Source organism: Manihot esculenta, chromosome 17, assembly GCF_001659605.2.
Source record: "Manihot esculenta cultivar AM560-2 chromosome 17, M.esculenta_v8, whole genome shotgun sequence".
NCBI lineage: Eukaryota > Viridiplantae > Streptophyta > Magnoliopsida > Malpighiales > Euphorbiaceae > Manihot > Manihot esculenta.
Window position 1 is genome coordinate 19,147,789 of NC_035177.2, and position 72,089 is coordinate 19,219,877.

General features: G+C 40.4%; 1 protein-coding gene and 1 pseudogene across 2 annotated transcripts; both read right to left on the reverse strand.

Moving 5' to 3' along the window:
- Nucleotides 1-1,179: 1,179 nt before the first annotated feature.
- On the reverse strand, nt 1,180-10,940 carry LOC110607769 (nucleolar protein 14). 2 transcript variants are annotated; one of them, XM_021746935.2, is made up of 14 exons: nt 10,613-10,940; nt 10,394-10,528; nt 9,813-9,969; nt 8,603-8,682; nt 8,324-8,383; nt 8,020-8,229; nt 7,541-7,669; nt 6,668-7,348; nt 5,896-6,088; nt 5,598-5,791; nt 5,158-5,262; nt 4,143-4,282; nt 1,862-2,140; nt 1,180-1,744 (listed from the first exon to the last, which is right to left on the reverse strand). In XM_021746935.2, the coding sequence occupies exons 1-14, from the start codon at nt 10,835-10,837 to the stop codon at nt 1,480-1,482; spliced, it is 2,853 nt and encodes a 950-aa protein (XP_021602627.1). In that variant the 5' UTR covers nt 10,838-10,940; the 3' UTR covers nt 1,180-1,479. The 2 variants fall into 2 exon arrangements, with proteins under 2 accessions (XP_021602627.1, XP_021602626.1); XM_021746934.2 differs by having other exon boundaries at nt 7,541-7,672.
- Nucleotides 10,941-12,419: 1,479 nt separating this feature from the next.
- On the reverse strand, nt 12,420-53,985 carry LOC122722230 (annotated as a pseudogene).
- Nucleotides 53,986-72,089: the final 18,104 nt, after the last annotated feature.

The window sequence follows — 72,089 nt, forward strand, 5'->3', positions numbered from 1 at the left end:
TTTAAACGTTGAATTTGAAAAATATAAGAAATTATCTCTTAATTACGTTAAAATTAAAACACTAAAATATAATTTATCCTATTAATTATTTTTATAAATTATTCTATATTAAACTTAATATATATAATAATTACAAACTTAATTTTCATTCGTTTCATAAATATTTTTTAAAAATAATTTATTTTATATTAATTATAATATTAAAAAATAAAGAGTTTAATAAAATTCATACACAGCGACATTAATAGAATTTTTAAAATTTAAAAAATGATATTTTCTTTTGAAATAAAAAGTCTTTTCAAAATAACTTTATTACTAAAGTATATATTTTTATATATTTTTTAAAAAATATTTTCATTGAAATAAAATGAGCCTGCGATTTAATTCACTGCACCATCAAAATTCCTTGAATAAGATGAAGAATCACGGATATAAAAACTGGCCAGGTTTATCGATTCATGAATTACTAACATACTCATTCACAAACAGTTACAGTTTTTATTAATTCATCTCACTTTTAAAAAATTTAATAACACTATTTATTAATTAATCTCTCTATTTAATAATTTTTTATTTTAAAAAATATAAATATAATAATACTGTTAATTGATTGATTTATTTTAAAAAATATAATAACACGTTTTTAATATTTTAAAAAATTTATTAATTAATATTTTAAAAAATTTATTAATTAATCTCCCTATTAATTTTAATATTTAAATATTATAAATTTTAATATTTAAATGTTATAAAAAATTCTAAAATATCTTTTATACTATATAAAAAATAATTAATAAACTTCTAAAAATAAATCAGAATTTTTCAAAACCATAAACATTAAATAATAAAATATTTAAATGATTAAAATTAATAAAAAAACTATTACTAGACTTTCTAAAATATTTAAGTATTTTTTAAAATAAAAAAACCAATTAATGATCTTGACTAGGTATCCTTGCAAAAAATTAAAATTTGCAAATGAACACCACTACACTAAGTTCTAATTCACAATTGAGCTATCTGATTGGCCAGCCAGAGTTTAGTACAGAAAAACACTCCTCTTTCAAGTAATTATCGTTTCTACTTGGAGCTCTCTTAATAATTCTCGTATATACGACAGCCAATAACTAGTGAATTTGACTTATTCCATGTCCAATTCAAGACTGTAATAATGAATGCAACACACTGGAACCTCAACCGATGAATTTAATTTAGAAAATACAAAAATCTTGCATGTTGAAATTTTTTAATGAATCTAAGTTACTGCCTTGCACCCAAAAGAAAATAATAATACATAGCAAAGCAGCAGCCATTCTTCAAGACCTATCCTAAATAAACTACAATGTAATATATCAGATACTATTTTTAATAATATTGATAATTAGAAAAAAAAAAAAAAAAATCATGTGTGGGGAATCAGCAAGACCACAAGGGAAAGATGCAACTAGGACGAACATATAAAATCTGTATGTTCCGTTTCTATCTTCTTCTCTTACCGCCTTTTCCTAGCTGCCCAGATTTGAATGCATGTTCTTGCTCTTGGAGGAAAGCCCTTGCCCTTCCATACATCTCTGCTCTTTCTTCTTGCATTTGAGCCTTTTGTCCTTCCTTTACTTCAAATAAGAAATAATTGTCCTTTCGCAGTTCGCGAGCCGCCCCTTTAGCTTCTCTTTTTACGAGTTTCCTTAACTTTCTTGCTTCAGCCCGTTCACGATCTGGATCATAATCTCTACCCTTAACAAAGCTGCAGTAGAACAATATCACAATTAAATGTTTTAACTCCATCTCGCTCTACCACGATGCAACACACATCAAGGAATAAGAAGCAAATAAATAAAGAAAAGTTGAGGTAAATGTTTACTTCTCTTCAAATTTCGGATTAAGTTGTACGATAGGCACTGGCTTCTGCTTCCGCATTTGAAGCGGTCGCCTCAGCTCGTATTTTTCATTAGCTTTCCTCTTAATAAGTTCAGCAACATCCTTACATTTATCTTGTAATGCAGCCGGCAAGTGTTCCTGTTTAGCCACTTCCAGTAACAATGTTGATATTGGCAAGAATATTTCTGGGAAAGAATTCAGCCCTTCATAAACTTCAACATATCCTCGTAGAGTTTCTACCACAGTAACTATCATGCTAGCCCTGCACATGGAAGTTCATTTTTGTAATTAGAAAAGCAAACATGCAAAAAATGGCATTGATACGCATACAGTAAGAAAATGAGTCCCAACTACTATTGGATTGCCGAAACATAATATTACATCAATCATTGGAGATGATTCTGACAGGCATCAAGATGAGACCTTTAATCCAAAAATTTCTAGTTCTAGGGATTGCAGAACATTTGGAAACAATCAATTAACTAAAAGGGGGCAAATTTTGGGGGCCATAAAATCATAATACAGGAATGAAATTAGGCAAAATTTTCAATATTTATATGTTCCTCATTGTCACACAAGTCAGCAATATCACAGCAATTTCATGGTTTGATGGAAAGGTTCGTGCCGTTGCTGACACATTTTGAGTCTCATTTTCTGAGATGCTATTTTTTCAAATCAGAAGTTTACATTTAGAGTCTAATTCAGGCTTAGCTTGAGGACAAACAACAGCAGGTTGGGCAAAAAGAGAGGGCCAGATGACCGAAGGATCGGTAACACCCTGGACAGGATGACCAGGCTGAAGGCAGGTGACCGTAAGGGTGGTAGATCACAATCCGGTGGCCTACCTTAATGCGGGAGACTTGGGCAAAAGGAATCCAGTTGGTCAGCTTAAATTCTAGAACAAGTTCTGTCTCTCACCCAAGCATGACAAGCAGAATTAAAGGAAATGCAATCATTTAATTTTGGCCTTCATTGCAGGAACAAGGCAGTAATTTGTTTGTAAGTTTTTGGTTTAAATTTTGAACTATATGAGCAACATATCAATGGTTAAATCAACTGCATTTTTCAAATAAGGATCAATAATTTGCATATTTATATAAGGAATTGAATAAAAATAATGGAGGAAAAAATTTTCAGTGTGTTCTTTCCTTTGAAACAGATTTTGGGTTCAAATATTGAGCTTGTAGGTCACAAGCTCCCTTCTTGTATTGGGTACATCAAAGGTCGAGGAAAGAACAAGGTAAGCCCTCTTTGCTTACAACCATCTGTGACATGATCCATAAACTGGGGACCATATTACCTCACTAGTTGGATTAATAATTATAAAAACATCTATATCACATCCATATATATATATATATATATATATATATATATATATATATATATAACTATGACATTTTTTTATACATTTCTTTCAATAAAAAAACTTTTATTCACAACAAATCCAAGAAACCCATCACCTGAATGAAGAAAAAACCAAATCCATGGAACGGGGATAAATAGATCCACAGTAAGATCCAATTATCTTAGATCGGATTATATTTATTTAATACAGTGTTGGCAATATGAATGTTAATATATTGAAAAAAAAAATACACAATGAAGAAAAAAAAAAGGTATGAATAGAGTATGAATAGAACAAGAGAAGGGGGGATAGTAGAAAAAAGGTTATAGAAAGCTATATATGTATACGAATTACCCACACGCTGCATTTCATTAAGTAAATTGCGTTTGATTAAGGCGAATAATATAGCTTTCAATAATTAATCAATTAGATAACTACTCCAAGATCTCTTGCAGTACTATTTCTTTAGGACTGAGTGATGCAGTTCTAACACTAACTTTGATGCCAACAAGATCTTACATATGATGCTTAAGGATATGATGCTTAAGGAATTTTAGGTGCAATGCTTATAATTTTTGTTTTCTTTTCTGCAAGTAATATCATGAAAATTCAGACTTGATTTTCACTCCTTCAAGCTCTCAGATCTTCCGGTTAAAACCCCAACTGCAAATCACATGACTTAGCATCTGTTCTCAGATATAATCTCGAAAACACCATGCAAGAATATTGTTTATTGTCAAGGGTCAAGACCTGCAACAGTAAAATGGCCCTAGAGCCTTGATCCCTCACCAACTTTGATCTCAAATTATTCTCCTTTGGATATCATATTTTTCTTCATGCACTTAGTATAGGTTTCCAATGAACCAACTCCTACATGACCAGACTGATGCATCAATACAGAAGCAAAATCTCTCACCTGAAATTATCTGAGCTAAAAAACGCAGAGTTCTCTGGCATGTCCATTATCATGAAGAAATTCAGAGGACTAATCTCATTTACACAATGCCGAATAAACAGCAGGGGCCCGAGTGCTTTTAGTTCCACAAGATGATAAAACTGCCAGAACAAGAATAATCAAGAGTCGTTTCTTCAGCCTACTGCAACTAGTTTGGGCTTCAAAAGGTAATGTTAGAAAGCAAGTGCACAACTGAAAATTATAACGATCATATATATTTTTCTTTAGGGTTGATACTTGACAGCCATAACCTTGAACTTTATCCCTCCGTTTGAAATCAAGAATTTTGTAAGAATTCAATTGAATTGAATTCTTTTCTTGCAAGATTTTTATATAGAATAAAAGAATTCAAAATTTTTTAACTTAAAAATTTTTCATGTGTGGAGATGAAATCATGAATGATTTTGCAATAATTCATTTGAATTCTTTTCTTGTGAAATCATTCATGCCAAACGAGGGGTATGAGAATTTAAAGTTTATCTGATTATCAATTTTATCTCATTGTTGATAATTGGTAGCAAATATTTCCATGGGTATAATCATCACAACAGAATATCTATACTAAGCTGGATTCATATGCTAACAAAGCTAGCAGGCAAAGTGTCGTCCAACAATCTAAAATGCTATGTCTTATTAGATGGAGAGGTTCAATTAGGGGAAGTCAAAAGTTGAAATCATATTCAGTTTATGAAAAGGTTAGGTATGCCAATTCAGTGGCTCTGAGAGAACACTGATTTTATGATATGATTTCTGCACAAATTCAGTTGCAACCAATTACAAAGTGTGGTACACAACTGATAAAACTAAAAAAAATGGATAAAACTGAAAATTCTTATATATGAGCCAATCAGCGCTTCTATTTCTATTTTGGATGGGAGAAGGTGCTATTTTGTTGGATGAACCATGAAATAAGGCAGCAAAAACCATGCTACAATGTGAACCACACCACAAAACACAACCGTCATATCTCATATACCTGAGGTTCCTCGTAAGATGTTTGTTTTCTTTCAATTGCTGCCATTAATAATGATTGGAGAAACATTATGGCTTCAGGACAGAATTTCTTAGATTGTTTAATGACCTGCAATAAATGGATCAGATTAATAGCTTACAACTATAAGAATGGGGAAAAGAATGCCATGCAAGTGTTACTAAATATGATTTAACCAAGCCGCTGTTAACATAGATAAGTAGACATTAATAATGAAAACTAAATTTGCATGACTCAGTATCATGACAGCTGTATGTTTGAAAGTGATAAGTCTAAATTAAATAACAAATAGAAGAGAGAATGCGGGAGCAGGGCATGGCTCAGAAAGTCATAAGTATATGTACATATGGTTAAAATAAATTGCAGCACTTTGCATAAGATTTCTAACAAAAAATGCAGGAGAAATAATGAATTAGTGTACATACAGAGAAAACCATTGAGCATAAGAAAGAACCAACTGCAACATCACGACCAGATGTGATGGGGCAACGCGTCAAATATTCACACATCAATAATATTGCCGGAGTCATCACAACATGACGAAAGTCAGAGCATGGAAAAATCATTGACCACAACTGCAAGAGACATAATGTTTTCACAGAAGGCCAAGCACCATTCTCTGAAAGAAGACAAAATATGTTAGATTATTTTCTTAAAAATCTGCACAAAGCAAAGTAACTCAGAACAAAATTGGTAAAACCAATAACTCCCATTAGAAGCAACCTGAGTTCTTAAGAGATTCACACAATTGTGCTCGAGTATGCAAGATCCGCTGACGAGCACATATTGCAGAAAAGTATGGAATCTCCATGCTCATCTCTATCAGTGGCTTGACCAGCAAATTTAACAACTCAAAGTTCAATGGCTTTCTATTTGCTAAGACAGCAAAATATTGCAATAATACACCATAAAATACCTGCAAAAAGAAAATTATTTTTATTCAATAGAAGCAACAGCCAAGTGGTAATGAATTCTTCAAATGCATAACCATACCATGCATGACAACCACAAGTCAGAAAAATAGTTTAAGAAACTTCCCAAGGTGTTTCTGATAATTCTCTTTGGGATTGCTTAAGTAACCATAAAATATTGTTAATGATCCACATGAGTTGCCAGTTTATTTTTAATAATGAATTATTTGATAAAGTTTATAAAATAAACATGCTGAAAAAGAGTTGAAAAAGAAATCAACAAATAATGATAAAAATCTTATCAATATATTAATCAAAATCACCATTATGTTAACTAGAAAACTCATCCATGGGTTTTTTATTTTTAAAATATACGTCCATAATATTTATGTTGATGACTTTAGGAGCATATAATCAACATAACAAAATAAAATAACTCCATGGCATTTCCAGAATATAACTATTCTTCTAGAGCACTCAAAGCTTGGTCATGACCCATCTACACCAATAAAAATAAATAAATGAATAATAACTACACATGCTCACAGACAAGGCAAATAAAGATGTAAGAAAATTTTCCATACTTGCATTTTCTTCCGATTTTCTGCAGCAAGTTTTATAGCATTGCTTGCCCGAATTCGATTGACTACAACAATAACATTGGCATTAGAACAATTATCCAATAATGCACATAGTTCTTCAAAGCTCTTTGGGGCTTCAATTAAAAAGGGAATGTCTGGTTCAGTTGAAAGCTGATTTACGTGCTTCGCAACCAAAGATTCTCCATCTCCTTCCCTAGAATTGATATTATCATTTTTCTTTGGCTTCTTGCAGCCTCTTCGCTCCATTTCTTCATTTTCATCATCAAGCTTGTCATTGTGCTCTTCTTCATTATCTTCCAAATCTGTGCCAAGATTATCATCATCACTCTGTTCCCAGTCCTTCAGAGACAAAGTTTTATCACTTACATCCTTATGTTCATCACTTTCACTTTCATCAGATCCTTCACTATCACCATCATCTTCAGCATTTTCTGAATCTTCAGAAGAATTATCATCTTCATTCTCAGAGTCATCCACATCCCTTCTTTCAAGAATCTCATCAACCCAGCCCTTTCCAGGCTTAGGCTCGTCATGGAGAGAAAAGGAATCACCCAGATCATCCCCAGAAATTGACCTTGGCCTCTGGGTCAATGGCTTCTCATTATCATCATTCTCTTCATCACTAGAGTCATTAATTGCAAGCATCCGTTTCTTTCGCTCTTCCTGAAAAGTGGAGTGCCGCACAAGTTAGTAACAGAAGTTCAAATAAGCAGGCAACCGTTATATCATAATTCATAAGATAGATTCACAGTTAAGATCAACATATAAGGAAAACAAAATGCAGTTTATGTTTAAATCAGTAACACTGCACTAAAAGTCCAGAACACTCTTAGCTTCAACATAGCAGAAACATACCTCTAATCGCTCTAGTCGTTCTCTCTCCTCCTGGGCAATCTCTTCTGGTGTCTTTGTCCTGTCTGATGGATAAGCACGAATATCCAACGACATTGCTTTGACAAGTTTATCATAAGCATCAGGCTTTTCCTGCTGAAAACAGCAAACAGCCTAAATTTCCCATGCTAAGAATTAGGTAAGCTAAGGAATTGTTATTGTTATCCGCTAAGTTTAGAGCTTTAGATAATTTATAAGATGAACAAAGGAAGCAGCTATAAGGGTGAAAAATTATAGAAACCATCCCTTCTAAAATGGGGAATAGGGACCTTAACATGATGACACAACCAATTAGGCCAGACTTGAGGTCTATAATAATAAAAAAACAATTTAATCCAGGAACATTTAGAAAATAAAAATAGGAAAAGAAAAAGCAGCAAACTCAGAAACCACTAAACATATTTTCTATAACAGTTGACAGATCCCAGAACATCAAACAATACCTGCCTAAGAACTTCTGGTTTTTGACTCACTAAATCATCCTTCTTTACATGCTCATTAGGAAGGCTGGAATTCACAAGCGCCTTCAAGGCATTCATCTTGCTCGGTTCAGTCAAAGATAATAAGGCCTGAGATTGCACTAAAGATGTGAAGCTTTTATCTAATTCTTCCATCAACTTTTCATTTTCCTCCTTATCTTTTGCTTTTTGAGCCTGGTACACAATATCCAAAACAATTATGTAACAAGATCAGACCAAAGACAGTCTCATTTTGTAAACAATTTCAGTGAGACAAAGGATTCTGCACCTTGAAGAACTTGCTCTTCAAAATAACCTCCTCCATAACTTCCTTCTTGGTTTTGTGCTTCTGCAATCAGAGTGTCATACTTTAAATCAAGGAGAAGGCATCATTTGGCACTCACACCAAAATTTTAATTAATAAGACAGCTAAATAAAATTATATTCAATGGATTGCAGCACTTATTCAATTCTAAGTTCAAAATTTTAGTAAAGGAATAATATATAATTTTTCATATTTGAACATGATGATTGGAGACCATAATGGAAGTAACAGGGTAAGTCTCACATTTTCCTCCCCTTCCATGCCCTGCTCCACTTGCTGGGGTGTATCATTATCATTAATTTGCTTCAATTTGGCCAACTTCCCTGCAAAAAAAGAGAAATATGAGATTGAAGTCGTGAATGAACTTAAATATAGGATAATGAAATAAAAAGACGTTTAAATAAGACCATAACAATGAGCAATAGCACTTCGGTTGGAGAATTAAACCTAAACCACATGACACAAGACTACTAGACTGATAAGCATCAAAGCCATCAAATAAACAAATTTCAGCAAACTGTATCATGGCCATTTAAAAGAGAGAGAGAGAGAGAGAGAGAGAGAGAGATTAAAAAAGAAGAAGAAAGAAAGGAATCAAATGTCAAGCAAACAAAAATACACATGCAGTGCAAGAGAATTATGGTTTAGCAAACAAAAAGAGGAAAACAAATACAAAACACTTTAAGATATGTAAACAGAATTAGAATGCATCAGAAACAATATGGAGATGGCATTTATAGAGAGAAAAATGGAGAGTATGAGGGAATATATTTTCCCCATAATTAGAACAGTTAACACATTCTGCTGTGAGGTCTTTAGATGTAACTAGGAGTATAAACAAATCGAGCAAAGCTGAATGAGTTTTAGTTTTAAAATAATATGTTTAAAACTAATAATTTTAACCAAACAAGCATATTTACAAGCCAACTCGCAAACCTGGAAAACAAGCCAACTCTCAAGCTCAACAAGCTAACTATTTGTAAGGCCAAATTTGGCTCGTTCATCAAATAAGCATAAAATTTAGGCCCAAGTTTGGCTTGTCTAGAAACAAATCAAGTAATGCCAAAATTTTATCAAGTCCAGCCTCGAATAGCTCACAAGCAACTTGGTACACAACATGGCACAGAAAACAAGAATTTCAGTATACAGCCTCACACAAGGAGCTGAAGTAGCTAATTAAATTAGATAATGCTACAAGGACATGTCAACAGAAAAATGATCTATCAAGCAAAATTAACACTTGTGAAGCTCAGCCATCTGGCTCACAATGTGTACCCCCCCCCCCATTTGAATCAGAATCCACTCCAAGAAGGGCACTTTAAAAAAATGAAATGTCTTGAGTTTTAGACTTTTACCTCACATGATCAATAGTAAGAACCAAAATTTAAACCAAAGTCAGCATGCAACAAAGCCAAATTTGTTTAAAAGGAAAAAAAGAGTTGTTCATACGCACTCCTTGTTTCATCTGCTTCTGCATCAACTTTATCATCATCAGACAGCATTCCATCCTCAAAATCATCCTGATCTGAAAAGGGACCAAAGCCCTGAATTTCGAAATCTTCTTCTTCTCCATCTGATAAGTTATACTTGCTCTTCTTGCTTAATTTCAACTATGAAAAATGAAACAAAAGATAAATGAAATCAACAAGAGAGAGATAGAGAGAGAATAAGCACTCCACTTTTTTCATTCATATATACGAACTTTATACATCAGCAACTAAAACGTTTCCAAAATTAGCATTGCAATGTTCTAGAGCCCATGGAAGAAGAACATGTACCAGAAAAGGAAGATTTATAAAAATCACTTGTAGTTCCAAAACCATAAAAATGCAAGTTTTGGAATCTCCTACATAAATTCCTACAAAAGAACATGTATTTCCTAAAGAATTTCCGCAATCATATGGGCTTGCTATCTCTATTGAGGTCGATTATTTTAGCGATATGCCAACAAGAAGACTCTCATTAATCAAACATTTATCCACCATTTTTCCTTGACTCATTCCAATGAGCAAACAGGGAAAAACAAAGGCCAACCTGACGCTCGCGCTGGGACCGCATAATTGCCTTATCAAACTCTCCGAGGTCATCATTCTTCTCCCCGATTCGTTTGTCTACGAACACCGACGACTTCCCGCTTTGCTCATACTCCTTCAGAAGTGTTTTCTTCCTCTGCCACCACGAAACATGAAATTATGCTTACTTATACATGTAAAATACTCAATTTCTGGAATTTGATAGAGTGAGTAGAGATGCCTTCTCGATGGCAAGGGATCGTGCAAGGCCGATTCGGCGTTCTTCGCCCTTGCCCTTCTTCTTGCCGAGGATGTCGAATTTGCGGCGGGACCAAATGGTCTCGAAAGGGTTGTCTTTTGGATTCTTGAGCTTCATTGCCACAACATTTGGACCTGACTTGTTGTTCTTCTTGTTCTTTTTCTTAGCATTGTTGTCGCCGCCGGCTCCTTTGGCTGTCTTCGCCATTGAAACTGTGCCGGACAGAGATGGAGCTTTGGGCGAGGGTTTAGGGTTTAGACGGGGGCAAAACTGAAAACAACAAAATAATGGAAAGGCCAACCGGCATCACCTAAACGTATTATTGGCTTTTATATTTTAAAAGATTGAAAAGCCACGTATTTTCATAACTCATCGAATATTCTGGATATCGCCATTTATTTGTGTTAATTTCACAGCTGGATCAGTAATTTTTCTGATTTATATCATAAAATTTTTTGATTAATTTAATTATCAGTGACTTACTAGAATTAGATTATAAATTAATTTATAATAAAATTTCACTAATATAAATAATTGTATCAAAATCTCTCCCAACTTTAAATTACATAACAAAAATTACTAATATTTTAATTTAATATACAAATAATTTTGTTTGAAATATATTTAAAAATTAATAGTAATACTATTTCATTAATATAAATACAATAACAATCATAGGAAAAATGTTTTAATGTAATTCAAATATTGCAAATAAAATATTTTTTTAATTTAAATAAAATCAATAAAATTGAAATAAATAAAAATATATAAATATAATGCCATTGTAAAATTAAATTATTAAATTTAAATAATAAAATATATAGAATAGGTCTTTTACCTCAAAATTAGCAGTTTATTATTTAATGCAATAAAATTAATATAAATAAAAGAAAAAACAAAGGGCTTATTTTAACTCTTAAATTATAAGTTAATAATCAAAATCAATCTACAATTTTTTTTTTTATCTAAACACGTTTTTTAACTATTAAAATAAAATAAATAAATAGAATAGAATATATATGTGAACTTGGCTTGCTCGCATTTCTAACCAAATGTTATTAAATTAAAGTTTAACTTATATAAAAAGATGATTTGTGATAATTAATTCTTAAACTTCTCCCAACAGCTTGACTCATTAAATGAATAAATTTTAATTAAATGAATTTTTTAGATTTCCGATAATAATTTTAAATGAACAGCTCTAATTTCATAACCTTTTTTATGGATTTGCTTTGTAAATTTTTCTAGACAAAACGCGTTTAAGTGAATCGTATAAATTTAGTATCAAATTAAGTTTAGTACTAAAAAACTACTCATACTTTTTTTTTTAATAACGTGTGCCCTTAAGTGGAAATATTAATATAGTTACTCTATCGTAACGAAAATAGCATTCAAAACCATATGAAAATCTATAAAAAAAAAACTCAAAAATTTAGATAAAATATTTCTTTTTCTGCGGTCGAAACTTGGTCAAACTGCTTTGGCGCCGCACAACGCAGTGAAACTCGACGAGTGAAGGAGTAGATTGAACACAAAAAAAAGAATAAAGAATAAAGGGCAATATACGAGTATTTTGGTTGTCCATCGACACAATAACACACATAAAAGAAAACTTAGAAGTGTCTCGTTTTTTTCATTGAAGCTTACAATTCGAAATATGCTCATATCCTCAATATTCTTTTTCATGTATAGAAGCTAAGAGCTGCGAGGTTTGAGTGGTGATAATATTAACACGTGGTTGTAGTCAATTTTCTCTTAAGTGTGTGTTTAACATTTGCACACAAGGATTTTACAGGGCCTTCCTTTCCTTTGTACAACAAGTTAATGTTAGGGAGTCGACCTTCTCGCATGGAGAACTGCTGCTGTAATTAAGTCGAACAGCTATCGGTGTCGCTAAGGAGCCTTTAATATTCTTGAAGCTGATGTTGGCGATCCTAACTTTTGACAAAAGCTGATACAAATATTAGAAATGGCAAAAAGTTACAGAAATTTCATATTGTGGGCACCTCTGTCCGTGGACAATGCATTAAGTGACTCTTTCTTTTTCATTTCTTTTCGCGTTACCTTTGGGTTGCACTGATTCCATGGGTAATACACTTGATCTATGAGGATAGGGTTGCTGACATTTTTCATCATAATATCCTCGAAATGCATATTAGATGCAATGCCACCATGTAATGCCAGCTTTGTCTTAATTCACTTCATTGTCAGTATCATAGAGAGTGCAATTCCTCACGAAATTCTAGAGACAAATTCATCAGTAGTCTTCCCTAAACTTCCCATACTGATTCTATGTCCATGTCCACATTGTACGTTTATGATCCTTATTTGTTCGCTGCCACCACCAATGAAGATGCAGTCATCGCCGATGATAATGTTTGAATTAATAATGTTGATCTTGTTTGAATGCTCAATGTGAATTCCATCTGTATTGATATTATGTCTTGGTGCAGTGATTGTGAAGTGCTCAAAAGTAAAATTTTTGCCGCCAAGAACATTAACATGGAAATTGTTGCTATCGAGCAACGTTACGTCCTGAACTACACTATTAGTGATGAAGTCAAAGCGTAAGCTCTAGTGTATTTTAATGGGACAAGAAGCACATAAAGGAAATGTTATTAATAATATTACAAAGCAGTAAAGATACATATATAATAAACAATTCAATTAAACTTACAATTGGAAGTCTCTTGCATTTCAAATTTCGACCGCAATTATTTTTCTTCCAAGTGATTTGTCCTTGTTCGTCGAAGGTTCCATGTAACGATCCGAAAATCGGATCGCTACCGGCGCTAGGATCTAGATCGACATAAGGTCGTCGGAACCCGTAGCATTACCCTCGAGAGGGTTCCGACATCCGAGATTCCACCGGATTGTAGAATTTCAATGCCAGACTCTAGCCGGGTATTACATTCCACCACCAGATAATGTGAATCGATAAATGTTTGCAAAAGTAATCTAGCTATCCTTGGCATGCTTGCTAGGGTTTACTGGTGCCACCAAGGTTTCTTGAACTTGAAGCTCCATGCCTCCATTGCATAGACCATTTAAGTCAGTTAAACCTATTGAATATGTCCTTTTGGGTACTATGACTTTGTCGAAATCTGTTGCTACAACAGCCTCTTTCCACGCGCCCAATAATGCCTAAAAAGGAAAAAAGACATGAAAGTTCAATTAAAATGTGGTATAAGAAATCACAGCGAAATTAAAAACAAGGAATTGTTACCATATCTTACTAATATTTGACTTTCCGTTGGCTTTAGCACTAGGGGTGAGCATTCGGTCGGTTCGGTTCAAAATCGAATCGAACCAAATAAATCAAAAACCGAAATTTTAGTGTTTATAAAAATCGAACCGAACCAATTTTGATTAGAAACAGAATCGAACCGAATCGGTCTGATTCTGTTCGGTTTTATCGGTTTTGATTTTTAATATTTTTTTATTTTTTACACTTTATTTTTAATATTTTAAAATTTAATTAAAATATTTTAACCTTAATATGATTTAATTTCTCTATATTATTGAAAAAACATATTATTATCACTAATAGGTTCAGTTCGGTTTTTTCGGTTTTTTTCTGATCAAAACCGAACCGAATCGAAATAACCAAAATTTCTGAAATTAAAAACCGAACCGAACCGAAATGTATAAAAAACCGAACCAAATTTTCAAATTGATTCGGTTTGGTCGGTTTTTTCGGTTTGAACTGAATACTGCTCACCCCTATTTAGCACCGTAATTTTTCACATCAAATATGGCAGATTAAACTCTATCAGCAAAAACAAACAATAATAGCAGAGATATTAGGGAAAAATATGTCTCGAGGATCGTCATCTTCATGAAGCTTTTTCTTTTCTTAGCTCTTTCCTAGAATGTGCTACAAATTAGAATGGGTTTCTCCATCTTTGTAAAAGCTTTTATATCTAAGCAATCATCTAAAGTTACCAAATTTTATAATGGAGGCAAGTTATTTAATTGTGACTTTTATTCTATTATTGGAAATTACTTTGATGCTTTTTAATAAAAAGCATAAGAGAGAAATACCTATTAACATCCAACCTATAACTAGATATTGTTTTGTTTTTATTCGTTTGTAGCAAAACTTATCTTTAAGGTGAAGCCTTTTGTACTGATATAGCTGATGTTACATGACATCTGCCCAAAGTAAAGCATATACTATCACTACTAAGTAAGGACATGTGGTGTAACGACCCGAAAAATCCGGACCGCTACCGGCGCTAGGATCCAGATCGGCATAAGGCCGCCGGGACCCGTAGCAAGCCTAACTGTAATACCCGGCTAGACTCCGGTATCGGAATTCCTACCGTCCGGTGGAATCTCGGATGTCGGAGACCTCTAGAAGGGTAGAATCATGTTTTATAAAAATGTTTTAATGTGTTTTATGATTTTAAGTATGAAATTTAATGAGTTTTTGCATGAAAAGTCTTTGGAGGAAAACCCAGGTTCGGCCGCCGAAAGTCAAGTTCGGCCGCCGAACATGCATGCGTTTTGGAGGCACGTTAGGCCCCCGAAAGCATGAGTTAGGGAAGCAAAGGTTCGGCCGCCGAAAGTCAAGTTTGGCCGCCGAACATTCTGCATGGATGCGGAGGCACATTCGGCCCCCGAACGTGGTCTGGCCAGCCACTATAAAAGGGTCCCTTAGCCGAAAATGGGCGAGCTTTTTCTCCCCATTTCGGCCAAGGTGAGCATTCCGCCATCCTTTCCCAATCTTGAGTTTTTCCTTCCTTTTTCCATGATCTTTACAAGTTTATAACTTTGGTTTTGAAGATCTTTGAGCTTAGAACGAGTTTTGGAGCTTGGAGACCAAAAGTTGGAACTTCTCCCACCTCCAAGTTTAGATCTCCTCAACCCTCGATCTTCAAGAGGTAAGAGCCGATCTTAAGCTCAATGTATGATTTAAACAAGTTTTATGAAGTTTTAAGGGGTAGAATGCATGTTAGGTTATATGATGAATTATGGGTTAATGTTGATGTTTTGAACAATGTAGCTTGATTGTGTGTGATTGAAGTGTTGTAGATGGGGTATATGTATGTTTGAGGCCCCTAGGAACTTGTATGCATGCTTTGGTTGAAAAATATGCATGTTTGGAAAGGTTTGGAGGCGAGATGTGTTAAGGGAACCAAGTTTCTGCCCTTTGGCAGAAACCAGGTTCGGCAGCCGAAGGTACTTTCGGCCGCCGAACATGGCTGGGGAGGCAGGCCTTTCGGCTGCCGAAGTTGCCCCCGAAAAGAGACTTTCGTCTCTGTCTGGGACTTTCGGCCGCCGAAGGTGCCGCCGAACCTGCCTGAGTTTCGTCTCTGTCCAGGACTTTCGGCCGCCGAAGGTGCCGCCGAAAGTGCCCTGTTCAGCCATTTCATGCATATTTTCTGTGATATTTTCAGGATGTTTTAGGGGGTTTTTGGGGAGTAGTTTAGAGATATGTTCTAGTATGTTTGGTCCCTCATTTGAGTCCACCTGTGTAGGTTCGGACCCGAGGAACCGAGGACCCCAGCAGTGAGTTCAGCTGCGGTGTTGTCAGAGTCAGCCAGAGGTGAGTGGAACTAAACTAAATCTTTTAAATTAAATGTTTTATCATGTTTCATGCATCATGTTTATGCAATAGGATGATTGCATTAGTTTTCACGAATATGTCGCATTGCATAAATTGTTGTTGATGTGGGTGAATGTTGGATGACCCAATTAGTCCAAGACAGGAAGACCAGGACCCCATGCTACGGCCTGGCACAGAGTAAGAAAGACCAGGCCCCAGTCTACAGGCCTGGCACAGAGTAAGGCACGGTTATGGGACTCGAAGACCAGGAGCCCAGAGGAGGCCCTGGAAAATGGTAAGTAATGTATGTTATGACAGGAAGACCAGGCCCCATTCTACAGGCCTGGCACAGAGTTAACTTGGACTATTTGGTGACAAGTTCACCCAACCCTTATGTGAATTGTCTGTGTTATGATGCATTCCATTTGAGCATAGTGTTAATGTGTTTTACTAGCTCTACTCACTGGGCTTTTAGCTCACCCCTCTCCCTTTACCCCCAGGCTTGCAGGTACAGTATAGTGCGGGAGTCCGGATAGAGTAAAGAAGTTATGCCCTTGTAATAGCTAGTAATGGACATGATCAAAATTGTAATGTAAAAGTACAGTATAGTTATGTAATGAGTTTTATGGATGTTAGTATGTGCTTGACCATAGATTGTTGTATCCCTTTTATACATGATCTTAGAGATTCATATGATGTTTATGTAAACCAGCTCAACACAGGTTATGTTACCCCCTTGAGGGCACAGATGAGATCCCACAGAGGGATCAATGTTATATTCATGTTTATGTACAGGTTGAGTTTGGTTGATGAGTATGCAAAGGAAAGTTTTAATTTTTATGCTTATTGTTGATCATGTATGGGATGATACAGGTTTACAGGTATTATGTTAGGCTTGCTACGGGTCCCGGCGGCCTTAAGTCGACCCGGATCCTAGCGCCGGTAGCGGTCCGATTTTCGGGTCGTTACAGAATGGTATCAGAGCCCTAGGTTCATATGGTCGGACCTAGAGTGTCGGGCTCATAGAGGTTATAGAAGGTCAAGCACAATAGGAAAAGATCATGTCCACTAGGATAGGATGTGGAGTCCTGTCTTGCATGATGATGTGAAATGCCATGACTTTATGCATGTGCATTAATGATATACTATGATATGTGATGTTTGTGATGCGGGTTCATGTGTGCCCACATGAACCATATGATGCTAATGTTGCTTGTGATGTGTACTGTTTTTCAGAAAACAGGATGAGAGGAACTCGTCGATCAGCAAGATTGACTGGAGTACCACCTGAGGATGAGGGCACGAGCGCCCGTCCTCCAGCATTGCCTAGGGCAATGTCTAGCAGGTCCAACAGGGACAGAGTAGCAAGAGACCCTAGAAGGTCTTTGGATCTGGGTAGAAGCAGATCAGTAAGAGGAACAGTGCAGGGAGGAGCGTCTGAGGATATGGAAGTAGATCAGAGGAGGGATGGCAGTCTCGGTGTGAGCATGCCGGAAGAGGGCATGGGAGAATCAGAAGGAGGCGCTCAGGCCTCGAGTTATGTACAGCCACCTCACTACCCACACTTCTCACAACATCCCGGGTATTCGATGGGAGGTACATCGGATTACCCTAGTTTCACCCCTTATCCCACACAGATGCCATACCCACCATACTACCCACCGTACTCTCAGTACCCAATGTATCCACCTCCACCCTATTATCCAAATCCAGCAAACCCTACCTCAGAAAACGTTGCACCATCTCCACCACCTGCAGAACCAGCAGCCCCAGTTGTTCAGCCACCTAGATCTAGTTCAGCCAGTGGGAGCAAGGTCAAGATGACAGACTATATGAAGCTGGGTGCTCCCCAGTTTGAAACCGGTAATGATCCGTTCGTGTACTTAGAGCGGGTCAAGGCAATTACAGATGAGATAGGGGCGGATGACAGTAGAGCCATTCAGATGGCCGGGTTCACACTTAAGTGCAAAAAGGCACGGGAGTGGTTCAAAAATTATGTGAACCCGAGAGTGGACAGCATGACTTGGGAAGAGTTTGCAAACGAGTTTGCAGGATGGGCTTTTCCTGATAGTTCAAGGGAATTGAAGATGATAGAATTCGAGCAGTTGAGGCAAACTGATGACATGAGTGTAGACGAATATACTGACAGGTTTATGGAGTTGCTGCCATTTGCAGGGCAAGACCTTAGCACAGACCAGAAGAAGTCGAGGAGGTATATCATGAAGCTCCATCCCAGGTATTCCTCCTTGGTACAGTCAGCAGATAGAGAGAGTTTTCACGCCATAGTAGACATGGCTAGGAGAATGGAGGCTAGTGCCATTATTCAGGGGACAGTTAAGCAGACAGTGGCACAAGCTTCTGGTTCAAAAACTCCGGGAGGGGGAAGGGTAGACCCCTCTACCTTGAGTGCAGCAGCTTCAGGCAGTAAGAGATGGAGTAAACCCAAGGGTAAGAAGAATAAGTTCTGGAACAAGGTCAAATCTAGTCTGGGATTTGGGAGTGGCTCAAGCTCTGGTGCGGATAATGCAGTTTGTGCGAGGTGTGGTAGACCACACAAGGGAGTATGTCGGTTTGGGGCGAACATCTGTTTCAGATGTGGTCAGGAGGGGCATATAGCTAGAGATTGTCCAAGAGCGGCCCCGATGGCTCAGTCCCAGCAGACAGCTTCGGGCAGTGTAGCGCAGCCAGCAGCTCCAGCCATGACTCAGGCCAGTGGCAGAGGCAGAGGGAGAGGAGCAGCCTCTTCTTCAGCAGGTTTCAGAGGTGAAGGTCCGTCAGCCCCAGCACGGATCTTCACAATGACACAGCAGGAGGCAGACGCATCCAACACCGTGGTGGCAGGTAATCTCGTCATTGGATGTTCGGATGTATATGCATTGATGGACCCTGGTGCATCTCATTCTTTTATTGCTCCGAGGGCCGTAGCGAGGTTGGGATTGATGATCTCTGGGTTAGAGTGTCCTCTCTGGGTCAGTGGACCCAAGTGTGATCCATCAGTGGCAGAGTCAGTCTGTCAGTGTAGTCCTGTGTTTGTTGAGGGGAGATGCATGTCCGCCGACCTTGTGGTTCTAGATTTGACAGATTTTGACGTCATTCTAGGGATGGACTGGTTATCTACCCATGGTGCTACCTTGGACTGCAGGGACAAGGTAGTCAGGTTCAGAGGTCAGGATGGATCAGAGGTTGTCTTCAGAGGAGACAGGAGGGGTACACCTAGAGGTATGATCTCGGCTCTTCAGGCTCGTAGGTTGCTTAGGAGGGGATGTCAGGGGTATTTGGCTCATGTGAGAGAGCTAAATAGTCAGGTTAGAGAGCCCGCCTCGGTGCCAGTGGTTAGAGAGTTCTTAGATGTGTTCCCAGACGAGCTGCCAGGTTTACCACCTGCTAGGGAGATAGAGTTCGAAATAGAACTGATGCCTGGAACTCGACCGATCTCTATCCCTCCCTACAGGATGGCGCCAGCAGAATTGAAAGAGTTGAAGGAGCAGTTACAGGAGCTGGTAGACAAGGGCTTCATCCGACCGAGTACCTCACCCCGGGGTGCTCCAGTTTTGTTTGTGAGAAAGAAGGATGGATCCCTTAGACTTTGTATCGACTACAGACAGTTGAACAAAGTCACTACTAAGAATAAGTACCCATTGCCAAGGATCGACGATCTATTCGACCAGCTAGCAGGAGCGGGTTGTTTCTCCAAAATAGATCTGAGATCGGGGTACCATCAGTTGAGGATCAGGGAAGAGGACGTACCAAAGACAGCTTTCAGGACCAGATATGGGCATTTTGAGTTCCTTGTGATGCCGTTCGGGTTAACTAACGCCCCTGCAGCATTCATGGACCTCATGAATAGAGTGTTTAGCCAATACCTGGATCACTTTGTTATTGTCTTCATAGATGATATCTTAGTGTATTCCAGGAATGCAGAGGAGCATGCCCATCATCTGAGGTTGGTTCTACAGACTTTGAGGGAACATGGCTTGTATGCCAAGTTCTCTAAATGTGAGTTCTGGCTGAGGAGTATTTCATTCTTGGGGCATGTAGTGTCAGAGAATGGAATAGAGGTAGACCCCAAGAAGACAGAGACTGTGGCTAACTGGCCTAGACCCACTTCAGTGACAGAGATCAGGAGTTTCTTGGGTTTGGCAGGTTACTACAGGAGGTTCGTTCAGGACTTCTCAAAGATAGCAGCTCCTCTAACCAGACTAACCAGGAAGAATCAGAAATTTCTGTGGACCGACCAGTGCGAGGAGAGTTTTGAAGAGCTCAAGAAGAGATTGACTTCAGCACCAGTTTTAGCTCTGCCATCTAGTGGAGAGGACTTTACAGTCTTTTGTGATGCGTCCCGTGTGGGACTGGGTTGTGTGCTTATGCAGAACGATCGGGTGATTGCTTATGCTTCTAGGCAGCTAAAGAAGCATGAGTTGAATTACCCCACACATGACCTTGAGATGGCAGCAGTAATCTTTGCACTCAAGATGTGGAGGCACTACCTCTATGGGGTTAAATGTGAGATCTTTACAGATCATAAGAGCCTGCAATACATCCTGAGTCAAAGAGACTTAAATTTGAGACAGAGGAGATGGGTAGAGTTGCTGAGTGACTATGATTGCAAGATTCAGTATCATCCGGGTAAGGCGAATGTCGTGGCAGACGCCCTAAGCCGGAAGTCACTAGGCAGTCTATCCCATATCACGGCAGAAAGAAGACCGGTGGTGAAGGAGTTTTACAAGCTCATTGAGGAAGGTCTACAGATGGAGTTATCTGGTACAGGTGCCTTGGTCGCTCAGATGAAAGTGACACCCGTGTTTCTAGAGCAGGTGGCTCAGAAACAGCATGAGGACCCAGAGTTAGTGAAGATTGCCAGGACTGTTCAGTCAGGCAAGGACAGTGAGTTCAGATTTGACAATAAGGGGATCCTCCGCTACGGGAGTCGATTGTGTGTACCAGATGACATAGGGCTGAAAGGAGACATTATGAGAGAAGCTCATAATGCAAGATACAGCATTCACCCCGGAGCCACCAAGATGTATCAAGATCTGAAGAAGGTTTATTGGTGGCCAGCTATGAAGAGAGAAGTGGCACAGTTTGTGTCAGCCTGCGAAGTATGTCAGAGGGTGAAGCTGGAACATCAGAAGCCGGCTGGGATGCTTAACCCGCTACCTATTCTAGAGTGGAAATGGGAGAATATAGCTATGGACTTCGTAGTGGGGTTACCGGCGACGTCCAACAGATTGGACTCCATATGGGTGATTGTGGACAGACTCACCAAATCTGCTCACTTCATCCCTGTCAGGAGTGGCTATTCTGTGGACAAGTTGGCGCAGGTGTACGTTGATGAGATAGTCAGACTGCATGGGGTTCCTGTTTCTATAGTGTCAGATAGAGGGCCCCAGTTCACCTCCAGGTTTTGGCGGAGTCTGCAGAATGCCATGGGTACTAGGTTGGATTTCAGCACTGCCTTTCACCCCCAGACGGACAGACAGTCCGAAAGGACCATCCAGACTATCGAGGATATGCTCAGAATGTGTGTGCTGGACTTTGGCGGTTCTTGGAGGCAACATCTACCTCTGGTGGAGTTTGCCTACAATAACAGTCATCATGCTAGCATCGGGATGGCTCCATATGAAGCTTTATATGGAAGGAAGTGCAGATCACCTGTTTGCTGGGAAGAGGTAGGAGAGAGGTCCTTAGCAGGACCCGAGCTAGTAGAGATCACCAGCAGGGTGGTGCCCATGATCAGAGAAAGAATCAAGACAGCTGCAAGCAGACAGAAGAGTTATGCAGACATCCGCAGAAGGCTAGTAGAGTTTCAAGAGGGGGATCTGGTATTGCTTAAGGTGTCTCCAATGAAAGGAGTGGTTCGGTTCGGGAAGAAGGGTAAGCTGGCTCCGCGGTACATCGGACCCTTCGAAGTCTTGCAAAAGATTGGGAATGTATCGTACAAGCTGGATTTACCTGCTTCAATGGAGAGAATCCATCCGGTTTTCCATGTTTCTATGTTGAGAAAGTTCGTGTCGAATCCGGGCAAGGTTCTTAGTGAGCCTGATGTGGAGATCCAAGAGGATCTCACCTATGTTGAGCAGCCAATACGGATCCTAGACACCCAGATCAGAAAGCTAAGAAATAAGGAAATTCCGATGGTGAAGGTCCTTTGGAACCACCACAATCTAGAGGAATGCACTTGGGAGACACGGGAGTCCATGCTCCGGCAATATCCTCATCTCTTTTAAGGTTAGTCTCTATGTGTTTATGTGTATGTTATGTTGTTTGGTATGCATGTACTAGTTGAGGAACATTCGGGGAAGAATGTTCTTAAGGGGGGGAGAATGTAATACCCGGCTAGACTCCGGTATCGGAATTCCTACCGTCCGGTGGAATCTCGGATGTCGGAGACCTCTAGAAGGGTAGAATCATGTTTTATAAAAATGTTTTAATGTGTTTTATGATTTTAAGTATGAAATTTAATGAGTTTTTGCATGAAAAGTCTTTGGAGGAAAACCCAGGTTCGGCCGCCGAAAGTCAAGTTCGGCCGCCGAACATGCATGCGTTTTGGAGGCACGTTAGGCCCCCGAAAGCATGAGTTAGGGAAGCAAAGGTTCGGCCGCCGAAAGTCAAGTTCGGCCGCCGAACATTCTGCATGGATGCGGAGGCACATTCGGCCCCCGAACGTGGTCTGGCCAGCCACTATAAAAGGGTCCCTTAGCCGAAAATGGGCGAGCTTTTTCTCCCCATTTCGGCCAAGGTGAGCATTCCGCCATCCTTTCCCAATCTTGAGTTTTTCCTTCCTTTTTCCATGATCTTTACAAGTTTATAACTATGGTTTTGAAGATCTTTGAGCTTAGAACGAGTTTTGGAGCTTGGAGACCAAAAGTTGGAACTTCTCCCACCTCCAAGTTTAGATCTCCTCAACCCTCGATCTTCAAGAGGTAAGAGCCGATCTTAAGCTCAATGTATGATTTAAACAAGTTTTATGAAGTTTTAAGGGGTAGAATGCATGTTAGGTTATATGATGAATTATGGGTTAATGTTGATGTTTTGAACAATGTAGCTTGATTGTGTGTGATTGAAGTGTTGTAGATGGGGTATATGTATGTTTGAGGCCCCTAGGAACTTGTATGCATGCTTTGGTTGAAAAATATGCATGTTTGGAAAGGTTTGGAGGCGAGATGTGTTAAGGGAACCAAGTTTCTGCCCTTTGGCAGAAACCAGGTTCGGCAGCCGAAGGTACTTTCGGCCGCCGAACATGGCTGGGGAGGCAGGCCTTTCGGCTGCCGAAGTTGCCCCCGAAAAGAGACTTTCGTCTCTGTCTGGGACTTTCGGCCGCCGAAGGTGCCGCCGAACCTGCCTGAGTTTCGTCTCTGTCCAGGACTTTCGGCCGCCGAAGGTGCCGCCGAAAGTGCCCTGTTCAGCCATTTCATGCATATTTTCTGTGATATTTTCAGGATGTTTTAGGGGGTTTTTGGGGAGTAGTTTAGAGATATGTTCTAGTATGTTTGGTCCCTCATTTGAGTCCACCTGTGTAGGTTCGGACCCGAGGAACCGAGGACCCCAGCAGTGAGTTCAGCTGCGGTGTTGTCAGAGTCAGCCAGAGGTGAGTGGAACTAAACTAAATCTTTTAAATTAAATGTTTTATCATGTTTCATGCATCATGTTTATGCAATAGGATGATTGCATTAGTTTTCACGAATATGTCGCATTGCATAAATTGTTGTTGATGTGGGTGAATGTTGGATGACCCAATTAGTCCAAGACAGGAAGACCAGGACCCCATGCTACGGCCTGGCACAGAGTAAGAAAGACCAGGCCCCAGTCTACAGGCCTGGCACAGAGTAAGGCACGGTTATGGGACTCGAAGACCAGGAGCCCAGAGGAGGCCCTGGAAAATGGTAAGTAATGTATGTTATGACAGGAAGACCAGGCCCCATTCTACAGGCCTGGCACAGAGTTAACTTGGACTATTTGGTGACAAGTTCACCCAACCCTTATGTGAATTGTCTGTGTTATGATGCATTCCATTTGAGCATAGTGTTAATGTGTTTTACTAGCTCTACTCACTGGGCTTTTAGCTCACCCCTCTCCCTTTACCCCCAGGCTTGCAGGTACAGTATAGTGCGGGAGTCCGGATAGAGTAAAGAAGTTATGCCCTTGTAATAGCTAGTAATGGACATGATCAAAATTGTAATGTAAAAGTACAGTATAGTTATGTAATGAGTTTTATGGATGTTAGTATGTGCTTGACCATAGATTGTTGTATCCCTTTTATACATGATCTTAGAGATTCATATGATGTTTATGTAAACCAGCTCAACACAGGTTATGTTACCCCCTTGAGGGCACAGATGAGATCCCACAGAGGGATCAATGTTATATTCATGTTTATGTACAGGTTGAGTTTGGTTGATGAGTATGCAAAGGAAAGTTTTAATTTTTATGCTTATTGTTGATCATGTATGGGATGATACAGGTTTACAGGTATTATGTTAGGCTTGCTACGGGTCCCGGCGGCCTTAAGTCGACCCGGATCCTAGCGCCGGTAGCGGTCCGATTTTCGGGTCGTTACACTAACATAACCTGTAAACATGTTTAATCCCATACATGATCAACCATATACATAAAAATTAAAACTTTTCTTCATACATACTGTCATCAACTAACTCAACCTGTGCATACTCTGAACATGTACATAACATAGTCCCTCTGTGGGATCTCATCAAGCCTCAAAGGCAAAACAACCTGTGTTGAGTTAGTTTACATAAACATCATAACATAAGATCATGTACATACAAAAGGGATTAACAATATACTGTGGTCAAGCACAACTCTATCCTCAATAACCTCATTACATAACATACTGAATATTTTTACATTTCATCATAATACAATTGTCATGTCCACAATCTAACTATTACATACATATGACTTTTTCTCTTCTTGTCTTCTCTATCTATCCCGTACCTGCAAGCCTGGGGGTTAGGGGAGAGGGGTGAGCTAGATGCCCAGTGAGTAGAACTATAAAAAGAATATTTAAAACATGCTGTTATGAAATGCGTCACTGCACAAACAAATCACACCACGGATGGACTGATTCAAAAATCCCTCAGCTCCATGCCCGGCCCTATTATGGGCACCACAGGACTTCGTATTGCCCGGCCCTATTATGGGCACCACAGGACTTCGTATTCAGAGGCTAATGAATCATCCTAATGTCCATCCACTATCATCTATCACAACAATGCAATGCGGCATATTCGTGAATTCTAATGCAAACATCCTATAATATAATCATGATGCATGAAGCATGATAAAAACATTTAATTTCTTAATTTAAAAGATTAAGTTTAGTTCCACTCACCTCTGGCTGACTCTGACAAACTCTATAGTAGCTGGCTCACTGCTGGGGTCCTTGGTTCCTCGGGTCCGAACCTACACAGGTGGACTCTAATGAGGGACCAAACATACATAAACATAACTCTAATATATCCCCCAAAACCCCCTTAAAATATCATGAAAGCATCACATGAAAATATGCATGAAATGGCTGAACAGGGCACTTTCGGCGGCACCTTCGGCGGCCGAAAGTCCCAGACAGAGACGAAACTCAGGTAGGTTCGGCGGCACCTTCGGCGGCCGAAAGTGCCAGACAGAGACGAAAGTCTCTGTTCGGGGGCAACTTCGGCAGCCGAAAGGCCTGCCTCCTCAGCCATGTTCGGCGGCCGAAAGTACCTTCGGCTGCCGAACCTGGTTTCTGCCAAAGGGCAGAAACTTGGCTCCCTTTGCACATTTCGCCTCCAAACCTTCCAAACATGCATATTTTTCAACCAAGCATGCATACAAGTTCCTAGGGGCCTCAAACATGCATATACCCCATCTACAACACTTCAATCACACACAATCAAGCCACATTGTTCAAAATCACAACATACACCCATAAACCTAACCATGAACTAAACATGCATTCTACCCCATAGATCTTACTCAAAGCTTGTTTAAAACATAAAAAGAGTTCAAGATCGACCCTTACCTCTTGAAGAAACGAGAGGAAAATGACCTTGACTCGAAGATGGGAGGATTGAGCTCCTTGAACCTCAAAGTTCCAAAACGTGCTTAAAACTTGTAAATCTTCAAAACAAATGTTATAAACTTGTAAAAATCATGGAAAAAGGAAGGAAAATCTCAAGATTGATGAAAGATGGCGGAGAGCTCACCTTGGCCGAAATGGGGAGAAAAAGCTCGCCCGTTTTCGGCTAAGGGACCCTTTTATAGTGGCTGGCCAGGCCATGTTCGGGGGGCCGAATGTGCCTCCGCATCCATGCAATGTTCGGCGGCCGAACCTGCACTTCCCTCACTCATGCTTTCGGGGGCCTAACGTGCCTCCAAACGCATGCATGTTCGGCGGCTGAACTTAACTTTCGGCGGCCGAACCTGGGTTTTCCTCCAAAGATTTTTCATGTAAAAACTCATTAAATTTCATACTTAAAACACTAAAAACATGAAAACATTTTATAAAAACATGCTTTTACCCTTCTAGAGGTTTCCGACATCCAAATTCCACCGGACGGTAGGAATTTCGATACCGGAGTCTAGCCGGGTATTACATTCTCCCCCCCTTAAGAACATTCGTCCCCGAATGTTCCTCAACTAGTACATGCATATCACAACAATCATATAGCATACATATACACCACAAGATTCACATATACACTAACCTCTAAAAGAGATGGGGATATTGCTGGAGCATAGACTCCCGTGTCTCCCAAGTGCATTCTTCCATATTGTGGTGGTTCCAAAGGACTTTCACCATCGGGATTTCCTTGTTCCTCAACTTCTTGATCTGGGTGTCTATGATCCGCACTGGCTGCTCAACATAAGTGAGATCCTCTTGGATCTCTACATCAGGCTCACTAAGAACCTTGCCCGGATCTGACACGAACTTTCTCAACATGGAAACATGGAAAACCGGATGGATTCTCTCCATAGAAGCAGGCAAGTCCAGCTTGTACGACACATTCCCAACCTTTTGCAGGACCTCAAAGGGTCCAATGTACCGTGGAGCTAGCTTACTTTTCTTCCCAAACCGAACCACCCCTTTTATTGGAGACACCTTGAGCAAAACAAGATCCCCCTCCTGAAACTCTACCTGTTTCCTGCGGATGTCTGCATAACTCTTTTGTCTGCTGGAAGCAGTCTTGATTCTCTCTCTGATAATGGGCACCACCCTGCTGGTGATCTCTACTAATTTAGGCCCTGCCAAGGCCTTCTCTCCTACTTCTTCCCAACAGATGGGTGACCTGCACTTCCTCCCATACAAAGCTTCATATGGAGCCATCCCTATGCTAGCATGATAGCTGTTATTGTAGGCGAACTCCACTAAGGGTAGATGTTGCCTCCAAGAACCGCCAAAATCTAGCACACACATTCTGAGCATATCTTCTATTGTCTGGATGGTCCTCTCTGACTGTCCATCAGTCTGGGGATGGAAGGCAGTACTGAAGTCTAACCTGGTACCCATAGCACTCTGCAGACTCTGCCAAAACCTGGAAGTGAACTGGGGCCCTCTATCAGACACTATAGACACTGGAACCCCGTGCAGCCTGACGATCTCATCAACATACACTTGTGCTAACTTATCCACAGAGTAGTTGCTCCTAACAGGAATGAAGTGAGCAGATTTAGTGAGTCTGTCCACAATCACCCATATGGAGTCTAATCTGTTGGATGTTGCCGGTAATCCCACTACGAAGTCCATTGCTATATTTTCCCATTTCCATTCTGGAATAGGTAGCGGGTTAAGCATTCCAGCCGGCTTCTGATGTTCCAGCTTCACCCTCTGACACACTTCGCAGGCTGATACGAACTGTGCCACTTCCCTCTTCATAGCTGGCCACCAATACACTCTTTTTAGATCTTGATACATCTTGGTGGCTCCAGGGTGAACACTGTATCTTGCATTATGAGCCTCTCTCATAATGTCTCCTTTTAGCCCGATATCATCTGGTACACATAGTCTATTCCCATAACGGAGGATCCCTTTGCTGTCAAATCTGAACTCACTGTCCTTGCCTGACTGAACAGTCCTGGCAATCTTCACTAACTCTGGGTCCTCATGCTGTTTCTGAGCCACCTGCTCCAGAAACCCGGGTGTCACTTTCATCTGAGCGACCAAGGCACCTGTACCAGACAACTCCATCTGTAGACCTTCATCAATGAGCTTATAAAACTCCTTCACCACCGGTCTTCTCTCTGCTGTGATGTGGGAGAGACTGCCAAGTGATTTCCGGCTTAAGGCATCTGCAACTACATTAGCCTTACCCGGATGGTACTGAATCTTGCAATCATAGTCACTGAGCAGCTCTACCCATCTCCGCTGTCTCGAATTCAGCTCTCTCTGGCTCAAGATGTGCTGAAGGCTCTTATGATCGGTGAAGATCTCACACTTTACCCCATAGAGGTAATGCCTCCACATCTTGAGTGCAAAGATAACTGCTGCCATCTCCAGGTCGTGTGTGGGGTAATTCAACTCATGCCTCTTCAGCTGTCTAGAAGCATAAGCTATCACCCTTCCATTCTGCATTAGCACACAACCCAAGCCTACTCTGGATGCATCACAGAACACTGTGAAGTCCTCATTGTTGGTTGGCAGAGCTAACACTGGTGCTGAAGTCAACCTCTTCTTGAGCTCCTCAAAGCTCTCCTCACACTGATCGGTCCACTCGAACCTCTGATTCTTTCTGGTTAATCTGGTTAGAGGAGCTGCAATTTTGGAGAAGTCCTGAACGAACCTCCTGTAGTAACCAGCCAAACCCAAGAAACTTCTGATCTCTGTCACGGAGGTGGGTCTTGGCCAGTTAGTCACAGCTTCAACCTTCTTGGGGTCCACCTCTATCCCATTCTCTGACACTATATGCCCCAAGAATGATATGCTCCTTAACCAGAACTCACACTTGGAGAACTTGGCATACAAGCCATGTTCCCTCAAGGTCTGCAGAACTATCCTCAGATGATGGGCATGCTCCTCTGCATTCTTGGAATACACTAAGATATCGTCTATGAAGACAATGACAAAGTGATCCAGGTACGGTCTAAACACTCTGTTCATGAGATCCATGAATGCTGCAGGGGCGTTAGTTAACCCGAACGGCATCACAAGGAACTCATAGTGCCCATATCTGGTCCTGAAAGCTGTCTTCGGTATGTCTTTTTCTCTTATCCTCAGCTGATGGTACCCTGATCTCAGATCTATCTTGGAGAAACAACCCGCTCCTGCTAGCTGGTCGAATAGATCGTCGATCCTTGGCAATGGGTACTTGTTCTTGGTAGTGACTTTGTTCAACTGCCTGTAGTCGATACAAAGTCTGAGGGATCCATCCTTCTTTCTCACAAATAGTACTGGAGCACCCCATGGTGAGGTACTCGGCCGGATGAAGCCCTTATCTACCAGATCTTGCAACTGCTCTTTCAATTCTTTCAATTCCGCTGGTGCCATCCTGTAGGGAGGGATAGAGATCGGTCTAGTTCCAGGCATTAGTTCAATCTCGAACTCTATCTCCCTAGTAGGTGGTAGTCCTGGAAGCTCTTCTGGAAAGACATCCAGAAATTCTCTGACAACTGGCACTGAGGCTGGCTCCCTGACTTGTCTATCTAGCTCTCTCACATGAGCTACATACCCCTGACATCCCTTCCTAAGCAGCCTTCGAGCCTGTAGGGCCGACATCAGACCTCTAGGCGTACCCCTCTTGTCTCCTCTGAAGACAACCTCTGACCCGTTCTGATCTCTGAACCTGACTACCTTGTCCCTGCAGTCCAAGGTAGCACCATGGGTAGACAGCCAATCCATCCCTAGAATGACGTCAAAATCTGTCAAGTCTAGAACCACAAGGTCGGCGGAGAGGCATCTTCCCTCTACAAAAACTGGACTGTACCGGCAGACTGACTCTGCCACTGACGGGTCACACTTGGGTCCACTGACCCATAGGGGACATGTAATACCCGGCTAGAATCCGGCACCGGAATTCCTATTGTCTGGTGGAATCCGGGGTGCTGGGATTCGAGAAAAGGGTAGGAGTTTTGTTTTCTAAGTGTTATGATGTGTTTTAAGGTTTATAAGTTATATAGTTTTTGAGTTTTGAAGAAAAAATAGTTCATGGAGACTTCAGCCAAGTTCGGCCGCCGAAGGTAAGTTCGGCCGCCGAAAGTGCCCAATGTTCGGCTTCTGAAATTCAAGTTCGGCCCCCGAATGTTGCATGGTTCGCATGCGATTGGGCAGCCGAAGCTGAGTTGGCTAGTGAGCTGAGTCATGTTTTTTTTGACAAGTGTTGGCCTCAGATTCTTGCCATGGAATGACCACGTCTCTTATGACTCATCTGTACATGGTTTTGGTTGTTCTTACAACAGTTTGAGGTGCTTGCAAAGGTGTTGAGAGTTGAGAGAAACAAAAGTTACGCTTTTGAGATTTTGAGAGTTTGAAGAGAGGTTGATCTGTTTTTCCTTTGTTCAGTGTGTGTATCTTCCTGTTTCCAGAGGTAAGGGCAGTTTTAGACCCTGTTTATATGTTTTCTGAAGAGTGAAAGGAAGGAGAAGCATGCTTAGGTTATTCATGGTCGTTTTTGATGATTTATGTATGTATACATGTTGATGTGTTATGTTTGTTTTGTTGTTTGGGGTTATTAGCTAGTTTTGGACCCCTGTGAACATATACGTGAGTATATGTGTGTTGAATACGTGAAGGATGCATGTTAGAAAGTGTTGAAGGGAAGGAGGAGATGGTTTGCCGTTGAAGCTGAGTTCTGGATGAACTCAGGTTCGGCAGCCGAAGATTCATTCGGCCGCCGAACCTCCTGCATGGTGGCTTAGTTGCCACAGCTTGCCCCCGAGTGTTTTTGCATGTTCGGCTCTGTTTGGGGGATTCGGCCGCCGAAGGTGCCGCCGAAGGTGCTTGAGTTTCGTCTCTGGAGAGGACATTCGGCCGCCGAACCTGCCACCGAAAGTGTCCTGTCCAGTTTTCTTTTGCATGCTTTGCATGGATAGTTGAGTGAGTGTAAGGGGATTCTTGGGGAGTTTAAGAGAGTTATTCTACGCTTGTTTGGTCCCTCATTTGAGTCCATCTGTATAGGTACAGACCAAAGGAACCAGAGAGAGCAGCAGTGAGTACTGCTCCAGAGGTTCAAAGCCTGCAAAGTCAGTCAGTCCAGATAGCCAGAGGTGAGTGGAACTAAACTTATGACTTTTAATTGAACCATAACTGCTTTTAGCATATCTCATGCATCATGTTTATGCTATAGGTTGATTGCATTAGTCTTCACGAATATGTTTCATTGCATCGTTATTTGGTGATGTGAGTGAATGCTGAATGATCCAATAGTCTCAGACAGGAAGTCCAGGAGCCTTTGACTACGCCCTGGCAGGTATAGCGAAGTCCAGGAGCCTTTGACTACGCCCTGGCAGGTATAGCAAAGTCCAGGAGCCTTTGACTACGCCCTGGCAATGGTAAGTACAGAGGTGTTATATACACATATACATATATAACAGGAAGACCAGGTGCTCGATTCTACGCCCTGGCACAGAGTTACTGAGATTATGTGGTGACAGGTTTACTCTTGATGTGGCTTGTCTGTGATATGGTGCATTCCATGAGATCATATTTTACTGAGATGTTTTACTGTTCTACTCACTGGGCTATAGAGCTCATCCCACTCCCTTAACCCCAGTTTTGCAGGTTCAGTGGTCAGTGTACAGGGACAGTCCAGCAGAGTACAGGAAAAGAAAAGAGATCTGTAATAGCTTAGAGTGGACATGTAATATTAAAGAGATGTAATAGTTGTTGCTTGACCTAGTGATGTATGTTGTATACATGATCTGTATATGTATATATGTTTTCCTGTATGTGACAACCAGGCTTAACAGGTATGAGTTAACCCATCTAGAGCAAGCTCTAGTCAGGGATACAGAGTACAGAGATAGAGCATGCACAGGTTAAGCCTTGGTTCAGAAAAGAGTTTTATTTTCACAGAAAATGTATGATCATGTATGAGGTTTACAGGTACACAGAGAGTATAGCAGGCTTGCTACGGGTTCTGGCGGCCTTAAGCCGACCTGAATCCTAGCGCCGGTGACGGTCCATTTTGGGGTCGTTACAGATTGGTATCAGAGCCCTAGGTTCACATGATCGGACCTATATAGACAGTGTTGGGCTTAGAAGTGGTCAAGCACAATAGGAAATCATGTCCACTAGGATAGGGTCGTGAGTCCTATCTGCTATGATATGCTATGAGTGTTGTATGTGTATGATTGATATGTGATGTTTATGTGCTAAAGTGGTCTGTTATATGTTGTGGTTCCAGAGTAAAGATGCGAGGACCTCGTAGATCAGCTCGATTGACTGGAGTCCCACCAGAGAGTGAGAGACCAGCTGCTCGTCCTCCTGCATTGCCAAGGGCAAGGTCTCAGAGATCTAGCAGGGAAGGTACGTCGATAGACCCTAGAAGGTCTGTAGACGAGAGCAGAAGAGGAACAGTTAGGGGAGGAAGATCAGAGGAAAGGAGGGAAGCTATGGAGATTGATCAGTCTAGAGATGACAGCATGGGTATAGGCAGTTTTGAGGAAGGTATGGGAGAGTCGCAGGGAGGTGCTCAGACCTCAGGTTTTGGCTATCCAGAGTATCCGATGGGAGGTATGTCGGAGTACTCGAGTTTTGTGCCATATCCTCCTTATATGCCTTCTATGCCTTATCCTTATTATCCACCATATCCTATGTATCCATCTTCCCCTATACATTCAAGTGCAGCACACCTAGAGCCAAATGAACCAGTACTACCACCAGAACCAGTAGCCCCTGTTGGTGACAGACATGAACCTAGCTCATCTGGAGGTAAAGTCCAAATGACGGAGTACTTGAAATTGGATGCTCCTAAATACAATACGGGAGATGATCCATTTGATTACCTCAGAGCAGTTAGGATGATAACCGGTGAGTTGGGAGCAGATGATAGGAGAGCCATTGAGATGGCAGGTTTCACAATAAAATGCAAGAAGGCCAGAGAATGGTTTAAGAATTATGTGGAGCCTAGAATGGACAGTATGTCATGGGGAGAGTTCGCCAATGAGTTTGCAGGGTGGGCTTTTCCTGACAGTTCAAGGGAGATGAAAGTAATTGAATTTGAACAGTTGCGACAGACAGATGAGATGAGTGTTGATGAATTTACAGATAAGTTCCTGGATTTGCTTCAGTACGTGGGTCAAGCCTATGATACTGATCAGAAGAAAGCAAGAAGATATACCATGAGACTTCATCCTAGGTATTCTTCTTTGATCCTTCCAGCTGAGAAGGAGAGTTTTCACTCGATAGTAGACGCAGCCAGGAAAATGGAAGCTAGTGCCAATATTCAGAAACAGTCAAAGGCACAGGCTTCGGGTTCGAAAGCCCCCACACCAAGCAGTAAAAGATGGGATAGAGCAAAAGGAACAAAGAGTAAGTTCTGGAGTAAAGTCAAGTCAGGTCTGGGAATAGGTAGTGGCTCAAGCTCTGGCACAGCTCCAGTCTGCAGAAGATGCGGAAAACCACATGGAGGAGTTTGTCGGTTGGGATCTACAGCTTGTTTTCGGTGTGGACAGGAAGGGCATATTGCTCGGGATTGTCCGCAGATGACTTTTGCACCATCCCAGCAGATGAGTTCAGGCAGTGTGGTACAGCCAGTTGTACGGCCAGCAGCTCCAGTCATGCCTCAGACGAGTGGCAGAGGTAGAGGGAGAGGGGCAGCCTCTACTTCAGCAGCAGGTTCCCGAGGTGGAAATCCGGTAGCCCCAGCACGGATTTTCACAGTGACACAGGAGGAGGCTAACACGTCGAACACAGTAGTGTCAGGTAATCTCATCATTGGGTGTTCAGATGTGTATGCTTTGATGGACCCCGGTGCTTCTCATTCCTTTATTGCTTCGAGAGCCATAGAGCGATTGGGTTTGATCAGCTCTGAGTTAGAGTATCCTCTCTGGGTCAGTGGACCTAGATGTGACCCATCAGTGGCAGTGTCAGTCTGTCGTTTCAGTCCAGTATTCATAGAGGGTAGATGCCTTCCAGCTGACCTTGTGGTTCTAGACTTGACAGATTTTGATGTCATTCTAGGGATGGATTGGCTATCTGCATATGGTGCTACGTTGGACTGTCGAGAGAAGTTAGTGAGTCTTAGAGACCAGGATGGGTCAGAGTGTGTCTTCAGAGGAGACAGGAGAGGTACACCCAGAGGTATGATTTCTGCCCTTCAGGCTCGTCGTTTGCTTAGGAGGGGTTGTCAGGGGTTTCTAGCTCATGTGAGAGAGCTAGACAGTCAGGTGAGGGAACCAGCCATAGTACCAGTAGTCCGATAGTTTCTCGATGTGTTCCCAGACGATTTACCAGGCCTACCACCTGATAGGGAGATAGGGTTTGAAATTGAATTACTGCCAGGTACTAGACCTATCTCTATTCCTCCCTACAGGATGGCGCCAGCTGAGTTAACAGAGTTGAAAGAACAGTTGCAGGACTTGGTAGATAAGGGTTTCATCCGCCCTAGTACCTCACCTTGGGGTGCTCCAGTGCTCTTTGTCAGAAAGAAGGATGGATCCCTCAGACTTTGTATCGACTACAGACAGTTGAACAAGGTCACTATCAAGAATAGGTATCCTTTACCTCGGATTGATGATCTATTTGACCAGCTAGCTGGAGCAGGTTGTTTCTCGAAAATAGATCTGAGATCTGGGTATCATCAGTTGAGAGTCAGAGAGGCCGATGTGCCTAAGACAGCTTTTAGGACCAGATATGGGCATTATGAGTTCTTAGTGATGCCGTTCGGGTTGACTAACGCCCCTGCAGCATTTATGGATCTCATGAACAGGGTATTCAGTGAGTTTCTGGATCACTTTGTCATTGTGTTTATCGATGATATCTTAGTGTATTCCAGAGATGCAGAGGAGCATGCCCAGCATCTGAGGATAGTACTGCAGACACTGAGAGAGCATGGTTTATATGCCAAGTTCTCGAAGTGTGAGTTTTGGTTACGGAGCATTGCCTTCTTGGGACATGTGGTATCAGCAGAGGGTATTGAGGTAGACCCCAAGAAGATAGAGGCTGTAGCTAACTGGCCCAGACCCATGACAGTGACTGAGATTAAAAGCTTTATGGGACTGGCAGGTTACTACAGGAGGTTCGTTCAGAACTTCTCAAAGATAGCAGCTCCTATGACCAAATTGACTCAGAAGAACCAGAAATTTATCTGGTCAGACCAGTGTGAAGAGAGCTTTGAGGAGCTCAAGAGGAGACTGACTACAGCACCAGTGTTAGCTCTGCCTGTCAGTAATGAGGATTTCACAGTGTTCTGTGATGCATCTCGAGTGGGATTGGGTTGTGTATTGATGCAGAGTGATAGAGTAATAGCTTATGCTTCTAGACAGTTGAAGAAGCACGAGTTGAATTACCCTACCCATGACCTAGAGATGGCAGCAGTTATCTTTGCACTTAAGATGTGGCGGCATTACCTCTACGGGGTTAAATGCGAGATCTTCACTGATCACAAGAGTTTACAGTACATCTTAAGTCAGAGAGAGCTGAATTTGAGGCAGAGAAGGTGGGTCGAATTGCTCAGTGATTATGATTGTAAGATCCAGTATCATCCGGGTAAGGCGAATGTTGTCGCAGACGCCCTAAGCCGAAAGTCACTAGGCAGTTTATCCCATATAGCAGCAGAGCGGAGACCAGTTGTGATGGAGCTTTATAAGCTCTTTGACGAGGGATTACAGCTAGAGTTGTCTGGTACAGGTGCGTTGATAGCACAGATGAGAGTGACACCTGTGTTTCTGGAGCAGATAGCTCAGAGACAGCATGAGGACCCTGAGTTGCTGAAAATTGCCAGGACTGTTCAGTCAGGCAACAGTGCAGAGTTTCGTTTTGACAGCAAAGGGATCCTTCGCTATGGGAATCGACTTTGTGTACCAGATAGGGGCAGTGTGAAGGAAGACATTATGAGGGAAGCTCATAATGCGAGGTATAGTGTTCACCCAGGAGCCACCAAGATGTATCAGGATCTGAAAAGGGTCTATTGGTGGCCAGCCATGAAGAAAGAAGTGGCGCAATTTGTGACAGCCTGTGAGGTTTGTCAGAGGGTGAAATTAGAGCATCAGAAACCAGCCGGAATGCTTAACCCATTACCGATTCCAGAGTGGAAATGGGAGAACATAGCCATGGATTTTGTAGTGGGTTTACCAGTAGCGTCCAACAGGATAGACTCGATATGGGTGATTGTGGACAGACTCACGAAATCTGCTCATTTTCTTCCAGTACGGAGTAACTATTCTGTGGATAAGCTGGCACAGGTCTATCTGGATGAGATAGTGAGATTACATGGAGTTCCAGTGTCTATAGTTTCAGACAGAGGACCTCAGTTTACCTCCCGCTTTTGGCGGAGTCTGCAAAGTGCAATGGGCACGCGATTGGATTTTAGTACTGCTTTCCACCCACAGACTGATGGACAGTCAGAAAGGACCATCCAGACCATAGAGGATATGCTTCGACTATGTGTGTTAGACTTTGGCGGTTCTTGGAGGCAGCATCTCCCTTTGGTGGAGTTTGCCTACAATAACAGCCATCATGCGAGCATCGGGATGGCTCCTTATGAAGCTTTGTATGGGAGGAAGTGCAGATCCCCTGTTTGCTGGGAAGAGGTAGGAGAGAAGGCTCTTGCAGGGCCAGAGTTAGTAGACATTACCAGTAGAATGGTGCCCATGATCAGAGAGAGAATCAGAACAGCTCAGAGTAGACAGAAAAGTTATGCAGATGTTCGCAGAAAGCAGTTAGAATTTCAAGAGGGTAATTGGGTATTGCTGAAAGTGTCTCCAATGAAAGGAGTGGTTCGTTTTGGGAAGAAAGGTAAATTGGCTCCACGGTACATTGGACCCTTTGAGGTGTTGCAGAGGATCGGAAATGTGTCGTATAAGCTAGATTTACCTGCTTCTATGGAGAGAATTCACCCGGTATTTCATGTTTCTATGCTACGACAGTTTGTGTCAGATCCAAATCAGGTTCTGAGTGAGCCTGAGGTGGAGATTCATACGGATCTCACCTATATAGAGCAGCCAGTACGGATTCTGGACACGCAGATCAGACAGCTAAGGAACAAGGAGATTCCGATGGTGAAAGTTCTATGGAACCACCATAATCTAGAAGAGTGCACCTGGGAGACACGGGAGTCTATGCTCCAGCAGTATCCATATTTGTTTTGAGGTTCGTTTTCTCCGTTTCATGTGGTAATTGTGTGTTTTAGGAACATCCGAGGACGAATGTTCTTAAGGAGGGGAGAATGTAATACCCGGCTAGAATCCGGCACCGGAATTCCTATTGTCTGGTGGAATCCGGGGTGCTGGGATTCGAGAAAAGGGTAGGAGTTTTGTTTTCTAAGTGTTATGATGTGTTTTAAGGTTTATAAGTTATATAGTTTTTGAGTTTTGAAGAAAAAATAGTTCATGGAGACTTCAGCCAAGTTCGGCCGCCGAAGGTAAGTTCGGCCGCCGAAAGTGCCCAATGTTCGGCTTCTGAAATTCAAGTTCGGCCCCCGAATGTTGCATGGTTCGCATGCGATTGGGCAGCCGAAGCTGAGTTGGCTAGTGAGCTGAGTCATGTTTTTTTTGACAAGTGTTGGCCTCAGATTCTTGCCATAGAATGACCACGTCTCTTATGACTCATCTGTACATGGTTTTGGTTGTTCTTACAGCAGTTTGAGGTGCTTGCAAAGGTGTTGAGAGTTGAGAGAAACAAAAGTTACGCTTTTGAGATTTTGAGAGTTTGAAGAGAGGTTGATCTGTTTTTCCTTTGTTCAGTGTGTGTATCTTCCTGTTTCCAGAGGTAAGGGCAGTTTTAGACCCTGTTTATATGTTTTCTGAAGAGTGAAAGGAAGGAGAAGCATGCTTAGGTTATTCATGGTCGTTTTTGATGATTTATGTATGTATACATGTTGATGTGTTATGTTTGTTTTGTTGTTTGGGGTTATTAGCTAGTTTTGGACCCCTGTGAACATATACGTGAGTATATGTGTGTTGAATACGTGAAGGATGCATGTTAGAAAGTGTTGAAGGGAAGGAGGAGATGGTTTGCCGTTGAAGCTGAGTTCTGGATGAACTCAGGTTCGGCAGCCGAAGATTCATTCGGCCGCCGAACCTCCTGCATGGTGGCTTAGTTGCCACAGCTTGCCCCCGAGTGTTTTTGCATGTTCGGCTCTGTTTGGGGGATTCGGCCGCCGAAGGTGCCGCCGAAGGTGCTTGAGTTTCGTCTCTGGAGAGGACATTCGGCCGCCGAACCTGCCACCGAAAGTGTCCTGTCCAGTTTTCTTTTGCATGCTTTGCATGGATAGTTGAGTGAGTGTAAGGGGATTCTTGGGGAGTTTAAGAGAGTTATTCTACGCTTGTTTGGTCCCTCATTTGAGTCCATCTGTATAGGTACAGACCAGAGGAACCAGAGAGAGCAGCAGTGAGTACTGCTCCAGAGGTTCAGAGCCTGCAAAGTCAGTCAGTCCAGATAGCCAGAGGTGAGTGGAACTAAACTTATGACTTTTAATTGAACCATAACTGCTTTTAGCATATCTCATGCATCATGTTTATGCTATAGGTTGATTGCATTAGTCTTCACGAATATGTTGCATTGCATCGTTATTTGGTGATGTGAGTGAATGCTGAATGATCCAATAGTCTCAGACAGGAAGTCCAGGAGCCTTTGACTACGCCCTGGCAGGTATAGCGAAGTCCAGGAGCCTTTGACTACGCCCTGGCAGGTATAGCAAAGTCCAGGAGCCTTTGACTACGTCCTGGCAATGGTAAGTACAGAGGTGTTATATACACATATACATATATAACAGGAAGACCAGGTGCTCGATTCTACGCTCTGGCACAGAGTTACTGAGATTATGTGGTGACAGGTTTACTCTTGATGTGGCTTGTCTGTGATATGGTGCATTCCATGAGATCATATTTTACTGAGATGTTTTACTGTTCTACTCACTGGGCTATAGAGCTCATCCCACTCCCTTAACCCCAGTTTTGCAGGTTCAGTGGTCAGTGTACAGGGACAGTCCAGCAGAGTACAGGAAAAGAAAAGAGATCTGTAATAGCTTAGAGTGGACATGTAATATTAAAGAGATGTAATAGTTGTTGCTTGACCTAGTGATGTATGTTGTATACATGATCTGTATATGTATATATGTTTTCCTGTATGTGACAACCAGGCTTAACAGGTATGAGTTAACCCATCTAGAGCAAGCTCTAGTCAGGGATACAGAGTACAGAGATAGAGCATGCACAGGTTAAGCCTTGGTTCAGAAAAGAGTTTTATTTTCACAGAAAATGTATGATCATGTATGAGGTTTACAGGTACACAGAGAGTATAGCAGGCTTGCTACGGGTTCTGGCGGCCTTAAGCCGACCTGAATCCTAGCGCCGGTGACGGTCCATTTTGGGGTCGTTACAGGACACTCTAACCCAGAGACCATCAACCCTAATCTCTCAACTGCCCTCGGATCAATAAAGGAATGAGATGCACCCGGGTCCATTAATGCATACACATCAGAACACCCAATGATGAGATTACCTGACACCACGGTGTTGGATGTGTTAGCCTCCTGCTGAGTCATGGTGAAGATCCTGGCTGGAGCTGATGGACCTTCACCTCGGGAACCAGAAGAAGAGGCTGCCCCTCTCCCTCTACCTCTGCCATTGCCCTGAGTTGTGGTTGGAACTGCTGGCTGTGCCACACTACCAGAAGCTGTCTGCTGGGGCTGGCCCGTGAAAGGTGCCCTAGGACAATCCCGAGCTATGTGTCCCTCCTGGCCACATCTGAAACACGCATTGGTCCCTAATCGACACCCTCCTTTGTGTGGCCTCCCACACCTTTGGCATTCTGCACCGTCTGAGCCTGAACTCGAGCCACCGCCTAATCCCAGACCGGATTTCAGCTTGTTCCAGAACTTGTTCTTCTTGGGCTTCTTGGTGTTACTCCATCTCTTACTACCTGAACTCTGAGTAGAGGGTCCTGGCCCTCCTCTGCCTGGGGTCTTAACCCCTGAAGACTGGGTCACCGACTGCTTTACTGACCCCTCAATTATAGCACTGGCCTCCATTCTTCGCGCCATATCTACCACAGTGTGAAAACTTTCCCTCTCAGCTGATTGAATCAATGAGGAGTACCTGGACTGTAATTTCATGACATATCTTCTGGCCTTCTTTGCATCTGTATCTAGAGCTTGCCCTGAGAAGGGTAATAGCTCCAGAAATTTATCTGTGTACTCCTCTATGCTCATGTCTTCTGTCTGTCTCAGTTGCTCAAACTCAATCATCTTTAGCTCTCTGGAACTATCTGGAAAGGCCCATCCAGCAAACTCATTGGCAAATTCCTCCCATTTCATACTGTTTAATCTCGGGTCCACATAACACTTGAACCATTCCCGTGCTTTCTTGCACTTTAAGGTGAACCCTGCCATCTCAATGGCTCTTCTGTCATCTGCCCCTAGCTCGTCAGTGATCATCTTCACTGCTCTCAGGTATTCAAAGGGATCATCCCCTGACTTGTACTTGGGAACATCCAGCTTAAGGTAAGCTGTCATTTTCACCTTACTCCCACTGGCTGAGCTAGGTCTAGGAGGTTGAGCAACTGGGGCTACTGGTTCTGTAGGTGATGGAGGTGGGGGTGCAGCATTCCCCGAGGTGGGGTTTGCTGGGTGAGGATGGAAGGATGAGGGTGGATAGGCTGGGTACTGTGGGTAAGGTGGATAGAAATGTGGATAAGGCATGTGAGTAGGGTAGGGGTTAAAGCTGGAGTAATCCGATGTACTTCCCATCGGATACCCGGGACTCTGTGCATAGGGTGGATAATAGGGTGGAAAGCCATACCCCGAGGCCTGAGTGCCTCCTTGTGACTCCCCTGTCCCTTCTTCTGACATGCTAACATCCAGATTCCCATCCCTTCTCTGATCTTCTTCCATAACCTCCCTCACATCTGAAGAACTTCCTCCTCTATCTGTCCCCCTTCTGCTAGTATCAAAAGACCTTCTAGGGTCCCTTGACACTCTTTCTCTGTTTACTCTGCATGACATTGCCCTAGGCAATGTGGGAAGACGGGCGCTCGTGCCCTCATCCTCTGGTGGGACTCCTGTCAATCGTGCAGATCGACGAGTTCCTCTCATCCTGTTTTCTCTGAAAAACCAGCACATAACCCACAAGCATTAGCATCACATGGTTCATGTGGGCACACATGAACCCTCATCACATACATAGCAAACATAGCATATCATTTATGCACATGCATATAGTCATGGCATATCACATCATCATCAAGACAGGACTCTACATCCTATCCTAGTGGACATGACTTTTCCTATTGTGCTTGACCTTCTATAACATCTATGAGCCCGACACGCTAGGTCCGACCATATGAACCTAGGGCTCTGATACCACTCTGTAACGACCCGAAAAATCCGGACCACTACCGGCGCTAGGATCCAGATCGGCATAAGGCCGCCGGGACCCGTAGCAAGCCTAACATAACCTGTAAACATGTTTAATCCCATACATGATCAACCATATACATAAAAATTAAAACTTTTCTTCATACATACTATCATCAACTAACTCAACCTGTGCATACTCTGAACATGTACATAACATAGTCCCTCTGTGGGATCTCATCAAGCCTCAAAGGCAAAACAACCTGTGTTGAGTTAGTTTACATAAACATCATAACATAAGATCATGTACATACAAAAGGGATTAACAATATACTGTGGTCAAGCACAACTCTATCCTCAATAACCTCATTACATAACATACTGAATATTTTTACATTTCATCATAATACAATTGTCATGTCCACAATCTAACTATTACATACATATGACTTTTTCTCTTCTTCTCTTCTCTATCTATCCCGTACCTGCAAGCCTGGGGGTTAGGGGAGAGGGGTGAGCTAGATGCCCAGTGAGTAGAACTATAAAAAAGATATTTAAAACATGCTGTTATGAAATGCGTCACTGCACAAACAAATCACACCACGGATGGACTGATTCAAAAATCCCTCAGCTCCATGCCCGGCCCTATTATGGGCACCACAGGACTTCGTATTGCCCGGCCCTATTATGGGCACCACAGGACTTTGTAACTCGGAGCTATTGCCCGGCCCTATTATGGGCACCACAGGACTTCGTATTCAGAGGCTAATGAATCATCCTAATGTCCATCCACTATCATCTATCACAACAATGCAATGCGGCATATTCGTGAATTCTAACGCAAACATCCTATAATATAATCATGATGCATGAAGCATGATAAAAACATTTAATTTCTTAATTTAAAAGATTAAGTTTAGTTCCACTCACCTCTGGCTGACTCTGACAAACTCTGTAGCAGCTGGCTCACTGCTGGGGTCCTTGGTTCCTCGGGTCCGAACCTACACAGGTGGACTCCAATGAGGGACCAAACATACATAAACATAACTCTAATATATCCCCCAAAACCCCCTTAAAATATCATGAAAGCATCACATGAAAATATGCATGAAATGGCTGAACAGGGCACTTTCGGCGGCACCTTCGGCGGCCGAAAGTCCCAGACAGAGACGAAACTCAGGTAGGTTCGGCGGCACCTTCGGCGGCCGAAAGTGCCAGACAGAGACGAAAGTCTCTGTTCGGGGGCAACTTCGGCAGCCGAAAGGCCTGCCTCCCCAGCCATGTTCGGCGGCCGAAAGTACCTTCGGCTGCCGAACCTGGTTTCTGCCAAAGGGCAGAAACTTGGCTCCCTTTGCACATTTCGCCTCCAAACCTTCCAAACATGCATATTTTTCAACCAAAGCATGCATACAAGTTCCTAGGGGCCTCAAACATGCATATACCCCATCTACAACACTTCAATCACACACAATCAAGCTACATTGTTCAAAATCACAACATACACCCATAAACCTAACCATGAACTAAACATGCATTCTACCCCATAGATCTTACTCAAAGCTTGTTTAAAACATAAAAAGAGTTCAAGATCGACCCTTACCTCTTGAAGAAACGAGAGGAAAACGACCTTGACTCGAAGATGGGAGGATTGAGCTCCTTGAACCTCAAAGTTCCAAAACGTGCTTAAAACTTGTAAATCTTCAAAACAAATGTTATAAACTTGTAAAAATCATGGAAAAAGGAAGGAAAATCTCAAGATTGATGAAAGATGGCGGAGAGCTCACCTTGGCCGAAATGGGGAGAAAAAGCTCGCCCGTTTTCGGCTAAGGGACCCTTTTATAGTGGCTGGCCAGGCCATGTTCGGGGGCCGAATGTGCCTCCGCATCCATGCAATGTTCGGCGGCCGAACATAAGGTTCGGCGGCCGAACCTGCACTTCCCTCACTCATGCTTTCGGGGGCCTAACGTGCCTCCAAACGCATGCATGTTCGGCGGCCGAACTTAACTTTCGGCGGCCGAACTTAACTTTCGGCGGCCGAACCTGGGTTTTCCTCCAAAGATTTTTCATGTAAAAACTCATTAAATTTCATACTTAAAACACTAAAAACATGAAAACATTTTATAAAAACATGCTTTTACCCTTCTAGAGGTTTCCGACATCCAAATTCCACCGGACGGTAGGAATTCCGATACCGGAGTCTAGCCGGGTATTACATGTGGCAAGGATTAGACATATAGGAAACACAATCTAGCACGAGGAAGAGAAGATCTAGACACTTCAGCACTCGAGTCACTGCCAGAAGACTAGCCCTTTGCTTGGCGCAGCGAGTCTGCATACGAAGTTACCGTTATTAGGCACAACCTAGCATATCTCCATTACACCTGTGATCGTGAGATTTCCACCTAATGGCTAGTGATGCCCCATATCAAGCAGACGGCTACATTATCGCCATTAGAAAGGTATCATGTTCACCTTTATCTATTACAGTATAAAGGTAGAAGAACCACATATATTAAGGTACGATATCTCTAATACTATTCGAGCTCTAAGTAATCCATCATATCCTCTTTATTCTTCAAAATACTGACTTGAGCATCGAAGTGGCTGTTAGGAAACCTAGAGATTACTGCAACCCAAAACACGCAGTGAAAAATTAAAAATCTTTGTTTCCCTCCTAGGATCCAAGTGCTTCGTTTATTTCGAAAATAAGGATACGAGACTAACCTGTTAGACTCGATAAGAAGATAAAATTCTGAACTCAAGGTGCTGCTTTTGAAATGAACACCCTCAATGGTATCCACACGAACGTCTTTTATCCTTCTAGAGTGCTAGCTCTCTCAAAGATGGATAAACTATGTGCTTTTCCAATCTGCAGCTCAAAACGATTTTTCCAAAAAAACATACCCCCACAATTCGCAGCAGGAGTTTTATATGTTTTAAGTCTTTTAGTTTTCCCACATTTTTTCGCAAAATAGTTGTGTTTATCACCCACTATCACAATCTCACAGATACTCAAATATCTTACATGACAGTTTGTTTTGATAAGGAAAACTGAAAATCTTTTATCTGTAACAGTTACAGATAGACTGCAGATCATTTAAATATTATTATCTTATAATAATAATTAATATTAATAATAATAACATCTTTATTATTATTAATTATACTAATGGGCTTTTAGCCCATTAATATAACACATCAACAACGTTATTTTGTGTGTGACCCAATAGGCTCACATTAATTGACAATAGGCCCAGTCCCACAAGACCCATAAATCATAAGCGGCCTCTAGTAAGACATTATGACTACCCAACTAATATGAGGATCGATAGTCCGATAAAGCCTAATAAATAGAATATGTATTAATCCCTTTGTCACACGATATCTAGTTTGAACATAAGTCATGGTCAATGTCAGACTTATAATGTTCAAACTTATGATTTCTTGATCTCTAAGTAGACTGATAAAATCAAATGATATTGATCATACTATCAATTCATTTGAGCACGACCATGCACTTCTCAGTCTCACTTATCGAGAGGCCTAGAAGATATCTCTCTCAAAGAGAGGGACAAATTCTATCTTAATTGTTCAATATCCTCTACATAATTTTCATTATGCTCAATCATAACCTTTATGATTGTCCGATTAAATACAATGTTTGGTTATGTCAAAACATAACAGTCCTTATGTTGAAAACTATGACAATCTCAAGTCAAATGATTAAGATATAACTACTTTGAGATTCACTTATGACAATAACCCATGTAGTGATCTTAATGCGGCTCCATCCAATACTTTATTCTCTAACAAGTATTTATGATTATTGAATTATATCAACATATACATAATCATCTCATGATTATCAATCAATAATCATACTAGTTATATTTTATTATTATCAACATAATAATAAGTAACCAGGGATGTTAATCATTATTATGTAACATGCACACAAATAATAATGATAATGAAACCTCTTTTAATTAATAACTAAAATGACATACAAAAAAGGTCCAAGATAATGGCCTAGGGCAAATACACTAACAATCTCCCACTTGCACTAGGCATAATCATACAAATATCTAATACCCATAGACCTAGTGTGCTGAACATGCTTGACCTGTGAGAGAGGCTTGGTCAGTGGATCTGCAATGTTGTCATTTGTGTCTATTTTGCATATTTTAATATCTCCTCTATCAATGATCTCTCGAATAAGGTGATATCGCCTGAGTATATGTTTAGACCTCTGATGAGATCTGGGCTCCTTTGCCTGTGCTATGGCACCATTGTTATCACAATAAAGGTCCATAGGATTTGCAATGCTGGAAACTACTCCCAACTCTGTGATGAATTTCTTCAACTAGACTGCCTCCTTAGCTGCATCTGATGTTGATATATACTCAACTTCTGTTGTAGAATCTGCTATAGTGCTGATCAGTCCAAATTTAGACTATTTTATTATGATGCTATTAATGTTAATTTACATTTTTTTTGCCTAGTTCTGTGGTTTTGATCTTATTTTGCAGAAAATGGTGTAAAGAGATAATTTGGTGAAACTGCTCTTAAAACTGCCCAAAATAGGATAAAGGAGAACAAGTTGTTTGCCCAAGTCAAGTTGTAATTGAAGAGGAGATAAATAAGGAAAGTACATTCAGCAAAGTAATTTGAAATTCAAATTTCAAATCTTTAAGAAGCCTCTCCCTTATTGAGGAAGCCAATTCTTAAGAAGATGCACATTCAAAATTCAAAATTCAAAATTCAGCTTATTGAGTCCCAAGGATTCAAAATTCAAAATTAGAATATTCAAAATTCAAAATTCAAAAGGAGAACATTCAAAATTCAAAAGGAGAACATTCAAAATTCAAAAGGAGAACATTAAAAATTCAAAACTCAAAATTCAGCATTCAATTCAGCTTATTCAGGAAGCTAAACAAGATACTTGCCTCCCAAGTCTTCAACATTCAAAATTCAAAATTCAAAAGAAGGCTCCACCTCATCAAACGCAAACTTGGGCAGCAAGGTAATTTAGGGCAGCACCTTCACACTATAAATACATCTCTAAAGCAAGCCGCACGCCCTTGGTTCTTCTCTCCCATTCGGATTCAAGAAGTGGTTGAACCTCTCTTCTTCTCCAAGGCCGCCGGCCATCCCTTCTCCTTCTTCTCTTTCTTTTTGAGTTTTGTTTCAGCCATGAGTGGCTGAAACTCTTTTTTCTAGTTGAAGATTAGGTGAAACTTTGGTTGTTATATGGATTGTGAGATCTGAACATACATTGTTTATCTTTATTTTTCAATATTTATGCAATTTCATGCTTAATTCCATTGTTGCTTTGTGGTTTAGATCAATAGGGCCAATTGATTCTTGATTGCAAGGTAATAATTTGTTAGTTTGGATAGTTTTAAGTCCATAATTGCTTGGATTATTCAAACACAAGTAACTCTTGGTGTAAAAACTAAGGAAATTGTATGATCTAGCAATATCAACATGCGTTTGGGTAGCTAGAATTAGGTCTCTCTATTTCTTAATGCAATTAACAGTTGTTAGATGCCAAAGGCCCAAGGACGTTCCTTGGCAACTTGTTGATTAGTGATTAGTTAGAGGACGTGCCCTAATTAATTTATGCTTAAGGAGGGATATGGTAGTGAGAAGCGTCTTTCACCTCTATAACTAATTTATTGAATCAAACAAAGAAACCTAAGTGTCAATGATCAATCCCAACAACTAAAGTGGACCCAATTTTTGAACTAGAGTTTTTCTCATATTTGGATTACTTTACTTTATGATTTGCTTTACTTTATTGCTTTCAGTATTAGTTTAATTTAATCAATCTCAAACCCCCCCCCTTTTATTTTACTTTCAGTTTGTTTACTTGGTCTTGATTAGGAAAATAGGTAAGTATCAATTCCCTGTGGATTCGATCCTTTTGCTACTATCTACAGTTGTAAAATTGTTGATAACCAAAAAGGTTATTTTTGACCGGCTTCGACAACCGCATAGTCAAGTGCTCTGCTTGGAACTTTTCTAACTAACATTTGTGAATACGAATCCTGACTGCGATCTAAAGTCATCTACGCCAGTTTGGAAACCAGCATCTGTGTAACATTTTACAACTAGCTCGTCTTCCAAACCTCCATAAACTAGGAATGCATCCTGAGTCCTTCTAAGGTACTTTAGGATATTCTTAACAGCTGTCCAGTGACTTTCACCAGGATCTGCCTAATATCTGCTTGTTGTGCTTAATGCATATGAGACGTCTGGTCTAGTACATAACATGGCATACATGATAGATCCAATAGCAGAAGCATAAGGAATCTTATTCATCCATTCTCGCTCATCAGATGTCATAGGACATTGATTCTTGCTGAGATGAATACCATGAGACATGGGCAAGAATCCTCTTTTGGAATCTTGCATGCTAAACCTTTTCAGCACCTTGTCAATATAAGTACTTTGACTCAGACCGATTATCCTCTTAGATCTATCCCTATAGATCTTAACACCAAGGATATATCCAGCCTCACCTAAGTCCTTCATTGAAAAAGAATTCTCTAACCAGGTTTTAACCTTTTGCAAGGTAGGGATATCATTTCCAATGAGTAATATGTCATCCACATATAGGACTAGAAACACAACTGCACTCCCACTAACCATCTTGTAAACACAAGGTTCATCTTCATTCTTGATGAATCTAAAGTCCCTGACTGTCTTATCAAAACGAAGATTCCAGCTCCGAGAAGCTTGCTTCAATCCATAAATGGATCTTTGAAGCTTGCAAATCTTTCCAGAATTCTCAGGGATTACAAAACCCTCAGGTTGTGTCATGTACACATCCTCGAGCAAGTTTCCATTAAGGAAAGCTGTTTTGACATCCATTTGCCATACCTCGTAATCATAGTACGCAGCAATGGCAATGAGAATTCTAATCGACTTAAGCATTGCAACTGGCGAAAAGGTCCCATCATAGTCTATACCATGAGTTTGTTTGAAACCTTTTGCGACAAGCCTTGCTTTGTAGGTATGCACATTTCCATCCATGTCAGTTTTCTTCTTGAAAATCCATTTGCAACCAATGGTCTTAACACCCTTAGGAGGATCAATTAATGACCAAACTCGATTGTCATATATGGATTGCATTTTAGATTTCATGGCGGAAAGCCATTTCTCAAAATTTGGACTTGACACAGCCTCTTGATAGGTAGTAGGCTCATCTTGATCAATGAGCAAAAGTTCACGACTGTCAGTCATGAGAAATCCATATCTCTCAGGCTGATGAAGTGTCCTATCAGATTTGCATGGGACTTGTGTCACCCTTTCAGCTTCCACAACTGTTTGTGGTTCTGGAAGTGGTTCCACCGGCGGTTCAATGCTCTCTTGTGGTGCTTGAGTTTCCTCAAGTCGCACTGTACTCCCACTGAATCTCTGAGAGATAAATTTCTTTTCTAAAATGGTACCATTTCGAGCAACAAACACTTTGTTCTCTGAGGGAATATAGAAATAGTATCCTTTGCTTTCCTTAGGATACCCTACAAAATTACACTTGATAGATTTTGGAGCTAGCTTATCTGAAATTGGGCGTTTCACATAAGCCTCACAACCCTAAATCTTAAGAAAAGACAAACTGGGCATTTTGCCAGTCCATAACTCATATGGTGTCTTTCAACCGCTTTCGATGGTACTTGATTTAAAATGAATGCAGCTGTTTCCAAGGCATAACCTTAAAATGATAAAGGGAGATTTGTTTGACTCATCATAGATCGAACCATATCTAATAAAGTTTGATTTCTCCTTTCAAAAATAGCATTCCATTGTGGAGTTCCTGGAGGAGTTAATTGTGAAACAATTCCACAATTTCTAAGATGTTCATCAAAGTTTTAACTCAAATATTCACCACCTTGATCATATTGAAGCATTTCAATAGTTCTACCAAGTTGATTTTGTACTTCATTTTGAAAAGTTCTAAACATTTCAAATTATTCATGTTTATGTTTCATTAGGTAGACATATCCATACCTACTGAAATTATCAGTGAATGTAATGAAGTGCTGATAACCTCCCCTGGCACTAATGCTTAGTGGGCCACATACATCTGTATGTTCTAAGCCCAATAAGTCTGAAACCCTGTGACCTTGTCCAGTAAAAGGGTCCTTTGTCATCTTATCAAGCAGATAAGATTCACAATTTTCAAATAATTCAAAATCAAATGAATCTAATAAATCATCCTTATAGAGCTTAGATATGCAATTCTCATTTATATGGCTAAGACGACAATGCCATAAATATCTTGGGTTTAACTCATTTGGCTTAGTTTCCTTAGAAGTTATGTTATAGATATCATTGCCTCTAGAATCATCTAGATTAAGGACATAAAGTGACGCGAAACCCTATGGCACAAGCCTCAAACCCACACGCACAAGTAGATACAGAATCCAAAGATCTGATAAACCCACCTCCTATGGCACCCCAAACTTAGAGAAGCTGAAACACCAATGATCGAAGGATTTAGATGAGAATCCGACAAACACCACAACGAATAGTTGATAAGTTAGCCAAGATTCCTGGTGCAATTGATGAAAGCAAATCCTCACTCTCACTCAAAGCAATACACGCCAAAGGTATGAAAGAAATTCTGAAAAGTTTGATTAAAAGCTGCCTCTTACAATTGTTTCTTATCCTTATATAATAAGGAGAAAAACAAATAAAACCCTAAACACTCTTCTTGGGTCTGACTTAAACACCTAAGGCCCAAGCCCAATCACACACTAAAATAACGCATAAGTATTAAAACATAAGCCCAAAACATGACCCAACACTCTAAAACTTAAAAGATAAAATATGGCCAGAATACAAGCCCAAACAAAGCTAAAATAAAACAAGTGTTAAATCATAAAAATATAGCAAGCCCATCATATCAATGCTGAATAAATTAGACAGCGCTATCTCCATTACACACCTTAAGCAAGGTGAGTAGCTTAGGTGTGTCTTCAAGCTTCACAAGACATTTGCCAAAGGCAAGCTCAGTCAATTCTTGTGTTACTTATTCTTGAATGTGTAAGTTCATAGCTGCTTCAAGCTTCTTAGTTTTGCTCCTTGTCACTGGTCCACTAGGGAGCACCAATGGATCCTTGCTTCCTTGATTCTCATGTGATTGGGTTTGCTGGTTCGTATCATTCCCTCCTTCCTCGAAAAGATTTGTCCTCAAATCTGGAACATAGTCAAAAGGAGACAAGTCAGACACATTAAAGGTAGCACTAACCCCATACTCACCTGGCGAGTCTATTTTATAAGCATTGTCATTGATTCGCTCTAAGACTTGAAATGGACCATCACCACGAGCATCCAGCTTATTCTTCCTCTGATTTGGAAATCGTTCCTTTCGGAAGTGCACCCAAACCCAATCACCAGGAACAAACACCACTTTCTTCCGTCTCCTATTTGCCTTGTCAGCATACACCTTGTTCCTCTTTTCTATGTTAGACCTAGCCTTCTCATGTAAGGACTTCACCAATTCTGCCTTTTTAGCACCATCTAAACTAGCAAGCTCATGTAAAGGTAAAGGAACAAGATCAAGTACAGTTAGTGGGTTAAAACCATAAACAAGCTCAAATGGAGAAAACCCCGTAGAAGAATGTATGCTACGGTTATATGCAAACTCAATGAAAGGCAAGCAATCTTCTCAAGTGTTCAAATTCTTACCCACTATAGCTCTGAGTAAGGTACCAAGAGTTCTATTCTCCACCTCTGTTTGGCCATCTGTCTGTGGATGACAAGTAGTAGAATATAAGAGTTTAGTACCCAACTTACCCCACAATACTTTCCAAAAATGCGAAAGGTACTTTGTATCTCTATCTGACACAATTGTCCTTGGAACGCCATGAAGTCGAACCACTTCCCGGAAGAACAAGTCAGCGACATTGATTGCGTCATCAGTTTTATGGCAAGGAATGAAGTGAGCCATCTTGCTAAACCTATCGACAACAACAAATATGCTATCTCTACCACGCCTAGTCCTAGGTAAGCCAAGCACAAAGTCCATAGAAATATCCATCCAAGGTGAACTAGGAACAGGTAAAGGCATATAAAGACCATGAGGCATAGACTTAGACTTTGTCTGTCTACATGCAATACAAGAAGCATACACTTTCTCAACGTCTTTGCGCATTGAAGGCCAATAAAAATGCTCAAATAAGGTGTCATAAGTCTTATGTACTCCAAAATGCCCCATCAAACCACCGCAATGAGATTCAAGCACAAGCAAATCACGCATAGAGCATCTAGGTACACACAATTTCTTACCCTTAAACAAGTAACCATCATGCCTATAAAAAGAGTTAAAAGCTCCATGCTCACAAGCCACAAACACATTGCCGAAATCAACATCATTAATGTACAAGTCTTTAACATGCGCAAAACCAAGCAATTTAGAACTCACAGCATTAATTAAAGTATACCTCCTAGACAAAGCATCTGCAACCACATTGTCTTTCCCATGCTTATACTTAATCACATATGGAAATTGTTCAATAAACTCAACCCACTTACCATGCCTCTTATTCAACTTGCCTTGTCCCTTCAAGTGTTTTAAGGACTCATGATCCGTATGTATCACAAACTCCTTGGGCAGGAGATAGTGTTGCCACACGTCCAGTGCTCTCACCAAGGCATACAACTCCTTTTCATAGGTTGAATAATTGAGATGTGCTCCGTTCAACTTCTCGCTGAAATAGGCTATTGGTTTGTTCTCTTGTATCAACACAGCCCCAATACCTACACCAGAAGCATCACACTCAATTTCAAAAGTTTTATCAAAGTTAGGTAAAGATAATATAGGAGCAGATATTAACTTCCCTTTTAAGCAGTCAAAAGCTTTCTGTTGCTCCTCTCCCCATTTGAACCCAACTTCCTTCTTAATAATTCCTGTGAGTGGTGCTGCAATCGTAGAGAAATCGCACACAAACCTCCTGTAAAAGCTTGCAAGGCCATGAAAGCTCCTCACATCTGAAATAGATTTAGGAATAGGCCACTCCTTTATAGCTTTCACCTTCTCTTCATCTACCTCAATTCCCTGTGCACTCACAACAAAACCAAGGAAAACAAGTCTATCTATACAAAATGTGCACTTCTTAAGTTTAGCATACAATCTCTCTTGCCTCAAAACCTGCAGAACCAACCTAACATGCTCAATATGTTCGTTGAGAGACCTGCTATAGATCAAGATATCATTAAAGTAAACAACTACAAATTTTCCTAAGTATGCACGCAACACATGATTCATTAGCCTCATAAACGTACTAGGTGCATTTGACAAACCAAAAGGCATAACTAACCATTCATACAAACCATACTTTGTCTTAAATGCAGTTTTCCATTCATCACCAGGTTTCATCCTAATCTGATGATATCCACTCATAAGATCAATTTTTGTAAACTACCTGGCACCATGAAGCTCATCCAACATGTCATCTAGCCGAGGTATAGGATGCATGTACTTCACTGTGATCTTGTTAACTGCTCTACAATCAACACACATTCGCCAAGTGCCATCCTTCTTTGGAACAAGCAGCACAGGAACAGCACATGGACTTAAACTCTCTCTCACCAATCCCTTCTCCATAAGCTCGTCAATTTGCCTTTGCATTTCCTTTGTTTCCATTGAATTGCTTCGGTAAACTGGTCTATTTGGAATGCTAGAACCAGGTATGAAATCTATCTGATGCTCAATCCCCCTCAACGGTGGCAATCCACTAGGTAGCTCATCTGGAAAGACATCAGTGAATTCCTGCATCATAGACTTAAAACTAGAAGGCAAAGAAGAACGGTTAATATCAATGTCAGCAAATAAAATCTCCTTATATCTTATAAGCAACATGGGCTGCCCTAAAGATATAGCACTCTTAGCCTCTCTCGCTCTCACATAAAATGTCTATTTTGCCTTCCCCTCTTGCATCTTCTCTCTCACCAATGGGCCATTTATTGGTCTTGATTCTTTTCCTGCCTCTTTACCCTCAGACTCGCACTTTTCTCTCATTTTTTACCACAGAACTCAAGCTCTCACTCCCATTTGTAGCCAAGGTCGAAGCCTCCCTCTCCCTCTCCAGCATCTTTATTTGATCAGCATATACCTCTTGAGGTGATAAAGGAGCGAGTATAACCTTCTGTCCTTCATAAGTAAAGGAGTACTTGTTATTGAACCCATCATGTTGCACCTTTCTATCATATTGCCACGGCCTACCCAACAACATATGGCTTGCCTGCATAGGTACCACATCACACAAGATCTCATCCTTGTACCTACCAATAGAAAATGGTATAAGCACTTGGCGTGTAACCCTAACCTCACCACAGTCATTCAACCATTGCAATCTGCATGGCTTAGGGTGTTTAATAGAAGCCAAACTCAATTTCTCCACCATATACACACTAGCCACATTTTTGCAACTACCCCCATCAATAATGAGAGTACAAACTTTTCCATTAACCAAACACCTAGTGTGAAATATGTTTTCCCGTTGTTCTAGGCTTTCTTCCTTAACCTGGATATTCAAAGCACGCCTAGCAACAAGCATCTCACCACGTTCAGCAAGCAACACATTATCAACAAACACATTCGAATCATCACAGTCATTATGAGCATCAATCAATTCAGTCATATTAGCATATATCTCATCATCACTATGATCAGAATCAGACACTACACCCCCATCAGCAGTTGCTATCATAACACTTTTATTAGGACATTGAGATGCAATATGTCCTTTTCCCAAACATTTAAAACATTTTATCTCTCTATTAGGGTTAGAAGAGTTAGAAGTACCTGACTGTTCCTTATTATTCCTTTGAGAAGGTCCTTTGTTAGTGGGGACCGAATCTTTGCCCCCTTGGATTGGGCCTTTGTAATCTTTCTTTTCTCCACTTCTATAGCCTGGAAATCCACCACCACTATTTGAGGACTTGTATGTGAGTTTAAGAGTATTTCTGGCCTTGTGTCACCTTTCTATTTTCATTGCTTCATCTACCATATCCTCAATGGTATTGTATTGGTACATGTCAAGTTCTTCAGCAATGTAGTGGTTAAGACCACCTAGAAATCTGGACATCAACATTTGCTCATCCTCCTCAATATGAGCCCTAGCCATCATCATCTCCATCTCCTTGTGGTATTCTTCCACACTCTTTCCTCCTTGCACCAGTCTTGCCAACCTGTTGTACAAATCCCTATAATAGTGCGAAGGAATAAATCTTTGGTGCATCAACTCTTTCAAGTAGCCCCATGGTGGAACTGCCCTTAAGCCCTTATTCCTCCTAGTGGATTTCAATTGATCCCACCAGAAAGAGGCATAACCCGTGAACTCAACGGCGGCAATATGAGACTTCTTCTCCTCGGTATAGTTATGACACTCAAATATTTGCTCAGTTTTTCTCTCCCATTCAATGTATTCTTCAGCATTGTTATTCCCTTTAAATTCAGGAACTTTTCATCTTTATGGAGCTCAAGTCACCATCAATTGTGTTGGTTTGGTATGTGATACGAACCAGCAAATCCAATCACATGAGAATCAAGGAAGCAAGGATCCATTGGTGCTCTTTAGTGGACCAGTGACAAGGAGCAAAGCTAAGAAGCTTGAAGCAGCTATGAACTTACACATTCAAGAACAAGTAACACAAGAATAGACTAAGCTTGCCTTTGGCAAATGTCTCGTGAAGCTTAAAGACACACCTAAGCTACTCACCTTGCTTAAGGTGTGTAATGGAGATAGCGCTGTCTAATTTATTCAGCATTGATATGATGGGTTTGCTATATTTTTATGATTTAACACTTGTTTTATTTTAGCTTTGTTTGGGCTTGTATTCTGGCCATATTTTATCTTTTAAGTTTTAGAGTGTTGGGCCATGTTTTGGGCTTATGTTTTAATACTTATGCGTTATTTTAGTGTGTGATTGGGCTTGGGCCTTAAGTGTTTAAGTCAGACCCAAGAAGAGTGTTTAGGGTTTTATTTGTTTTTCTCCTTACTATATAAGGATAAGAAACAATTGTAAGAGGCAGCTTTTAATCAAATATTTCAGAATTCTTTTCATGCCTTTGGCGTGTATTGCTTTGAGTGAGAGTGAGGATTTGCTTTCATCAATTGCACCAAGAATCTTGGCTAATTTATCAACTATCCGTTGTGGCGTTTGTCGGATTCTCATCTAAATCCTTCAATCATTGGTGTTTCAGCTTCTCTAAGTTTGGGGTGCCATAGCAGGTGAATTTATCAAATCTTTGGATTCCATATCTACTTGTGCGTGTGGGTTTGAGGCTTGTGCCATAGGGCTCCACGTCAGTTGGTATCAGAGCTAAAGTGAGGTAAATTCTTATTTATCTCAGGATCTAGAGTTTTTTTTTTCTGAGTTTTCCTTTTCTTCGTTATTGATTTCGGTGAAAGCTTTTGTGTCCATGGCTGCACCTTCTTGATCACTAATCACAAAAAAAAAAAAAACGAAAAAAAAAATAAATCGCCTTTGCCATATTTATCTTGATCTGGCCGAAATTATGATATGCTTCCTTTTTCAACCATATTTCCTTACCTATCTCAATTGATTGCTGTAGTTTATGGAAATCAATTTTGAATTTTGAATTGGGTTGAATCCAGATTAGGAGACAAAAGAAATCTGCCTATTTCTTAAGGTGCACATTTAAGGCAACTGCATCTAAATCGATTTGGTGTCAAATCCATCTTTTAATGCCCATTTTCGTCCATGATGCTGCACTGAGTGAGATTTTTTTTTTAGTCTATTTGTGGGGTTTTGATACTTGCCTTTTTGGGTAGATTTAAATAGATCCGTATTTAATTTGCGTTGAAGCGAATTAAATTCAAACTTTTGTCCAGATTCGTTTTTATTTGAATTCAAAGTTTCGTTTTTGGTTTAAGCTTGCTTTTACTTCTTTGACATTGCTGGAGTATTGTTTGCTTGTGTCTATACTCTACGTGATATTTTTCAAGTAGCACAAAACCTAGTTTGTGTGTTACTTTCCAAATTGTCAGTGTCTTCTTTCTAGTTTTTGCGCGCTTCCTTCTTTCTTTAGGTTTCTTCTTTGTTTCATTAAACGCACCTTGTGGTTGGTTGGTTGACCTTAGTTTCTGAAGTGCAATTGAAGAATCAGCAAAAGAGTGGTAAGTGTGCAGACACTTGAGTGCTTTCCTTTCTAACACAATATTTGCTAGTTCACTTTGTTCTTTGTTGATTTAAGGTAGGATGAGTAAAGACAAGAATGTGGTGGATAGTACTGGTGAAAGTGAATCGGACATGGGTAACGATTATGAGATCTTTAAGAAATCAGTCAGTGGTGAGTTACAAAGGCTCAGTAGGGCTCTTGAGAGGATGACCGTAAGTATGGAGAGTTTGAAAGTCTCACAGGCTTCCACTTCTACAAGAATGGCCCATCGAATTCTTAACCCCGATAGACCACAAGTCCGAGAACCTCAAGTTCGAGGTGAAGCTGACGATACAGAAGATATTGTCGGACAAGGAAGGGGGAGAGGAGAAGTTCATGGAGGTAATAGAACTGGCGTAGGGTGGAATAGAGGTGGAGATGCTAGACTTGGCAGAAATGATGATGACACCGAGACATACCAAACCAACACAATTGATGGTGACTTGAGCTCCATAAAGATGAAAGTTCCTGAATTTAAAGGGAATAACAATGCTGAAGAATACATTGAATGGGAGAGAAAAACTAAGCAAATATTTGAGTGTCATAACTATACCGAAGAGAAGAAGTCTCATATCGCCGCCGTTGAGTTCACGGGTTATGCCTCTTTCTAGTGGGATCAATTGAAATCCACTAGGAGGAATAAGGGCTTAAGGGCAGTTCCACCATGGGACTACTTGAAAGAATTGATGTGCCAAAGATTTATTCCTTCGCACTATTATAGGGATTTGTATAACAGGTTGGCAAGACTGGTGCAAGGAGGAAAGAGTGTGGAAGAATACCACAAGGAGATGGAGATGATGATGGCTAGGGCTCATATTGAGGAGGATGAGCAAATGTTGATGTCCACATTTCTAGGTGGTCTTAACCACTACATTGTTGAAGAACTTGACATGTACCAATACAATACCATGGAGGATATGGTAGATAAAGCAATGAAAATAGAAAGGCGACACAAGAGCAGAAATAATCTTAAACTCACATACAAGTCCTCAAATAGTGGTGGTGGATTTCCAGGCTATAGAAGTGGAGAAAAGAAAGATTACAAAAGCCCAATCCAAAGGGGCAAAGAGTTGGTCCCCACTAACAAAGGACCTTCTCAAGGGAATAACAAGGAACAGTCAGGTACTTCTAACTCTTCTAACCCTAATAGAGAGATAAAATATTTTAAATGTTTGGGAAAAGGACATATTGCATCTCAATGTCCTAATAAAAGAGTTATGATAGCAACTGCTGAAGTGGTTCGACTTCATGGAGTGCCAAGGACAATTGTGTCAGATAGAGATACAAAGTACCTTTCGCATTTTTGAAAAGTATTGTGGGGTAAGTTGGGTACTAAACTCTTATATTCTACTACTTGTCATCCACAGACAGATGGCCAAACAGAGGTGGTGAATAGAACTCTTGGTACCTTACTCAGAGCTATAGTGGGTGAGAATTTGAACACTTGGAAAGATTGCTTGCTTTTCATTGAGTTTGCATATAACCGTAGCATACATTCTTCTTCGGGGTTTTCTCCATTTGAGCTTGTTTATGGTTTAAACCCACTAACTGTACTTGATCTTGTTCCTTTACCTTTACATGAGCTTGCTAGTTTACCATGTTCTAGATTTGAGGACAAATCTTTTCGAGGAAGGAGGGAATGATACAAACCAGCAAATCCAATCACATGAGAATCAAGGAAGCAAGGATCCATTGGTGCTCTCTAGTGGACCAGTGACAAGGAGCAAAGCTAAGAAGCTTGAAGCAGCTATGAACTTACACATTCAAGAACAAGTAACACAAGAATTGACTGAGCTTGCCTTTGGCAAATGTCTCGTGAAGCTTGAAGACACACCTAAGCTACTCACCTTGCTTAAGGTGTGTAATGGAGATAGCGCTGTCTAATTTATTCAGCATTGATATGATGGGCTTGCTATATTTTTATGATTTAACACTTGTTTTATTTTAGCCTTGTTTGGGCTTGTATTCTGGCCATATTTTATCTTTTAAGTTTTAGAGTGTTGGGCCATGTTTTGGGCTTATGTTTTAATACTTATGCGTTATTTTAGTGTGTGATTGGGCTTGGGGCTTAAGTGTTTAAGTCAGACCCAAGAAGAGTGTTTAGGGTTTTATTTGTTTTTCTCCTTACTATATAAGGATAAGAAACAATTGTAAGAGGCAGCTTTTAATCAAATATTTCAGAATTCTTTTCATGCCTTTGGCATGTATTGCTTTAAGTGAGAGTGAGGATTTGCTTTCATCAATTGCACCAAGAATCTTGGCTAACTTATCAACTATCCGTTGTGGCGTTTGTCGGATTCTCATCTAAATCCTTCAATCATTGGTGTTTCAGCTTCTCTAAGTTTGGAGTGCCATAGCAGGTGAATTTATCAAATCTTTGGATTCCATATCTACTTGTGCGTGTAGGTTTAAGGCTTGTGCCATAGGGTTCCACGTCAGTATGTCTCGGTGTCATCATCATTTCTGCCAAGTCTAGCATCTCCACCTCTATTCCACCCTACGCCAGCTCTAGTACCTCCATGAACTTCTCCTCTCCCCCTTCCTTGTCCGACAGTATCTTCTGTATCATCAACTTCACCTCGAACTTGAGGTTCTCAGACTTGTGGTCTATCGGGGTTAAGAATTCGATGGGCCATTCTTGTAGAAGTGGAAGCCTGTGAGACTTTCAAACTCTCCATACTTACGGTCATCCTCTCAAGAGCCCTACTGAGCCTTTGTAACTCACCACTGACTGATTTCTTAAAGATCTCATAATCGTTACCCATGTCCGATTCACTTTCACCAGTACTATCCACCACATTCTTGTCTTTACTCATCCTACCTTAAATCAACAAAGAACAAAGAGAACTAGCAAATATTGTGTTAGAAAGGAAAGCACTCAAGTGTCTGCACACTTACCACTCTTTTGCTGATTCTTCAATTGCACTTCAGAAAATAAGGTCAACCAACTAACCACAAGGTGCGTTTAGTGAAACAAAGAAGAAAACCTAAAGAAAGAAGGAAACGCGCAAAAACTAGAAAGAAGACACTGACACGTTGGAAAGTAACACACAAACTAGGTGTTGTGCTACTTGAAAAATATCACCTAGAGTATAGACACAAGCAAACAATACTCCAGCAATGTCAAGGAAGTAAAAGCAAGCTTAAACCAAAACGAAACTTTGAATTCAAATAAAAACGAATCTGGACAAAAGTTTGAATTTAATTCGCTTCAACGCAAATTAAATACGGATCTATTTAAATCTACCCAAAAAGGCAAGTATCAAAACCCCACAAATAGGCTAAAAAAAAAATATCTCACTCAGTGCAGCATCATGGACGAAAATGGGCATTAAAAGATGGATTTGACACCAAATCGATTTAGATGCAGTTGCCTTAAATGTGCACCTTAAGAAATAGGCAGGTTTGTTTTGTCTCCTAATCCGGATTCAACGCAATTCAAAATTCAAAATTGATTTCCATAAACTACAACAATCAATTGAGATAGGCAAGGAAATATGGATGAAAAAGGAAGCATATCACAATTTCGGCCAGATCAAGATAAATATGGCAAAGGCGAATTTTTATTTTCGTTTTTTTATTTTCGTTTTTTTTTTTTGGATTTCGAATTTTTTTTTCCCAAAAGAGATTATGTGATAATTTATCAAGAAGGTGCAGTCATGGATACAAAAGCTTTCAATGAAATCAACAAGAAAGACAAGGAAAACTCAAAAAAAAAAAAAACTCTAGATCCTGAGATAAATAAGAATTTACCTCACTTTGACTCTGATACCAACTGACGCGGAACCCTATGGCACAAGCCTCAAACCCACATGCACAAGTAGATACGGAATCCAAAGATCTGATAAACCCACCTCCTATGACACCCCAAACTTAGAGAAGCTGAAACACCAATGATCAAAGGATTTAGATGAGAATCCGACAAACGCCACAACGAATAGTTGATAAGTTAGCCAAGATTCCTGGTGCAATTGATGAAAGCAAATCCTCACTCTCACTCAAAGCAATACACGCCAAAGGTATGAAAGAAATTCTGAAAAGTTTGATTAAAAGCTACCTCTTACAATTGTTTCTTAGCCTTATATGGTAAGGAGAAAAACAAATAAAACCCTAAACACTCTTCTTGGGTCTGACTTAAACACCTAAGGCCCAAGCCCAATCACACACTAAAATAACGCATAAGTATTAAAACATAAGCCCAAAACATGGCCCAACACTCTAAAACTTAAAAGATAAAATATGGCCAGAATACAAGCCCAAACAAAACTAAAATAAAACAAGTGTTAAATCATAAAAATATAGCAAGCCCATCATATCAATGCTGAATAAATTAGACAGCACTATCTCCATTACACACCTTAAGCAAGGTGAGTAGCTTAGGTGTGTCTTCAAGCTTCACGAGACATTTGCCAAAGGCAAACTCAGTCAATTCTTGTGTTACTTGTTCTTGAATGTGTAAGTTCATAGCTGCTTCAAGCTTCTTAGCTTTGTTCCTTGTCACTGGTCCACTAGGGAGCACCAATGGATCCTTGCTTCCTTGATTCTCATGTGATTGGGTTTGCTGGTTCATATCATAAAGGCCATCATAAGAATTTGCAATATAATAAAGCAAATCTTCATTATAAATGGAGCATTTCTTATTCTTAATGAGAAATGAAAAACCTTCATCGTCCAAAACAGAAACTGAAATAATATTCCTACTCAAAGTAGGAATATAAAAGCAATTGTTCAAAATTAACAAAAGCCCATTGGGCAAAACAAGTTCATAAGTCCCTACAGCTAAAGCAGCAACTCTTGCTCCATTGCCTACACATAGGTCCACATCGCCTTTTTTCAGTTTTCTACTCCTTGTTAAGACCCTGCACATTTGTACAAATGTGAGAACCACATCCGGTATCTAATACCCATGAAGTAGAAATAGATAAATTAATATCTATAACATAAATACCTAAAATCGTAGTCTCACTACTCTTCTTCTTCTTCTTCTTGCACTCATCCAAAAAGAGTTTGCAATTTCTCTTCCAATGCCCTGGTTCCTTGCAATAGAAGTAGATTCCTTCCTTAGGAACTATTTCCTTAGAAACTTTTGCCTTGGCCTGCCATTTAGGCTTGCCTCGTCCCTTAAGCCCATTACCACCTTTAGACTTGGGCTTCCCCTTATTTTTCATGGGCTTACCCTTATTGACATTCAAAATTTGGGTAAGCCTTTTCTTGATATTTACCTCAGCTGTCTTTAGCATCCTATGCAGCTCAAGAATGGATTTCTCCATGTTGTTCATGTTATAGTTCATGACAAACTGAGAAAAACTGCTAGGTAAAGAATGTAGGATCAGATCCGTGGAGAGTTTTAAACTCAGAGGATAGCCAAGCCTAGCAAGGTGATCAATGTAGCCTTTCATTTTCAAAACATGAGCACTAACTTATTCACCTTCAGCCATTTTGAAATCATGCAATGCAATGGTAGTTTCATACCTATCCTGCCTTGCTTGCTGTTGAAAAGCCTATTTGAGATGGACACTCATCTCATAAGCCTCAAGGTGCTCCAGATTTTTCTGAAGTTCTGGGCACATAGTTGCCAACATAAGACATCCAATGTCATTAGAATCATCCATATATTTCTTATGTTTGTTCTTAACAACATTAGTAGTATCAGCAGGAGGTGGTTCAGGGATAGTTTCATCAAGCACATAGGACGTTTTCTCTTGCTTGAGAATAATTCTCAAGTTTCTAAACTAGTCAACAAAATTAGTCCCATTTTCTTTTAGTTTATCCTTCTCAAGGATGGATTGCAGTGATAAAGTGGAATTGTTATTAGCAGCCATAATGATCTACAAAATATGCAAATATAATCAATTTAGTAAATTAATATTGAGGTGATAATGATCTCCCACTAAAATACAACCCTCAAAAAGAATTATTACAATAATAATATTTTAGTGGGCTAAGATCCATATTTCACCTAATTCCAAGTCAGCTTTTGCCTTAGGCCCAAAACCGTTTTGATAGCCTAATTAAGCCCAACCAAAATTAAATAAGTAACTATTACTCATCCTATCTTACTAAGATAACCTAAGCACTTTGCTTTGGCAAAACCTGCATTTTGGTGATCTTAGTCTTGATAGGTATTTAATACATGGGTGGCATTAAACATAAAATTTTAGAGTGAGGGTTCAACTTTCAATTTTAATTATGTTGTCTTGCATTTATATGTCATAGCATCCTATATGCATACATATATATAAACTATCATGCATAGCATCACATACTAATATATAGTATGGCCAAAATCTAAAATGACCTTCACAAGCCAATATGAAGATCATAAGGGGCAACCTAGGTGTAATCTTATTACATCAGTTGCAATGGAACATGTCTTTATATCTTGAGCTTACTTGTCCACACCATGGAATCTACTTGTCATTGGAGGCAACTCTACCATCACCATGGAAGCACGAGTCTTCTCTCCTCCATCTTGTGGATCTCCATTTACAAAATATAAAGAAGCCTATACTATTACATTAAAATAAACGACACGTAGGCCGTATTTAAAAATTGCATTCCATAAAAACCAATCTCATAGGTTAAAAAGGCCATGCTATGCACCATGCCAAGACACCACATAATCACAACATATTTCATACAAACATGTTATAAACTTATTATCTTAAAGTTTATTTTGTTGCAGGAACGATATATAAGGTGCTACACACACGGCGGTCCCGCTATGATATCAAACAATTAATTGCATTAACATATTACTGCCTAAATCCCCTTATTCTGCATATCAGTCAGATTGATTTCACTGACATTATCAGTATTTGTTTGATATGTCCTGACTATACAGAAAATGATACCATCGTTTATTAAGCATATTAACAAACAACAGTAACGCATATGTGTGTGTATACTTTGTGAAAATGATTTTCACATAAAGCCTATAGATATCAAGGATTCATATCACATATAAATCTATCATTTTTGACATCATATATAAAACGAACTATACGGTTTAATTACCATGCCATTCTAGCAAACTTATATCACATATAACACATCAAACATGGCATATTCGACTTAAACGAAGAGTATAGGTTGGCTCTGATACCATTGTTAGGAAACCCAGAGATTTACTGCAACCCAAACACGCAGCGAAAAAAATTAAAATATCTGATTTCCTTCCCGGGATCTGTGTGCTTCATTTAATTCGAAAGGAAGGATAAGCTACTAACCTGTTAGACTCGATGAGAAGATACAATCCCGAACTCAAGGTGCTATTCTTCAACGAACACACGCTATGGTATCCACACGAATGTCTCTTATCCTTCTAGAGTGCTAGCTCTCTCTGATGGATATCCTATGTGTTTCAATCTGCAGCTTCAAATTGAATTCTAAAAAACGTGTCCCCCACAATTCGCAGCAAGAGTTATATACATTTATAAGTCTTTTAGTTTTCCCACACTTCTTTTCCTAAAAGAGTTGTGTGCATAACCCACTATTACAATCTCACAGATACTCTAATATCTTACGTGATAGTTTATTTTGATAAGAAAACTTGGCTTACTTATCAACTATTCGTTGTGGCGTTTGTCAGATTCTCATCTAAATCCTTCGATCATTGGTGTTTCAGAATGATACGGATCCAATAGGATAAATTTCTAACAATGGTGTGGAGCAAACTTATGTCATTCAAATGGATCTAAGAGGAGTTCAAAATCATATTCATATGATCCATATATATTTGGGGCGTGCTTCAACTCATATGGGACAGATTTGGTGCAACACTTGCAATCATAGGCTTAGGGAGCTTAATCAAACCTATGGACTAAAACTAGACAAAGGAAAGCCTAAAGTGAAGATCAAGTAAGGCTTTTGTGAAGATTCAGCTTTGTTATGATGGGCTTGCTATATTTTATTATTTAACACTTGTTTTATTTTAGTTTTGTTTGGACTTGTATTCTGGCCATACTTTATCTTTTAAGTTTTAGAGTGTTGGGTCATGTTTTGGGCTTATGTTTTAATACTTATGTGTTATTTTAGTGTGTGATTGGGTTTGGGCCTTATGTGTTTAAGTCAGGTCCAAGAAGAGTGTCTTAGGGTTTTATTTTTTTTTTCTCCTTACTATATAAGGATAAGAAATAATTGTAAGAGGCAGCTTTTAATCAAAATTTTAGAATTCTTTCCATGCCTTTGGCGTGTATTGCTTTGAGTGAGAGTGAGGATTTGCTTTCATCAATTGCACCAGGAATCTTGGCTAACTTATCAATTATTCGTTGTGGTGTTTGTCAGATTCTCATCTAAATCCTTCTATCATTGGTGTTTCAGCTTCTCTAAGTGTGGGGTGCCATAGGAGGTGGGTTTATCAAATCTTTGGATTCCATATCTACTTGTGCGTGTGGGTTTGAGGCTTGTGCGTGTGGGTTTGAGGCTTGTGCCATAGGGTTCCGTGTCAACATAGATGGACTGTCTGAATATAATATTTTAAGTTTACTCCAACAAATGACTATGACAGCTAATGCATATAAAACCCAGTCTTTTGCCTCAGATAGAGCAATAGCTAAAATAATTATAGCAGGATTTACAGGACAGTTAAAAGGATGGTGGGATTACCACCTAACAGAAATGCAACAATTAGAAATCTTAAATTCAGTTCAAATAAATAGTGATGGTGAACCCATATATAATGAATTAGGAGAAACTATTCAAGATGTAGGATCAACCTTAATTCTAACAATTTCATTACATTTTATAGGAGACCATTCTCTTTTAAAAGATAAAAATGCAGAATTATTGAGCAATTTAAAATGTAAAAAGTTAAGTGATTTTCAGTCCTATAAAACTACATTTTTAACTAGGTTAATGTTAAGGGAAGATTCAAATCAAGATTTTTGGAAAGAAAAATTCTTAGTAAGACTCCCTTATTTCCTAGGAGAAAATGTTAGGAATAATATAAAACAACAGTTAGATAACCCAATACCATATAAAAGTGTAACGACCCGATCAGACCGCTACCGGCGCTAGGATTCAGATGGACTTAAGGTCGTCGGGACCCGTAGCAAGCCTAACATACAACCTGTCATACCTAATAAATCCCGTACATGATCATACATTTACATAAAAACTTTAAACTTTCTAACTACCAAGCTCGACCTGTGCATGCACTGAAACTGAATACATAAAACTCCCATACTAGAGCCCTCATCAAATGCTCTAGTTGGGTCAACATTACATTAATCAAGCTTGGTTTACATTTCTCAACACATTAATAAAAATATTTCATAATCATCATGTATCAAAAGGGATTAATCATAACTCTAGGGTCAAGCACAATACTAATCCTCAATACAAATCTGTACAATATCTTACATTACATTACATTATCTTTCATGTCCACAACTAAACTATTACATACTTAAAAACTTTTACTCTTGCTGACTTCCTGGTCTATCCCGAACCTGCAAACTTGGGGGTTAAGGGAAAGGGGTGAGCTACTAGAGCCCAGTGAGCAGAATAGTAAAACAACATATTAAAATCTATGCTTTCATGAAATGCATCACATCACAAACAAATCACATAAAGGATGGACTTGTCACCAATAGCCCTCTACACATTTCAATGGTGCCAGGGGCGTAGAATGGGCCTCACTGGTCTTTCTCTTAACATAACATAACATTCCAATGTGCCAGGGGCGTAGAATGGACCTCACTAGTCTTTCTCTTACTCTGTGCCAGGGGCATAGAATGGGCCTCACTGGACATCCGTACCGTATCATCGTCATCATATCATATCGAGAACTAATGGGTCATCCAACATCCATCCACATCAACATCATAGTATGCAATGCAACATATTCTTGAGTTCTAATGCAAACAACCTAGTATATATATCATGGTATTCATGATGCATGAACATGCTCAAAATTTATTTGCTTTGAAACATAAAGATCCATTCTACTCACCTCAGGCTGACTCTGAACAGACTCTGAAGCAGCTATCTCACTGCTGGGGTCCTCGGTTCCTCGGGTCCGAACCTACACAGGTGGACTCAAATGAGGGACCAAACAAACTCTAACATGACTCTAAACATTTCCCCAAAAACCCCCTAAAACATCATAAAACAATCATAGAAAACATGCAAAGGAAGGCCGAACAGGGCACTTTCGGGGGCAGGTTCGGCGGCCGAAAGTCCCTCCAGAGCCGAAAGTCAGGCACTTTCGGGGGCAGGGTTCGGCGGCCGAAAGTCTGTCCAGAGCCGAAAGTCACCAACCGTCGGCGGCCGAAACTCCCCTCCAGAGCCGAAAGTCCAAACTTTCGAGGGCAAGTTTAGGCGGCCAAACCACCTCCACAGGCAGGTTCGGCGGCCGAACATGGTTTCGGCAGCCGAACCTGAGTTCTTTCAGAATGGCAGAACTCAAGCCTCTCACACACACTTAGCCAACCAAACCTCACAACTCAAACCAACTCATGCAAAAACATGCATAAACACATTCTTAAGCATTTAGGGGCTTAAAACTAGCCTATACCCCAACCACATCAACATTTAGCATACAATAAACATATATTTCATCATTTAACTCACATAAACCCTAACATTTTACAACTAGCCTAATCATGCATCTTTACCCCATAACCCTACATAACACTTGCTTAAAACATCAAAGATGGTGAGGTTCGACGCTTACCTCTTGAAGATTGAGAGAAGGCGTGACCCAACTTGGAGATTTGGGGAAAACGAGTTCCGGAGGTCTCCAAGCTTCACAACTTCGATTTTGAGCTTAAAACTTCAAAACAAGATGAAGGCTTGTTAAAAGCTTGAAAGATTTGAAGGAAAATATCAAAACTAACCATGGAAGGGTATGTACTCACCTTTGCCCGAAAATGGAGGAGAAAACTCACCCATTTTCGGACATGGGACCTTTTATAGGTGGCTGGCCAGACCACCTTCGAGGGCCAAAGGTGCTCCCTAAACTTCACCATGTTCGGCGGCCGAACCTGGCTTTCCTTCCTTGGTGCTTTTCTTTCAAAAACTCAATTTCTTTCTTACTTAAAACCTTAAAACACATGAAAACATTTTAGAAAAACATATTTTACCCTTCTAAAGAGTTCCGACATCCGAGATTCCGCCGGAAAGCAGGAATTTCGGTGCCGGAGTCTAGCCGGGTATTACAAAAAGATTGACATATGGCCAACTGGTAAGTATAATTCAAAAAGAAGGATTACAAATTTGTTAGGATTTAAAATTGCAAAGAACTCTAAAGTATGAAATGCATAGAACTAAACAAGAATTAGGATATTTTTGTAAACAGTTTGATTATGGAATAATACAGGATAAAAATTGTAATGGGCAGTACTCCAAATCTAAGCCACGAAAATATTATAAAAAAGCTCGATATTAAAAGAAAAAATATATAACAAAACCAAGTAAGGAAGAATATTATAAAAAGAAGAATTATAAACCTTATAAAAAATTATAGTAAGAAAACTCCAGAAAATAAGACCCAGAATAAAAAATTATTTAAAGATTTAACATGTTATAATTGTGGACAGAGAGGCCATACATCTAATGTAATACCCGGCTAGATCCCGACATTGAAATTCCTACCTTCTGGCGGAATCTCCGTTGGAATTCAGAATTTCTCGGACGTCGGAGCCTTCTAGAAGGGTAAAATAAGGTTTTCATAAAATGTTTCGAATGCTGTTATGGTTTTAATAAAGAAAGAAAATTGAGTTTTGAAAGAAAATACCATGGAGGAAGAGCCCAGGTTCGACCGCCGAATATGGCTCTCTTGCGGGAGCACCTTTGGCCTCCGAAGGTGGTCTGGCCAGCCACTTATAAAGGGCCCCTTGTCTGAAAATGGGCGAGTTTTCTCTCTCTATTTTCGGGTATAGGTGAGATTTCGCCCTCCTTTGGTTGATTTTATGATTTCCTTCAAATCTTACTAGTTTTTTTATAAGCTTTTATCTTGTTTTGAAGTTTTTAAGCTCAAAATCGAAGTTTTGAAGTTTGGAGACCTCCAGAGACCCTTTCTCCTAATCTCCAAGTTTGGGTCACACCTACCCTCGATCTTCAAGAGGTAAGTGTAGATCCATACCTTTGTTCATGTTTTGAATAAGTTTTAAGAAGGGGTTGAGGGTTTTGATGCATGTTTAGGCTAGTTGTAAAATGTTAGGATTTATGTTGGTTTATTGTTAAATGTATGAAAATGTGATGTTTATGATGTTGTTGTTGGGGTTTAGGCTAATTTTATACCCCTTATGCATGTTGGAGTATGTTTGCATGCTGTAGGAAGTTGGGAGATAGGATTTGAGAGTTGTGGGGCTGAAATGCATGAGTTTGTGTCGGTTTCTGCCTTTATGGGGAGCCCAGGTAAGGCCGCCGAACCTGCTTAGGAGGCAGCCTTTTGGCCGCCTAACTTGCCCCCGAAAACATGCACTTTCGGCTCTGGAGGGGAGTTTCGGCCGCCGAACCCGTCCCTGAAAGTCCCTGACTTTCGGATCTGTTGAGGACCTTCGGCCGCCGAACCTGCCTCTGAAGGACCCCGACTTTCGGATCTGTAAGGACCTTCGACCGCCGAACCTGCCGCCGAAAGTCCCCTATCCAGCCTTCCCTTATCTGTTTTGCATGCATGTTTTATGGTGTTTTAGGGGAGATGTTTAGAGTCCTTATAGAGTATATTTGGTCCCTCATTTGAGTCGACTTGTGTAGGATCGGACCTGAGGAACCGAGGTGATCAGCTGTGAGTTAGCTACTCCAGAGTCAGTTGAGTATCAGCCAGAGGTGAGTAGAACACAACTCTTTTTATTTCGAAGCAATTAAACTTTTAAGCATGTTCCTGCATCATGAATGCCATGTATGTAATAGGTTGTATTGCATTAGAATTCACGAATATGACGCATTGCATAATATGATGTTGATGTTGATGGATGTTGGATGACCCATTGGCCCTTGATATGATATGATATGATATGATATGGTATGGAAGTCCAGGTCGAGGCCCATTCTACGCCCCTGGCACAAAGTAAGAGAAAGTCTAGGTTGAGGCCCATTCTACGCCCCTGGCACAAAGTAAGAGAAAGTCCAGGTTGAGGCCCATTCTACGCCCCTGGCACATATGGATATGTTATGTTATGATATATTAAGCGAAAGTCCTAAGGAGCTCCCGTTGTGGGCCGAGCACATTGGATATTGTAGAGGGCCATTGGTGACAAGTCCATCCTTGATGTGAATTGTTTGTTATGTGATGCATTTCATGAAAGCATATGTTTAATGAACTGTTTTTATTGTTCTGCTCACTAGGCTTTTGTAGCTCACCCCTTTCCCCTAAACCCCAGGTTTGCAGGGTCAGAGATAGCAGCAAGTCAGCAAGGGTAATGGCTATGTCATGTAATAGAGTTGTAGTGGACATGTAATGTAATGTAAAGTAATGTAATGAGGATTAGTATTGTGCTTAACCCTAATGTTTATTGTAAATCCCTGTTGTACATGATCTTTATGTAAATGTTTTAATGATGAGATATGTTGAACCAGGCTTGACATATGAGATGTTGACCCAACTGGAGCATTTGATGATGGCTCCAGTAAGGGTTTTATGTATACAGTTATGATACATGCACAGGTCAAGCTTGGTATATGAAAAGTTTAAAGTTTTTATGAAAATGTATGATCATGTATGGGATTTTATCAGATGTACAGGATGTATGTTAGGCTTGCTACGGGTTCCGGCGACCTTAAGTCGATCTGAATCCTAGCGCCGGTAGCAGTCCGGTTTTCGAGTCGTTACAGAGTGATATCAGAGCCCTAGGTTCATATGGTCGGACCTAGAGAGTGTTGGGCTCATATATGTCATAGAAGGGCAAGCACAATAGGAAAAATCATGTCCACTATGATATGATATAGAGTCATGTCTTGATGATGATGTGAAACGCCATGATTGTATGCATGTGCATTAATGATATGCTATGTATGATGCGGGTTCATGTGTTTCCACATGAACCATATGATGCTAATGTTTTGTGTGATGTGATGTTTTTCATAAGCAGGATGTGATACGAACCAGCAAACCCAATCACATGAGAATCAAGGAAGCAAGGATCCATTGGTGCTCCCTAGTGGACCAGTGACAAGGAGCAAAGCTAAGAAGCTTGAAGCAGCTATGAACTTACACATTCAAGAACAAGTAACACAAGAATTGACTGAGCTTGCCTTTGGCAAATGTCTCGTGAAGCTTGAAGACACACCTAAGCTACTCACCTTGCTTAAGGTGTGTAATGGAGATAGCGCTGTCTAATTTATTCAGCATTGATATGATGGGCTTGCTATATTTTTATGATTTAACACTTGTTTTATTTTAGCTTTGTTTGGGCTTGTATTCTGGCCATATTTTATCTTTTAAGTTTTAGAGTGTTGGGCCATGTTTTGGGCTTATGTTTTAATACTTATGCGTTATTTTAGTGTGTGATTGGGCTTGCGCCTTAGGTGTTTAAGTCAGACCCAAGAAGAGTGTTTAGGGTTTTATTTGTTTTTCTCCTTACTATATAAGGATAAGAAACAATTGTAAGAGGGGCTTTTAATCAAACTTTTCAGAATTTCTTTCATGCCTTTGGCGTGTATTGCTTTGAGTGAGAGTGAGGATTTGCTTTCATCAATTGCACCAGGAATCTTGGCTAACTTATCAACTATTCGTTGTGGCGTTTGTCGGATTCTCATCTAAAATCCTTCGATCATTGGTGTTTCAGCTTCTCTAAGTTGGGGGTGCCATAGGAGGTGAGTTTATCAGATCTTTGGATTCCGTATCTACTTGTGCGTGTGAGTTTGAGGCTTGTGCCATAGGGTTCCGCATCAGTTGGTATCAGAGCCAAAGTGAGGTAAATTCTTATTTATCTCAGGATCTAGAGTTTTTTTTTTTTTTGAGTTTTCCTTGTCTTTCTTGTTGATTTCATTGAAGGCTTCTGTATCCATAATCTCTTTTGGGAAAAAAAATTCGAAATCCAAAAAAAAAAAAAAATGAAAAAAAAAAACGAAAAAAAAAAACGAAGAAAAAAAATTCGCCTTTGCCATATTTATCTTGATCTGGCCGAAATTGTGATATGCTTCCTTTTTCATCCATATTTCCTTGCCTATCTCAATTGATTGCTGTAGTTTATGGAAATCAATTTTGAATTTTGAATTGCGTTGAATCCGGATTAAGAGACAAAATAAACTTGCCTATTTCTTAAGGTGCACATTTAAGGCAACTGCATCTAAATCGATTTGGTGTCAAATCCATCTTTTAAT

Excerpts from the sequence above, each read along its gene's own strand:
- LOC110607769 (XM_021746934.2), bottom strand. The coding sequence starts at position 10,837 with ATGGCGAAGACAGCCAAAGGAGCCGGCGGCGACAACAATGCTAAGAAA. Across the intron at positions 10,529-10,612 it reads GATCCCTTGCCATCGAGAAG|AGGAAGAAAACACTTCTGAA; the intron begins GCATCTCTACTC and ends TCGTGGTGGCAG. Across the intron at positions 7,349-7,540 it reads AACGACTAGAGCGATTAGAG|GAAGAGCGAAAGAAACGGAT; the intron begins GTATGTTTCTGC and ends TCCACTTTTCAG.